Source organism: Cavia porcellus, unplaced genomic scaffold (genome assembly GCF_034190915.1).
Source record: "Cavia porcellus strain 051 isolate PalLab524CR breed Dunkin Hartley unplaced genomic scaffold, mCavPor4.1 scaffold_6, whole genome shotgun sequence".
NCBI lineage: Eukaryota > Metazoa > Chordata > Mammalia > Rodentia > Caviidae > Cavia > Cavia porcellus.
Genome location: NW_026947489.1, coordinates 14,451,968 through 14,524,056, shown reverse-complemented (window position 1 = coordinate 14,524,056; position 72,089 = coordinate 14,451,968). Strand labels below are relative to the sequence as shown.

General features: G+C 39.2%; 1 long non-coding RNA gene across 1 annotated transcript; it reads left to right on the top strand.

The window, feature by feature from the left end:
* The first annotated feature begins 36,638 nt into the window (after nucleotides 1-36,638).
* On the top strand, nucleotides 36,639-41,270 carry LOC134476239 (uncharacterized). Its single transcript, XR_010047812.1, has 2 exons — nucleotides 36,639-36,805; nucleotides 38,121-41,270. It is a non-coding gene; the product is annotated as an uncharacterized LOC134476239 (long non-coding RNA).
* The last annotated feature ends 30,819 nt before the right edge of the window (nucleotides 41,271-72,089 follow it).

Below are 72,089 nucleotides of genomic sequence, written 5' to 3'. Positions count from 1 at the left end.
TTAATTTTGTGATTGACATATAATATTTGTCCTTAGTTAGTGAGAACGTACATCTCCTGAAACTTTATCAGTACTCTATGATTAACTGTATTAAAGGTCCTTTCTATTTTGAGGTACAGAAGACATTCATTACTAACTACGCTGTATGTTCACCCTACCATGCAGAAGACTTATTCTCCCATCCAACTGCAGCAATCTTACCTGTGACCAGCCACTCCCCAGCCCTTTCCCTGTACGTCCCTCAGTCACTCTTAATCACTTTCCTCTTCTAAACTTCTATTAGATCAACATTTCTTTGAAACAGCAATAGGAGTATGATCAGATAGTGTGTCGCTCTCTGTGCCTGAGTTATTTCCCATAATCTCCTCCAGATCTATTCATAATTCTCACAGATGATAGGATTTAGTGCTTTGATTTGGCTGAATAGAATTCCACTGTGACATGTACCTAATTTTCTTTCTCCATTCATTCACCAACAAACATTTGAGTCTATATTTTGGATATTTTGAATAGTACCGTAATAAACAGAAGTTTAAACATCTTTTCCACACACTGTTTTCATTGCTTCTGAATATATATCTTGTGATGCATTTGCTGTATTCTATAATAATCTCATATATATTTTATTGCAAAAACATTTTTCCTAAATGTTTACTCACAATTTCTGTAATTTTTCTTTTATCATGGTCCAGTCCTATAGAATTTTTGGACCGGCACCATCTGGTACCATATTTTGAAAGCTGTGGGTCTGGTGTTTCCTGCAGGATATCAATGTTGGACACCATTAACCATTACATGTTATGCTTTTGACATTGGAGTCTTTGTGATGGTTGATTACATCCTGGGTCCAATGATATTTTGGTTTTTTGCAGTTACTCTCTGTCCTTCCAGAGAATGTCCATTCCTAAAGTTTGACATGGTTGGCTTTTTTTAATCATTCTACTCTTACAGACTGTCTGTTCACTGAGGCTTTCTCAGATAGCCCAATTTGAAATACCAACACACCTAATCACTCTCTACATAACCTAATTTACTTTCCCCAGAATTACTCTTTAACATAATCTTTCTCACTGACTGATTTTCACATTGAAATACGTTGCCACATGCCTCTAGCAAAAATATTCCATTAGAGTACAGACCTTGTGTTTGCTTATGTAAGGCATCAAATTCAACCATTAATGACGATATTGAACTTATGGGGAAATTTGATTCAGTTCTCATCCAATTCGGTTTGTGACCAGAATTGCAGAAAGAATTAAGTTCATGAACCAAGATATCACTGTACTTGAATGTATAGTAGTAGATGCAAAGTTATTTTAAAAACAAGGAAAGAACGGTTAAAAGAAAATGTAATCCAATAGCATTATGTTCAGTGCATTTTTAAAAAAAGTTATATCCAGTAAGGTGTGGTGGTGCATGCCTCGAATCCCAGCACTCAGGAGGCTGAGGCAGGAGGATCGCTATAAGTTTGAGGCCAGCTGAGGCTATGTCGTGAGTCCAGGCCATCCTGAACTACACCTCAAGACCCCATCTCAAAAATATGATGTATGATTTTTAACAGCCTTGTTGGCCACTTGTGCAGCAAGAATGGTCTGTGTCAACATTGCTGAAAATGAAGGAGGATTCAGGGTCTTCATGGCTCAGTCTTCATTTGCTCTTCATCAGGGTTTTCTTTACCCTCTCCAAGACAGAGGACATAATTCTTCTTTTATCTCCTATACTATTAGTTATTTTTAAATACAAAAGCCATATTCTGACCAACTTATTGCGTATTTCGATGTCCACGCAAAGCTAGTTATATTTCTTAGTCCCTAATTAACCATTATAGGTGCACAGAAGAATATAAGAGGCCAACACCACACAAGCATTTGGAGCATTAAATTTTCGACCTTAAAAGTTGGCTCCAAGAGCCAACTTTAATCTATTAACATGGCCTGCAGGCTCCCTGGGGGCATGCTCAGCTCAAAGAACTGACTTAGTCAGGAATCAGCTGTGTCATGACAGAAGCTTAGGGGATTGCTTAGTCACTGTCTTTCACTATACTCAGTGCCTCAAACTCAACACTCTATGAGCAGATGCTGAGAGGAGGATTAAGTGGTTTCCCAAGAGAACTGTAAGGGGAGTGGGGAGCCAAGATGAAGAACAGAACACAGGGAGCCAGGGAAATGCTTCTGTGAGCAAGTAATACCTGTGATACCTGGGGCTCCCCCACTTACTGAGAAACTGAGATGAGTGAAGGCACCAGGATGTTTATACCTTAATTTCCACTTCTCATAGTTTGGGGTGCCACAGTCCCAAAATTTCTGATCTCTCAGTGTTATGCTGCATGAGAACTGTTGGGCAGAATCCCGCATATAGAGTAGGACAGCACTGGGGGGTACTGAACTGAAAGTGAGGTGGGTCAGAGCTCCTGGGGGCTGTTCCAGTTCTGTCATCAGTGATGGGTCCAGACTGCAGCCTAGAGAACAGACATACTCCCTCCCCCGTGAGTGGTCCCAGCCAGTCCTCTGCAATACTGAGCATCTTTCTTTCATGTCAGGAGCTAGTCTTTCTCTCATGGTCAGTTTCTTGTTTTTTGAAACATCTGCCACATAAGAGCAAGCTCTCTCCTCTCTGTCCCTTCCTTCCTCCCTTTTTCCAAGTTAAACAAATTTATTTTTCTCTTTCTGGAAGTTTAAGGGGAAGAAGTTTCAATGATGATCACACATGTTCTGGATCTCAAATGCTGGCTAATATGCTACCAGGTTAAGTAGAATTTGGACTATGTATGCTTAGGATTTTAAAAACGATTGTTGGTTGCAGGAACAAATCTATTTTTCTCATCTAGCAAGTGAATCACCAGTGTGATTTTAGCATCCTTTTTTATTTTTTAAAAGAAATCCGATTTTTTCTGATGTACCCTGCCCCATTTTCATTTCCAAACTACTGATGAGGGATAAGAATAATTCCCATTTATAGTAAGTGCTTAAATGGACACCAGCACATGGTTTAAAGTGCAGAACTGAATTTTTATTGTGAAAAATAGAATAAGTACTGAAAAACCAAGATGGTCACTAATGATAATTATGAGTGCTATTTTTAAAATTCTGAAACAATTAGATAGGAGGAGATGTGAATGTTCTCTGATGCTTCACAGTATTAGTATCATAGTATTAGCAAAATATTAGCATAGGTTTGAAAATATTTTCTAGAGACACTGTTTTATTGAAAAATATAAACTAACTTGGCTAACCAGTTATTACTGCCCAAATTCTCTTAATCTTTCTAGCCAAAGGTGCAAAGGTAGTATTATACAAAATCTGAAGGAAAAATTTTAGAAGATTTGGATTAACATTAATAGCGCCCCCTTTGAAAAAAAGTCAATCAATTTGATATCATTAAAATCAAATGATAAGATTAACAGGATATTTCAGTTCAATTCTTGTGTGTGCCAGCAGTCACACACAAGAGCTTTTAAGTCTAGTTTGGTTTTGTTAAATCGTTTTATTATTTTGGAAGGTAACTTTAAAGTCTGAGGTAAGTAAGTAATTACCTTTGCTTAACCACTAAACTTTGACCAGGCAGATAATCAATGAATACTTAAGGTAGGGTGTTTTTCTACTCATATTTTAAAGCAATTCTTAGTATAACGCATATAGCAACAAAGTGTTCACACAGTGACTTGTATAATATACTTTTCCATGTTTATAACAGCCTAAAGCTTTTAGGGTCACAGGGCTCTGTCTGCTACTAATATCGGAGGTAGCCCAATCTATGTAGCCATAATATGGTTTATCCTAGGACCAAACAAAAGAAAAAAATGAAAACAAACCACACATACATACATCCACAGAAACAAAATACAAAGGGTGGGGGATTTAGCTCATTGGGTTAAGTGTTTGCTTGGTAAGTGGAAGGTCCTGAGTTCAATCCCCAGTACGAAAAAATAAAAGAAAAACCAAAAACAAGACTACTTCATTAATAACTTTATAGTTTTAGGCAAGTTTATCTGTGTTTGGGGGCTACTATGAATTGGATTCTATGTTTTTAACAAGATTCAGTAGTCTTTGCCCCTTGAGATTTAACTCTGCTTTATGAAGCTGAACAGCCATGTCCTCTCTTTCTGTAGACTTTGCCTGCTCACCAAATAGCACTGACAGTTCTCTTATAGCAGGACTGGGTACGGACTCTGAGCTGTTTCAACACTAGTGCTTCCCTTTATAGCCTTTATGATCAGCTTTATGTGGAAGTAAGTGAAAACCTACCAGATATGGCTTTTTCCTCCAACTTTTAAACATGAAGGAGAGATGGTGGAGGCAGCAAAAAACGCAAAACCATTGATCTTAGACACTCTCAGGTGCTTCTCTAATAAAGCCTTGACTACTCACATACTCTGCCTCAAGCCAGAGCAGAAGAGGACCCTCTGACATGGATCCAGCACATCCCTATTTATATCTTTGGCTACTTTTTCTTTCCAAACTGATATGAAGTCAGGTCCAACCATACAATTGTTTGAATACAACTTTTTTTTTTTTTTCCTGAAAACCATCACTACTGTTGTGAAATATACTTAACTTTACTATTGGTTTCCAAATTGTCACTTCATTCATTAATAGTCATTACCTGAAGGATACATCTAATTCATATGTTAAGGCCTTAGAAAAACTTCCTGGGGGAATGCAAGGGTAAGACTACCAAACATATTTGGAATATTGATACAGAACCTAGTGGTGATTGCAAGATATTTTATGGATAGTCCTAAAATGTGATGATAACCACATATCCTGGTTTATCTAAGAAATTTCCTTATAGAACATCCTCAAGCATTGGGTCAATATTCTTTCACCTGCTTAGCTATAAGACAAATCATTGTTTGCAAAACAATGAAACATTTATTTTTTTAATCCGTAGGACAGTTATCAATCAATGTAAGTACAGTCTTAATTGTTAAAGTATAAAGTGGCCCTAGTTCTCTGTTCTCTGAAGAGAATATTTCTCATCAATGGTGATACATGTTGTAGGTGCTGAAGATATATAAAAGAACCAGAGAGACATAGTCCTTCATTCATAGAACCTATAGTTTGATAAGGCAGGTAAACATAGTAAAAAAAAAAAAAAAACCTTCATTAATAATTAAATACAGAATTATAGGGAAAAGCAACAAAACTTGTAGAAAATTTTAAATGACAATCTGAGATAGGGGAAACCCAGCATGCTGCAGCTAGATGACAAATACTATTATCAGCTGCCCTAATTTATTGCCTCTGGAATCAGGAAACTGGTGCTGTCAGTGTTCTGAGACATGAATTTCTTTTTGAAAAAAAAAAAAAAGATCATGCTTTTCCCTTCAGATATTAAACAAGTGAAAGATATTAATAGATTCTGAAAGTATGAGAAAGACCCAGCAGAAATCTATGCTGCTTCAAATTTGTTCTCCCGGTAAAATCCTAATGTCTGCTCAGTGTTTACTGAGTCTGTGCTTTTGGTCCCCACAGAGAGGCCTGCAGTCCAGTGGATTCTGGCCCAGCATAATCCTCAATGCTAATTAAGCTGCTTTGCAAGCCCACTTATCTGACATGAGCACACAGCAAACGATGAAATGATGAGACACCACCACTCTGCAATGAAACCTTTGTTTCAAAATCCAGTCCTTCACGCCTCCGCGTTGAAACTCTCACACACAAAAGCAGCCTTGACAATCCTATCCCGGGCTTCAGCAGATGCCACAGTGGCAATTGCTCAAATAGCATCCTCTCCCCAGTCTATTCTGCTCAAGGAAGTGGGAGACCACTCCAAGGAGTAACCCATTGTACTGACACTGCCATGCTGGCTCAGATTGACAGTATTTTTATTTTTATTTTGCAGTCACCCAGCAGTAGACTGACAATTGTCCACTTGACAACAAATGGGCAGGCTGTCCCATTTTCAATTCTGCAATTATAAATATTCCAAGTTTCCCATAACTTTTTATTAGTCTAGACTAAAAAGTAGAGTGAGCTTGTAGAAAGAGTGTATCATTTGCTTTTTAAAGAAAGACATGGAAGCACAGTAACAAGGATTTCATGAGAATGACTTAAGAACAGGTTTCAGGGCTAGAAAGAAATTTGGAGATTATAGGTTTTTATAACTTTTCTTCTGAAGCAAGTGTTAAGGGACAAAATACAAAGTGATTTAATTAAAGGCTTGCAGATAACTATAGGTTTATTTGGGACAAGAACCTCTGATCTACCATTTTTGTCCTACAAAGCATTAACTATAGATCCATAGACAGTGGTCTGATTTTAAAGGCAAAATAAACAAAACTATGGTACTATATTGAGTTGTTAAATGAGCATTAGATGTGTGTTTCTCAATCCACTCTGTTTTGAAAAGTAATGAAAGTTAAAGGAAAACAAATATAAACAAGTCAAGGAACATTGGACAGGTGTAGAAATTTAGATCAATCTGATACATAGAATAGTCTATTTTGAACCCAAACGAAGAATATGATGCATAACCATTTGGGGAAGAAAGTGACTGGCACACAGGGTATTCATCGTGTTTTGTTTCAGAATGTGAGTAACACACACAAGAATCAAACTTCACCATTACTCACTGTACCTTTTTCCATGTTTCAAAGCAAAGACCAAGTAAATATTTTTTCCCCCCTTAGGAAAAAAGCTTTGCCTAAATTTCAAAAGTAAGGTGGCCATGTATTGATTTGTGTGTTTGAACCAAAAAAACAGGCTTAGAGAAACTTTGGGGAGTCAGCTTATGACCTGGATTCAGGGGAGCCTCCAGCTCCCGTAATAAGCTACTTGACTTTCCTGATGATCATTATCTCGGAAAGGGTGATTAGAAGATACTGACCTCCTTGAAGTGTAGAAGCTTGTGTAGAAGGCCTGATGAATCCTTCCCATCAGAATGAAGAGAAGTGTAACTGTGAATAAATTTCCTTGTCATGGCTCACAGAATGCCCCCTACTCACTCACCTTCAGCCTAACATGCCTAAACAGACATTGACACTAATTCACCCACTCTGTAATTCCACCTTATTTCTCCACACAACTTCAGAAATCGCTCTAATATGTGAGAAGCAAACAAAAATATCATCAACCATCAAATGCTTTTAAGTCTTTAATTATCCAAAGTTTATTCATTAACTTGTATTTTTGTTTAGCATTTTCATCAAAGCCACGTGATCAAAGTTGAGGTAGAAGATTTTGGTTAGAGGCTATGATAGTTTTAAAATATGAATCTTTGGACCTGAGGATTTAGTTCAGTGGCACAAGCAGCTGCCTAGCATGTGTAAGGTCTTGAGTTCTACCTCCAATACTACTACTACTACTACTACTACTAATAATAATAATAATAATATCCTTAAATTCCTTGGTTTCTTCCCATGGAGGAGCCACAGCTATTTTCCTATGGCTTGATGATAAATGGGTTTATTATCATGAGACCAATTTTGTGTATTGTGAGATCCAGTGATGAGGCAGCTTCTATTTTGTTGGAAGCTTTGGTGTGTAGTCCCAGGAAGAGGACTCCATGCTACCATGTTGTAAAGAAACCAAATCATGTGAAGATACTACATAAAAGTGCTTAAGCATCTGCGTCAGATGCAGAAATGAAATGGCCCTTAACTGACGTGCTAAGCCTCAGTCAGGGCGTCACGTCTATCTCTGCAGACACTGACGAATACAGACAAGTTATCACCATTGAATGTCTGGCCATTAGAATTCTCTCAATCTTATAATATGATCGTTTTTAAGTCAATAAGTTTGGAAATGAATTTTATGCAGCTAGTAAACAGAAAAGCAGCATGAAGAAATCTAAAAATTAAATTTTAATGTCATCTTGCTAAGAGATCGACTCTCTTGGTACATGAGACACTGGACCAGTTAGGTGTGGTGGAACACACCTGTGATCTTTACACTCTGGGAAGAGACGGAGGATGACTACAAGTTTGAGACCATCCCTGGCTACACAGCAAGGCTCTGTCTCAAAATGAGTAAAAATTTAAAAAATGGAAAAATAAAATAACCCAGGGCCACCTGGAATGTGACATGAAAATGTCACAGGGGTTTGATAGTACAGAGACACAAATTCCAATATCACAAGATGATGATAATTCTGATATTTACTGTTGGGAGCCGCGGCCGACACCGGTCGCTTTACTTGGCGGACGTGAGGCCTGTAGGAAGGAGCAAGGCCTGAGCTAAATTACCCCTCCCATCGAGTGAGCCAAGTTGGCGCCTGCTTCTTGCCCCCTGATTGCCCTGGTGACATAAACAGCCCGCGCAATAGACGTCTACCCAGCAACTAATGACGATGACCAATCAGCTCACATGCCTGCTGTTGCCCTATTGGACAATGAGTCCGTATATATGTGTGTGACCCACGCTGCTAAGAGAGAGATAGAAAAAGTCCACCGGCGAGAAAGGGCTGGTGGCAGAGCAGAGGCCTCGCGGGGCCCACGCGGAGACAAATAAAGGCAAGATTGCACACCTCAAAATCTGTCGCGTGTTCTTCCTGCCGGCCGGGAGCGACACCGACAATTTACTTTTGTGCTTTGCCAGAAGAATTCTGACACTTTCCCTGGTATCTCAAGTCTGAGTTGTGATAAGAATCATGAGAATGCTTATGAAACTACTTCTCAAATTACACATTGCAGAAGTAGTACATGTTAAGAGTTATGTTTTCTCCTTGATGGATATTATAGTATGCTTATATGATTGGCAATTGCTTGTCTTCCAGCCCAGTTAATGTCCGTAACCACAAGAATTTCTACAGAGATTGCACTATTGAAAGGAGCCATCCTTCAGCTATGCGAACATGAGACATTGCTCACAGTCCATTCTGAGTGTGCTTTTGTGACACTGAGTTGCAAAATCATTACAGGTTTTAATTGGAGGAAACGGCATACCAAGCATCCAAAGAATGAAGCAACCTACACTTGTAACCTAGAAATTTCTCACCTGCTTTACTTTTTCACTCCAAAGGGAATGATATTTGTAGAATACTGCGCTGAACAGAAAGTGTTTCATAATTGTTAGAACCTGTATCTTATGTCTTAGACACCCCAAAACCAAGAAGTTTGAGTTCTCCAAGCAGAAAGAGAGAATTCTCACTGGATAACTAATAGCATCCCTATGTTTTCCTGACCTTTCATCTTGAAATCCAACTCCTAAGGATGAAGGATACATCATAATCTGATCAGGACTTCCTTATTTGGTGCTATTGTAAAATGGGATTGCATTACTCACCAGGAAAACTTTTTAACTAATATAATATTTGGAGCATGTAATGCAAGGAAAGGGCTAGATGATTGTTCTAATGGTGAACTAGCTCTGGCAGGGGGTAGGGGCTCAGCTCACTTACATATGATGAAATTCATTCAGAGTATCAGATTATATTTGCTCTCATATTGTCCTTTATTTTTCTCCAAACACTATTGTATTTTCCTACATTATGTTGAAGTCTCCTTCCTGTGTGGATGCTGGCTTATATCCCCCATTCTGTGCCTCTTAGCAGGCTCCTTGGTGAGGCTGGAATTAATGCTTCCTGTCATTTTAAATAATGTGACATTGAAATACAATTTTTTAATGTGCTGGCATTTAACATGCCACAATATTTCAGTTATTTTACATTCATTTGGGTGCTCTAGTGTTATTACAGCTGTTATGAAATTCTGACAAAGAGGTGCATTTCTTTCTTCTGTTCCACCATAATTGCTTTTTGCTGCATCTCTGAACCGTAACCATGGCGATCTGCAACATTCATCAGAGGACCTCTTGTTATTTCCCTGGTGAGAATGAAAAACAAAGTGATATAAATACTAGAAGTTTTTAAAAAGCAGCCTTTTCTTTTCCTTACTCCTTTTCACTTTTCTTCTTTAGTTTTTCTTGTTTCTCTTTTTAAAATTTTTCTAATGTGGACCGTATATTGAGAAAAAATCAAGTTGCATGGCTTTGGATTTTTCCTTATTATTTAAAGGAGAAATTTTGCATACAGGGTCTTTCTGTTGGAAAGCAGAGAGAGACAGAGACAGGGACAGAGATGAGAGATTAAGTCAGTGCCTTCAGGAAGAAGGAACTGTTGTCACCGATGAAAAAAGGAAATAAAAGCTTTAGTCTTTTCTAAATTTGACTTATCACAAACAAGTCCTTGTCTGAGCCTCTTAACACAGAAAATCATTACCATGTTGAAACCATTTTGTTGACATTTTGACTTGTTCTTCCTTTTGGATGAGGAAGCTGAAACGGCCATGCCCTGGTTGAACTTTAAATTGCTGCCTTTCTGGTAATTTGGGAGGATGTTGGGAGGTCACACATGCTCATGTCTCTGTACCCTCTTAAACTCTTTTTGAACTTATGTTTATTCTTATTATGTAGGGCTTGAAGTTGCAGGTAAAGTTAGGAATTTCCAGCAGATAGTCAGATAGTATAGTTAGCTCGGGCCCTGCTGGGTTAGCATGCCAAGAGCAGCAATGAATGCATAGCTCCATTGGAAGCATCAGTGAACTCTCAAAGCTGCTTCTTTCCTAGTGACTTGAAGATAACAAAATATTGCAATATTATTCATAATTTTTCTACAGCTAACTTCCAAAAAGTTTACCGTACTTTTTCTCCCCTTGATTTATACATTATTTACCTTTGGACACCCGAAATATGAATTTTTATAACCTTTTTATATGAAGAAAAGCATTTATAAGAATGTATTTATATCCAACATGGTGGAATAGAGGCATCTAGCATTCATCTTCTTTCCTATAAAGAAGAAGAACCAAATCGCATGTGTCTAGGTGAATTTAGAGGTAAGTCACAGTGTGAAAACATTAGAAATCATTATGAGAAAGATTGGAAGTTTGTATGATGTGGCGACCTGGTACAATAGACAGGAGGAAAAACCAAATACTCCATCATCTGCAGGGCTAAGAGTGATAAAGTCACGGTCAAGTATTAGAGCAGATATGGCAATCTCAGCCACTCCAAGTTTGCTAATCTTCATAGCTTGTAGTTCGCATGGATAATAGTTTGGAATCTGCACAATAATCTGGTTTTGGAAAAGTATCTTATATCATCTTGCAATGAAACCTCAGGGTGCTGTGGCTGGGTGCCACCTTGAGAAGCGGCCTACTATATGACTTTAGGGTGCTCTACATTATAGAACCAGCATCTTCATATTTCTGGGATTCCACCAACACCTGTTACATTGGTTAGGTAGTGGCAGTTACTCTGAGAACCCCATTTGGCTCAGTAGAGTAACTCACATAAGTCTACTCAGTACGGAGACCAGAGGCACTGAAACATGCAGGAAAACAGATGGTGCCAGTCTGGAAAATCAGGAGATTGAGGTGTGGCCATCTGTGTGTGAACTTATTTTACTCTCAACACTGACAGTGGTGACTTACGCAGTTCCGCATGCTCCTCCCTTCGACAATGAGGGCTCCATCATTGATAGCATGGGGAAAGAATACCATGGTTCCTGCTCCTGTCCTGTCTCCCAGGACATGCTGAGAGAACCTGGAGCAATTCTGTGGCTCAGGCTGCTTTCCCTTCCCGAGGACACAAAGGCAAAGACTACCAAGAGAACTTTTCCCTGATGCCAGCCACAGTCCAGCTCCCAGGAGTGCATACCATAAGCAGAGAAGAATAAACCAGTTTCTGCTACCACTTTGCCTATGCTGTTTAACCTTTCAACCTCTGCACCTTGTCTGGCTATCAAAACGGGGCATGAACACCATAGAGCACATGTTGCAAATTCACTACCACCCTTCCTTGTGCAGCCTTCAGCCCAGCACGACTAACTGTTTTCAGAGAAAGTGCTGCAGGCTCCTCACCACTGCTGAGGCTGCCAGGGTGAAGGGCCCTTGGTAGGAACAAAAAGAGCATTAACAGTGCCTGAGGGTACCCCCATCACCTGATAGATATCTCTGCTCGCACTGAGGAGTAGCAGTGAGCACCCGGCATGACACACGCTGAGGTCAGCATTGCCCTGGCCCAAACAGCTAAAGTGTCCCCACTCATGCATGTCCCACAAAGGCAGTAGGTCCTTCTTCCCGAATGTGTACTATATCACAAGTCATTAATCATAAAGAAGGTATAGGAAGACTACATCATGGTGTCCAGTTAGAAATAAACCTAACACTGTATAATACACAGAAGCCCTAAAATACAGCCTTGGGAGAAGGTTCTTTACTAAGAAGATCAACACATAAAAGTAGTAGAAATATCGAATTCCCTAGGTGCACAAGTCTCAATGTAGGAGAGCAATAAATAAAAAAAAGTGATTGTGATGCTCCAAGAGGGACATAGTAACTTTACCATGAAATCTCAATAAATCAATAAAGCTGAGATACGAATAAAGGATTTCAAAGAACGATTAAAAAAATTAAGTGAAATCCAGGACAATACAGATAGTTAAACGAAAGAAGAAACATAATTCAGGATATGAATGGAGAATTCAGTGGAGAGAAGAGATTTTGAAAAATAACCAAGAGACTTCCAGAATAACATGGCGGATAGATAGAAGCAGCCTCAAAGGCTTTCAGAGAAACCACACTTGAAATCTAGGAATGGTGCCAGGCAGGAAGTCCCAGACAAGGGGGGATATTTTTTTTGCTGACCCAAGAACGAACTAAATTAAGAGAAACCATCTGAAAATGCAATCCTGGTGATACAACAGGCACAGATAAGGTCTCAGCATGGAAGCCGGACCCGCACCACTGGAAACTGCGATTTGAATTACCTGCAGCCGCTTTTGCATCCTGGTCAGCACAGCAGGGAGAGAGGTGTGAAAGCTCAGAGAGTGGGGTGCATTGAAAGGAGTTGGGAGCAGGACTGGCCGGGTGCCCTGCATCAACCCGTGGTGAGTGAGCAAATCAGGACCCTTCCATAAAGAAGGAGGCTTCAGCGGAGGACATACTCAGTCCAGGCAGACTTCCCAGAATGAGAAGCTGCAGTGACTTCAGTCACATATCCCCCTCTCAAGCAGGATTGGTGGGGAGTGCCTGGCCTGTGAGATGCCACTGGCTGAGACCCAATAGGCTAGCCCAACTCAGGTCCCAGCACTTGGAGGTGCACTCTAGCAGTGAAGCCTTCGGTAGGTTGACCTGGAGGGGCGGGCCCAGCATAGGCTGTCCAGGTCTGTGTCTCCCTGGTGCTGCTGCAGTGGGCGGGAATAATTAGCCAGCACAATTCAAACAGACTATGGCTGACAGGGAAGGAAGCTGGGCCTCCTATACACGCTTAAATATAAGGAACAAAGAATATGGGAAGAGGGAGCAACAAGAAAGGGTCCTCGACCCCCAATCCTGAGAAACACGCAATAGCAGACATGGCACCAATAGACATAAAGCGCTATCTCCAGAGCCTTGTAGACAAGTTTAGGAATGAAGTTATCAATGACCTGAAGCAAGACATAAGCAGAATAGTTAGAGAAATGCTAAGCACCGCCCAAGAAAAAACAGATGGTGGAATGGAAGAATACAAAAAAAGTGGAGAATTGTTTGATGGAGAAGATAGAGAAAACATAGAATACATAAAGCAGGTTCAAAGAGATTACCAGGAAACTAAAAACTCTATTGAAAGCTGGCATAACAGCTTGAAAGAAACTAAGGATAGATTATCTGAACTGGAGGTCAGATTTGTAATATGGGGGCATGAAATGAAAAGCTTCTTAAAAATAAAAAAAAAACAGCAACAATACAAAAACTAGAAGATGATAAGAGGATCTATAACTTAAGAATTAAGAACATAAGAGAAGAAGTGGGGACACAAACAAATGAACTACAAAAGCTATTCACAGAAATAATCCAAGAGAATTTCCCTAATTTAGCAAATGGTAAAGATACTCAGATATATGAGGCATACAGGACTCCAGCTACCTACCACCCAAACAGAGCTACACTCAGGCATATAATAATCAAAATTCCAGAAATCCAATATAAGAACAGAATATTAAAAGCCATCAGAGACAAGAAACAGATCACTTACAAGGGAATACCCATCAGAATTACAGCAGACTTCTCAGCACAAACCATCAAATCATGAAGACCGTGGGGGGAAATAATTCAAGCTTTGAAAGATAATAACCTCCAGCCAAGATTGATATATCCTGCACAACTGTCCCTAGAAATTGATGGAAAAACAAGGTGCTTCCAGGATAAAGAGGAACTAGGGGAATTTGCAATCACTAATTCAACTCTACAGAGAATACTGCAGGATAGTCTAAAAAAGGAAAATACCAAGATTCCAGAAATAGTGGCAGAGAGGCCAGAATGAATGGAGCAGAAAACGAAATGAAGAAGACAAACTGACAACAAATGACAGAAAAAGAGCTCAACAGAAATGAGTCAGAGAAGATCGGAAGGTAGGAACAGCAATTTTGGAGAAAACAAGACATCACAATAGCTAGTGCTGATTTAGTATCATCTTGTTTTGAAGTCCCATCAAACGTGAATTCTTCTGTCTCCATTGGTCTTAAAAGGTTGTATCTTATTGTATTTTATTATATATGATAATATAAGCAAACACTTTTATAGACAAGGAGTTTATATAGAAACCATTGTTCATTTTCTGTCAATTGGTTCTAAATACCCTGTAATAATGTCATTCTCTTGAATGGTTTTATAGTGTCTTGATATGTTTGGTGCTACAGTATAAGAAGTTAAACTCAAAGATTTCGAGGAAAGAGACACTTTGATAACTATTTTTATGTCAGGGTATCTTGTGGTGAAACACTATTTTGCTTAAATGGTTATGATTTGACCTGCACTCTTTTGTGTGGTAATGCCCTCTTTTATCTCAATCCCCCTTTTGTTTAATTATTTACTTTTTAATTTTTTAATTAAGGTAAAAATAAATAAAAAAATAGCAGGATACATTATAGTAACCTACTTTGATTTCCTATTAACTTGATTTGAAATCCTGTATTGCCCTCACCATCTTGTTTTAACTGATTTTCCTCTATTCTGCTTTGCTTGATACCAAGTTCCAAAGTATAGGCATAACTTGAAAGACAAGAAAAATCATTATGACGCCCATTCCAGTTGACTATTATCTTCTTTTAAAGTCCTGTAATGTCTCCAATGCTTTGGTTTTATTCTTTACTGTTTAGTTCAATTTTAGTATAACTGCCAATTCTTCTTAAAATAGCAAGAGGCAGTATGGTAACCATTGTTGATCACCTTATATTTTGTTTTTACATTATCTGTTATGTCCATCCTTTTGATTTGACTAACTCTGTTCTGATATGTCGCATTTGGTTTTACTCTCTTCAAAAAAAGTAATAAGAACTGTGGGAGTAATAAAACCCAAAATGAGTAATGGTCATTGTACAAAAGAAAAGAAAGTGCTCTAAAGGTTATAACTGCATATATGTTTAGGTGTATAAGGTAGGCAACCATATTACTGAGTGTTTTTTGGATCACTGAACAAAACTGTTTGTACTCTCACTGTTTGAAGGTCCACTTTATATGCTTCAATTTTGTAATTTGAACAACTATTTCTAAGAGAAGAATGTGTAATCTATTAACTAGTGATTTCTTACTGTTTATTTTTTAGATTTTGTATTACTTGTACACTTTCTCTGTTTTTTTTTTTTCCCTTTTTCTCCTTAAATAAAAAAAAAATGAAAAAAAAAAGTAACCAAGAACAATTCTTGGAAATGAAGATTTCAATAAGTGAAATTAAAAAAAAAAATACAACGGAAAGACTCAACAACAGAACAGATCAAGCATGAAAAAGAATATCGGAAGTTGAAGATAGGTCTCTCAAATATCATAGCTATTCAAAAACAGGGTACAGGGAGGAAGAGATAGGGAAGGGAAGTTAGGAAAGGACATTTAGGTGAACAAGAGAGAGTGCAAAGGAAATAAGAATGAAGTGAACATTCGAATCCTGGGGACGCCCTTAACAAAAACCCCCACATTTTCATAATACTCAAATTGAGGAGAAAAAACAATGTCACGGAGAACTTACTCTACAAAACAACAACTGAAAATACACCCCAAATTGGGGAAGCATCCCAGTAGATAAAGAAAGAAATTGTCTTCACTGTGGTGTATTAAATTTACACTGTCAAAAACACAAGACAGAGAAAAAATCTGTAAGAGAAAAGCAACCAGTTACTAATGTAAGTGTCACCATTAAATTAATAGCAGATTTCTCAGCAGAAACTCTACAGGCCAGCAGAGAAGTAGATGTTTTATTCTCATCCTGAAATAAAAAATTTCAAGCAAGAATACTCCATCTAACAAGGCTATTATTCAGAAGTGAAGGAGAAATAATGTCCTTCTAACACCAGCCAAAACAGAGGGAATTCAGATTCACTCTACCAGCCTTACAAAAATGCTTAAGAATGAAAGATAACTAACAGACATTTAAATGTATAAATGCCAATAAAAGAGTAAATATGCACAAAACAGGAAAGAATCTAACACTATTGATGTACAGTATAGTAAACTATTGATGTATAGTATAGTCAAACCACAAAGATGAATAATAGGATAGGAACACTCAAAATAAGTAGACTAAAATTAGTAAAATGACAGAATTTCTTGCCCCTCAATAAAACCTTGAATGTAAGCAGAATGCTCCAACTAAAAGATTCAGAAGGCCCAAATGTATTACAAGAATAACAAAAAATTCAAACAAATAATATTCTGCTTACGACACACTCACCAGTAGGAGGACACATAGAGTGAAAGAATAGAAAGTAATATTCCAAACAAATAGAAACACAAAGTAAGGAAAGTACTGTATCTAAATCCTGCAAAATAAATTTTAAGACAAAAACTGTAAGAGATCAAAAAGGTCCCTAATGGTCAAGGGGATCAATGTATCAAGTAGATATAACAATTGTAAATCCTTATGAGTCTAATGTCAGAGCACCTGGTTTATATATAAATAAAACACTTAACAGACCCAAAGGAAGAATTTTGAAAATTATAGAAACACATGAAAATAGAAAACATAGTTTTGTGTGAGCGATGGGTTGTTAAATTAGAGGAAAAATTTTAAAATTTCTTAAATGAAAATAGAAAATACCATACCAATATATATGTAACATGATGAAATCTATTTTAAAGGGGAAATTTATAGCAATTAGTACCTACATTAAAAAAGAAAGATTTATAAGTAAATAACCTAATTATGCATCTCAATATATTGAAAAAAACAAGAAAAAACTGGAATTCCACATTAATAAAACTAAAAAAAGGAAGAACCATGCAAAAATAAATAAAACAGACTAAATGAAACAGATTAAAACTAAACAAGGTTTGCATTTTTAAAGATAAATTGAGAAACAGTTACAGTAAACGAGAAGTTCATAGCAATTAGTTCTTCCTTTAAAAAGAAAGATTTTAAGTGATCGACGTAATGATGCATGTCAATGTCTTACAAAAATAATAAAAAAGTGAATTCAAAATTAGTAAACAAAGGAAGATAAGTGCAGAAATAAATGAAACAGACTAAAAATGAAACACAAAGATTAAAGCACGGTTTTCTTTTTTAAGGCTAGAGTTGAGAAATGGCTACAGTGATGAAGAAAAATAGAAAATCAAAATAAATAAAAGACAAAAGAGATGACATTATGGCTGATACTATGGAAATTCAAAGGATCAAAATAGAGTATTATAAAAAGATGTGTGCTAAAATGGAAAACATGGGTGAAAGGGATAAATTTCGGGATACATATGACCTACAGATTTGAACCACAAGGGTCTAAAACAGCCTTAACATACCAATAAATTTATGAGGTTAAATTAATTTGAAGTCTCCCTATAAAGAAAATTCTCAGAACAGATGGTTCAACTGCTGAATTCTATAAAACCTTTAGAGGAGAATTAATATCAGCTTTTACACAACAGTCCTAAAGAATGGAAAGAGAGGAAATCCTTCCAATCTAACATGAGACCAGAATTGTCCTGTTGCTAAAACCAGACAGGGACACACTTTGGAAACATAAACATTAATGACTCTTATGAATATAGATACAAAAAAATTTCAATAAAATACTAGCAAAATTAATTCAACAGCCTATTATAAAGATCATTCACCATGATTCACTTGATTTCATCCCTGGAATGTGAGGATAGTTCAAATAAATACAATACATCCCATCATCACAATGAAGGATTAAATAATCTCAATAAATTGAAAAAACATTTTACCAAATTCAGAATCTCTTTATAATAAATCCTGAGCAAATTAGGTATAGAGGAATCATACCTCCACAGAGCAAATGTTATCTATGACTAACTCACTGCAATTATCTTATACTTAATGGAGAAAAAACAAAAGCATTTTTCAAGTAAGAAGACAAGGGTACAGATTCTATTTTTGTGCAATAAAAGACAACTTCTTCAATAAATATGCTTTGTTGCAATGCTCATTGGCCTATTTATACCCAGGTCACACTTCTTGTGACTGAGCAAATGTAAAATTAATGCTCCACAAGCAATTCATCTTTATTCACCTCCTGTAATTTATGAAGAGAGTACATCTGATCATTTATTAACTCCTATATAATCCAATAGTATCAGCCAGGAAATCATTACCCTTATTTTCCAATAAAAGCACTTAAACTTTCAGACTTGACATAACACTATTTCAGATCTTGTAGCTCTATCTTCTATTTTATATGAGCAAGTTTAATTCATTTATCCATTTATGTAATAAATACTTAATAAGCATGCACTGGACTAAATACTGTCAAATGAGGGGAGGCAAGTCACCAAATAAAGATTTGCAGACTAAGAAACAAGTATCCAGGTGATTCACTAACCCACGGAGATTAGAGGATGTGATGTAGTCTGAGGGTAAAGGACACTGAAGATTACATGAAAAAGTAGTCTGAGATGGCAAATAGAATGGTCATGTTGTCCCATTCTTGCCTCCTTCAATGCTCACCTATAAGAATTCTAATTCAAACTTGAATCAGCGAACAAAAAGGGTTTTTCACAGACTACAAAAGTAGAAAGAAAGTCATATACAAAGCCATTCATATATAAAGCCAAAAGGCATTTAAACTGCATTTCAGAAAATCAATTTAGAAAACATATTAAAAAATCTGATGTTAAGAGAAAGTCAAAAGATTAAATTAAATTAAATATGGTATCTTAGCCAATACAATCACAAATATGGATATATATATATATATATATATATATATATATATATATATATATATATATACAGGGTAATATGTAGGTTAAATGCTTCTGCAAACAATAAATGTTTCTAAAAACAGGAGTCAACTTGAAATAGTATACAGAAACATGTTTCCAAAAGAAAAATAAAATATTAGGTCATGGATTCAAGGAAGGCTTGAGTAGCAGGTAGACTCAGAACACTAGAAGTAGAACACAGTGCTGGGAATTTTGCTTCTCCGTCATTTTTTCCCTACACATGTTAAAACTACACATGTTAAACCTACACATTCACCACAGACTTGTTCCTTCATGTGGCATTAGCAACAAATGATCCACATTATAAAATTCACACCATTCCATAGGGTCTGACTTGGTATTACAATCTTAGTTTAGAAAACATCCAGGTATGGAATTTTTTGTTTGTTTTGGTACTGGAGATCAAACTCGCCACTTCAAGGCTTGCAAGGCAGGTGCTTTTGCCACTGAGCTAAATCCCCAGCAGGGATGGATTCTGACTTTCCCACTTAACTGGTTAGTTGTAGCCAGGGGATGTCAAGGTGTTATAAGGACATGCAAACATTGAGGTGTTCGTGCTGTTTGGGAAGGACAAGGATAGTGTGGAAAGTTTCTGGGGAATGGTAAAAAGGGGCGCTAAGAAGAACACTCAAAAGATTAGTACAGAAAAGGGCCCGAAAAAAATGACAGGTCATAACAGAATTCACCCTCAAAATAAATTCCAGGTGGAATGAAACAGAAGTATAAGAAAATCGATGAGTTATACAAGAAAGACAATTTCTAAAAATCTTTATTTCTATATAGGATATATTCTAAGAACATGAATAAAAGCATCAATATCTTTGACCATGTAATTTATATTTTCTGAAGAAATCTAAACTAAAATTCAAAGTGTGACAATCAAATTTATTTATTTATCAAAATGCTTAGACTTTAGAAAGACAAGTAAATACTGTAGCAACTTTGGTGAGCTATGGCTACTGAAACAATCTTAAGGTGAAAAATAATGTAACTTTTTATGATAATACACTGGCAATATATAAGCAATCTTTGCAATATTTTATCACATGATTCTTTGATTCCATTTTAAGTAATGCATCTTAAGATTTTTGGAACAAGAAGTCCATTGCAATATGAGCAGATGAAAAAAATGAGAAACAGCTGAAATATCTACTAAGGAATTAGTTCCATGTTTTCAAGCCTTTCACCATTTCAATTCGATTTCATGGCTTATATTTTGATGGAATTTTAGCATTACTCCAATTCTCTAGCCACTGAATTTTCCTCAGCTCTAGATCTGACAATTTCCCAACTGTAGATGGTTGTTCTCAACATTTCAGTTGGTGTCATGACAAGGTAATCAAAGACCAGCCATTCTGAATGTGAGTCACTTTTGAATCCCTGAAACTGGCTTCTGATAGTTTATGCTGCTTTGACATGGGTCTAACTAGTCTCCTAGTCTGGCCTCCCATGCAGAGTAGTTTCCTGAATTGTAAACATCCTCAGCCTTCTTGAGACTTGTCCTTGCATGGTTTTCTCAAAAAGCATGATCTTAGCTCAGTAGCTTTTGATTCATCCCCTGACTTTCCTAATCAGTTCAATTCCTCCATTTTACACTTTCATATTCCAAATTACCTTTATTATTTGTTATCTATTAGCTATAAATAAATTTACATTTAAATTTTTGAATTACTAATGGTGCATCCCTCATTAGCGATTAGTGAGGAAAAGGTAAATTCCATATATACAGACAATATATGTTTGACATATTTCTACACTCCTAGTCTTTAACACATGCTCCATGATAGAGCAGATAATCCATATGTATTTATTGAGGAAGGATTACATGATGCTGTATCTTTGGAAATGTCACGCATCATTGAGAATGATTTTTTTTAAAAAATGGAAACATTTCAATCCAGATATTATACATGAAGTTGAATGGAAGATATCATGTGGTGTGTAAGAAGAAATTATCTGAATCTAATCATCTGATATGCTTCTGGGTTTTCTACATAGCATGGTAAAACATAAGCTTTATTTATTTCCATCCTATATTTTGAAAACTTTCTCAAATGAGATTAAAAGGCATTTTATTGTAAAAATATTTTGAAAAGAATACTGTAGCCTAGAGGTAGGTCAACTAAAGAGAAGTCATATGCCAATAACTGGCCACCACAGTCCTATCTGCGTGTGTTGAGAAGTCTAGCAAATGGATTTTCCTTCCTGATGCAGCTCATTCTCCTGTTGGGGCACCAGACTAGGCTTTCTGGTCAGCATCCTGGAAATTCCACATGGCGATTATAGAAATTTGGTATTGAATACCTACATTGAGCTTGGCCTTCTGTACTCACCAGGAGTGCTGTTATTCACTCAGTCTCTGGATCTTTTAATCATGAAAATAAGGCAGGACACCCAAGTTTCTAAACGTGGAGTAAGTGTTTTAGAATAGCTGGTCTTTGAAAACTATGGGAAACATCAAGCAATAAATTAAAAGAACGTAGGTAAAAGATGATACATATAAAGTATATGTAAAACATGATATATATTTCAAAACAAGATGATATTAAATCAGCACTAGCTATTATGTCTTGTTTTCTTCAAAATAGCTGTTCATTTCATCACAGGCAATAATATCAAACAATCCAGAATAAAGCCATTGTTTTGAAGTCCGACCAAAATGTTGCTCTTCTGTCTCCATCGGTTTTATCATGTTGTATCTTACTGGATTTTATTATATGTGATAGTATAAATAAAAAATTTTTATAGGCAAAGATATAATATAGAAACCATTGTTTGTTTTCTGTTAGCTTGTTCTAAATACCCTGTAATACTTTCATCCTCTTGAATGGTTTCACACTGTCTTGATATGTTTGATGCTATAGTATACGAAGTTATATTCAAATATTTCAAGGAAAGAGACACTATGGTAACTACTATTAAGTCAGGTTATCTTGTGGTGAAGCACTAGGTTGCTGAAATTGTCATGCTTTGACCTGTATTGTTATGTTGTTATGTCCTCTTTTATCTAAATCTCCCCCTTTTTCATAAAAAAATATTTATTTATTTATTATTCTTTTTAATTAAGGGAAAAAATAAAAACTTTAGCATGCTATATTATAGTAACTTTTTTTTCTATTAACTTGATTTGAAGCCCTGTATTACTCCCACAATCTTGTTTTGACTGATTAGACTCTGTTCCGTTCTTCTTGATAGTATCAAGTTTGAGGGTACAGGCAACTACTTTGAAGGCAATAAGATTCAGTATGGTGTCCATTCTGGTTTGACTATTATCTTCTTTTGAAGTCCTGTAATGTTTCCAATGTTTAGGTTTTATTGGTCTTGTTCTGTACTGTTTTGTTCAATTTTATTATACCTAATAATATAGGCAATTCTTTTTTAAGGAAGCAAGAGGCATTATGGTAACCATTGTTGATAACCTTGTATTCTGTTTTTTTTTTGTTGTTGTTGTTTTTGTTTTTTTTTCTTTTTCCTTTTTCCTTTTTATCAGTACCAGGGTCAAACTCAAGACTGCCTGCTTGCAAGGCAGGCGCTTATGCCGCTGAGCTAAATTCGCAGCCCCTTGTATTCTGTTTTTACATCATGTGCTGTGTCTATTCTTTGTTTTGACTGACTGCTTTGTTTTGCCATATTTGGTTTTATTCTCTTCCAAAAAAAAGTAATAAAAACTATGGGAGCAATAAAACCCAAAATGTGTGAATTTTGTTATAAAAAAGAGAGGGAAAAAAAGTGCTCTAAAGGATACAACTACAAGTGTGTTTAGGTGTGTTAAGATAGATGACCATATTACTAAGTTTTTGTTGGAACACTGAACACAACTGTTTGCAGTCTCACTGTTTGAATGTCTACATTGTATGCTTTAATCCTGTAACTTGAACAACTATTTCTAAGATGACAATATGTAATCTATTACCCAGTGATTTCTTACCATTTTTTTTGTAATTTTGTATTACTTATACCCTTATACTGTCTTTTTTCCTTTAAATAAAAAAAAAAACCATGAAATATACCTTAAGAGAATTGGGGAAGGAATTCTTTTTCTCTGGAATCTCAAATCTTGTATTTATTAAAATTTGGATAAAAGCAGATGTCAGCAGTTTTCCTTGGAATCCTCAAGGGCAGAATGTTAGAAAAAGCAACATTAAAGAAAAAGAATTAAAGAGATACCTGAGCTTATGACAGGAGAGTTTTGAAAAGTTAAAACAAAACAAAACAAAACAAAACAATAATTTGCCTCCCGAAATTTAGTTTATTCTTACTTGTGTTCACTGAGAAAAAGTACAAAACTCTATTGCAAGTCAAAAGAGATCACACTTTACCTTCATCAATAATCAGTAAATGTAATATATAAAGGTTTTCTTTTCTGCTGAGAAGATATTGTTACTTTTAACTGTTATCAAAGTAGTTATCATGCATGATATCCTTTTCTGAGTTTTTTTTTAATGGCTCAAAATCTGACACTTTTTCTGCTTATCTAAGTGAGGCAAAGTAGGGAATATGCCTTATTTTCACGCTATTTTATGCAGTAAGTAAAATCTGAGACTATCTTAACTGATTTCCCACTTAAAATTATTTTCAGATTAGCTTTATTCACAAACTTTTATGGTGGTAGGACATTGACCTCGCTTACCTGATATTTTGCTTTATACATGCAATGTTAAATTTATAGTCCATATTTATGCATAGCAATATTTCTGTTTGGTGTGCTCTATCTGTAGTACTTAGGCTTTTCCATTAATTTACAGAACGTATTTTATTCTAAAGTCAACTAACTCTATAGTTTTACCAAAAAAAAAAAAAAATCTGTCACTTGTGGTATCTATTCCATGTTTCTTGTGTAAATACCCAGCTTCCCATGAGATGCAATGAAGCCTGCTTTCATAAAGGAAATCTGTCTGTTTCTCTGCTCCCCAGAGGGATAGAGAAATCAAGTTTGTATTCTTTTTTTATAAATTGAGAGAATGTTGGAAGACTTTGAAGAAGTAGTAAGCATTTTAAGAAAACTTCTTAGAGCATCAGTGACCCACTTACAAAAGTTGTAGCTATATTTCAGGATTACCAGAGGCAAATAAAGTCCTTAAAACAACTTTCAAAACTGTCTGATACTGCAAATCAAAATTTTGAGGGAAAATTTTACTAAAAGTAGTAAAAGAGAGTAGGAAGATTTTATTCCCCAGTGAAACCTGCACGTAGGAGAAATAAGAACCATTCACAGAGCCTGTGGTCATACATTAGAGAGGAGGAGGTCCCCATGTTCTCCATCCATAGGATGCTGTCTAGGTAGCCGGATCTATACATACTCTTGTACAGCTTTGAAGAAAATGTAGAGAGCTTCTCAGAGATCTTGCCATGAAACCTTGAGAAATTAAGGGAGTTCTGTGAATACACACTTTCTGGTTTCACCCAGAGAATTAGAAGGAGAGAAAACATGAGCCGAGTTCCACCTGCAGAATTGAGTGTAGCAAAATGCAGTTTGGCTGTGGACCAATGGACATTGTTGAAGGCAAGCTTCTGTTATATGGCAAATCCCCTACCCAAGGGAATTGCAGCCAGGATATCAACACTTCATGGGATGCTGCAAAACCAAGCAAAGGAGATCTGCCAGAGATGAGACAGAGAGTACAGCACTCTCTTCAGTACCTAAAGGAGCTCATTGAGGGAATCCCCACCCAGCCTACAAATACGCTGTCCCTCTGAGAAAGTACAAACAGCTGAGCTGCTGTCCCCAGAGGTCACAAGTTATAGATTATAAAAAGGACTTATTCAGGTAACATTTTACTTTGGTTCACTCCAATTCTTGTACTTCATCCTGCAGTTTTGTAAGAGACAAAAAGGGGGTAGCGTAAGTGAGCAAAAGAGTACAAGAATAGAGTTCTTTCAAATAGACCTTCCCTGCTCATCCTGGTCTATGAAACAAGGATAAAGAAGAAAGACAAACTTGAGTTTGATAAGATCTCCACTTGTTTTCTGAAAGGGAATCAGACTTTTTAACACCCCAAATGAGGTGATATTGACACACAGAAACAGGGTGAGATGCCATCCCTAGATAGGGAAAAGGATCTGCTGCCAGTTGCTTTAAGAAAGTGGTCAGAGAAAGATAAAATTACATCTTCTTCACAATGCATTGAGAGCAGTCTATTTAATGAAGCAGTTTCCTTGGTTATGGGTCTGTCCAGGTACACTGTGTGTCCTCACTTATGATGTGCACTTCAGTTTGATTCCATCTCCCCAGAGTACCACTAAGAGGTGAAAGGGTGACCACTCCACTAGCTCACTGCCTCTGTGGTGAAGCACAGCTCCTACCACTTCATTTGAGTGCTTCACACTGAGGAAGCTGAGGTGCAGCAGAAGATGCACCCCTCAGCCAGTATAGTTCAGTTTGTTATTTGCCCAGGTACAGCTCCTCATATTTTGGTTTCTTCAAAACGGTCATCAGTCACTATGATGCATAGCTGATCACTGTGATATATATTGTAAAAACCAATCCCCAAATGACAAGTCATTTTGCCTCCATGCTTCCCTGTTTGCTTAACCCTTATAAAATCTAGATCACCAGAGACCAGGGACTAACATTTTTGTAAGGATTGATTCCTTATCAGTGGCCATCTGACATTAAATAAATCTGCCTCCAATCATGGATGTTGTTTTGGTGATTCTGTTGGCCATTGCATCTGGTGCATTGGCCAGGAAGAACAACCATGCTGACCTCTTTGGTCATGTGTCATGGCCTTCGCAGACAGAGCAAGGACCTTACCATTCCCAATGGCAAGGTGTGCCATTGAGATTTCTTCGGTCCTCTCAGTGGTGTGGAAGAGGACTTTTGGCTCCCTACTTGAGTAGCTCACATCAGACCAACAGGAGATCTGTCTATCTGTCTGCATCATTGTGATAGCAGGGGGTATCCCAGCTAATCTTTCTGTCAGTCATGCTTAGTCTGAGCAACAGGGAAGTCTAATCAGCTCCCATTAGTCAGGACCACTCTCAAGGGAAGGGGATTAGGATGTTTAACCTCTGAGTGCCTGCTGGAATGAATGTGTGAGTGAGTGGCATGGGTAGTATAAGCAATAGGCTGCTCCATCTGTGCACCAGGACTGAGACACACTGGTCACGGTGGCTGACTGGGCCCAATTTCGTGGTTCTATGGTGATCTAAATATGGCATAACAGAGACTTTACACCCTTTTTACTTAAGGTGAACCTAAATTCCCATGAGTGATGCAGCCATTTAGATGGTCTATTAGTCTGAAGAGCACTCATCCTATGTTGTGCTATCATTTCAAGGGCACACAATACACATATAGGAAGTCAGAGATGAGAATTAATTAGTCAAAAGCTGGTTTCTGACTGCAGGAAAAAGACCTTTTATAGAGTTAAAAATGAAGCCAAAGAATTCCCTGCATCTCAAAGAAAAGAAAAAGAAGGAGACCCATTCTTCCTCAAAGTTCAACCTTGGCACTCTTGTTCGCTACTGCAGTTGCTACCAAAAGTTTTACCCTAGCTCTTGATTCATCTACTTCCAGTCGGATGAACTAGTTCCAGTTTGATTGGTTATTATCTACAGTCAGCTACAACCCCTTGCTCCCTCCAAGACACGCATCATCTAATGCCCACCCCAGATGACTGCCAGCAATTCCTTTTGGGTTCCACATTTTGACTGAGAAGAAAGCAGACTATCATCCCTGAAGAATAAGTTGTCATGGCTTTTCCCAAAAGTTGCCCCACCTAGGTGCTTAAAGTCAATTAAATGTTTCTCAAAGATATCAAAGAGGAGGGACCAAAATCCCATCAAGTGCTGTTACCCAGAAACCTAAAAAAAGAAATGCACCTCATGTCCTTAAGAAAATCCAGGCTGACAGAGGACCATAACCACTGGCTATGAGTTATAAAGACTACAGACGCAAAAAAGTAAATGTCCCTTTCATCTACAAGACACAAAAATCCTGACTATCCAGTACCAACTTAACCTGAAACTCTTCTCATCCTGTCAGGCCTGGATGGATAGGACAGACCAAGCTCTATAAATCAGGGCTTTTGAGAGCCCATGGTTATTGCAAAAGTCAAGGGCAAACTTGTGACTTTACTGGTAGACAGTGGAACAGAACTCTCTGCCTTCAAAATTCTGTCAAATGTTACCATCACTGGGGCAACTGGGACTCCTGCCTCTCTCCCTTTCTGCCAAGCACAAACCTGGGAGGACATCTCACCAAATGTGAATTTCTATATAAACCGGTCCCCATACAGTGTCTGGGAAGAGACCTCCTCTTCAACTTAGAATCAATCATTTCCTTTGCACAAGCCATCCATAGTCTTCTACTGCTCATAGTCTGCTGGTATACCCCACCCCCCAGACCTAAAGAATGCCTTCTTCCACTTATGATTGGCTCCTATCAGCCAGCCCCTCTTTGCCTTTAAATGAAAAGACTCTAGTTCTGGACACAAAAGTCAAGTGAACCTCCCAGAGGTTCACAACTTGTTTGTCCTCTTTTGGGGAAGCCTTCATAGCTGACCTCACTAGTTCCACAGCACAAAATATCACTGCACTTCTGATTAATGACACTCAAACTGCCTGCCAGAAGGACGCAAAAGCTCTATTGCAATACCTGGCAGAAACTGGCTACAAAGTACAAAGATGCTTACTCTGATTATCTGCCCATGGGAGCATCCAGTGGCCTACCTATGTAACAGTGCCTAAGGGCTGCCTCCTAACTTTGCATTCATGCTCTAATAGCCACTGTCCTTCTGATCAAGAAAGCTAAAAAGCTCATCTTAGGCTAAGCCCTAACTATTCAGTTACTATATGTTGTACTGGACCCAAAAATGGATCCTGTGAAAGGTGCCAAGTACATCCTGTTTACAAATGAAAGTACATTAGGAATGGATTTTGACAGGCTAGCTATGCTATGGTTACCTTGGACAAAGTTATTTTGGCCAAACCTCTCCTACTATGCTTCCTGCTGCTGTCTGGAAGCCTGCCACCATTGATGCTAAACTTGCACTCCTAAGCCCCTCTGGGAATTTGATTGATTGAAACATCAGTCCCAGCCAGGAAAACTTTACTTGATCAGAGCAAGACCCATGGCTACCATATGTTCTGCAAGTCAAGCCACATCTGAATGCCTGGCATTTGAATCCCAGCAACCAGCTCAGGCTTTCATGTCTATATCACTGACCGTGACATCCCTCCATTTAAAAATATACAGATAGATTTAGTGCCCATCTACTTAGGCTGACCTAATGCATTTTCTATCTGAGCTGAGAGGATAATGAAGGTTTGTAGGATTCAGCTACAAAATATTATCCCTAAATTTGGCCTTCTCTTGATCACTGACAGTGAAAACAGGCCTGCATTTGTAGCAGAGATAACTAAAACCTACAAATAGCATACAGGTTACAAGCCCTAAAGATTAAAAAAAAATAATAATAATCCTAAAGAAATAACTTATAGCTAGCACCACAAAAGTTTAGCTAAAGGAGCAGCTAGTACTCGTAGGCACTTCTGTGTATACATAAGACTCAGGTGTAGGTTTCAATAATCCAGTCTTACATCCATCATTCCAGAGTTCTGGAAAATTTACCCAGGTTAGACAGCTCCGCTAGGGCTTACTCTAAAGAGATAACAAACTCAAAGCCCTGCTCTGGTCACTCTGGATGCTGACCAGTCCACATATGACTGAAGTCTAAGGACTCTGTTCACACAATTGTTCCATACCTCAGTGCACTGATTTTTGTGCCTTTTCTGGCTGCTTACACCTCAGTCCCTTCTTTGCCTTAGCTTTATGGATGATTGTCCTGAAATAATAACAAACAATCAACAAGGCCTTTACAGATGATAAAAATTTGCGGGGCATCCAATGCACTTTGGACACTCTCCTAGATCAAATTAACACCTTCACACTGTCAACTTAGAGAGAAACTCAATAAGGGAAAGCAACCACAAACTCCTTCTGGGAAAACTAAAAGAGGGGGAAATGCAGCGGAAAATGCCCCCTCCCTCCAGCCAGTACACTTCAGTTTGTTAGTTGCCTAAGTAGTAGTTCCTGTTACAGTGCTTGTTATTTTGTTTCTTAGAAGTGGCTGGTCACGGTGATGCATATTGTAAGAACCAATCCTCAAGTTACAAGCCATCTCACCTCTGCACTTTCTGCTTAGAGAAATAAGCCCTAGACCACCAGAGATTAGGGTTTGAAATTTTTATAAGTCAATTGCTTTCAGTGGCCATCTGATGTTAAATAAATCTGCTTCCAAATTCTGGGTATTGTTTTGGTGTTTCTGTTTGCCATTGCACTGAGACACCTCTGCGAGAAGTAAGTTTGGTTGTGTTCATAAGTCCCCAGTGGTACATTGGAGCCCCTAAGATACCAGCTATTTACGGTGCAGAAGGAGGAAGAATGATGCTCGAACAACATTTTAATTTTTGAGTAACAGCTTTGTCCTATTCCTTCTGCTCTACTATGATTTGTGGAGTTTAGTGGGTTCTGGTTGGGGACAAGGGATAAAACTTTCTGACCCATATCATGCTGAATATAGACTCACACTCTTCTTAGAGGATAAGGTTGTACAGCTTATCATTTTGAACACTTTATGTTGCTACTTAACATATTACATTAGGGGCTTCTGTCCTGTAGTTTGGTAGGTTAGGAGTTCAGACAGTTAAGCTAAGCTGGGTCTCCTACTCAAGGGTATTAAAATGTCAATCAAACTGAAACCAATCAATCCACAAATGAATCTCTGTCTCTCTCTCTTTCATTATTAATATATTTATTTATTTATAAGGTCTTGTTATATAATTCAGGATGTCCTTGAACTCACTGTGTAATCCAGGCTAGCCTAGAATTTGAGATGATTTTCCTGTCTCTGCCACCTGAGTACTGGAATTTCAGGTGTGTGCCACCACATCTGACTTTGACATCTCTTATTAAAGTATACAACAGAAGAATGCACTGCCAACCCTTTTGGATTCTGGACAGAATTTCCTCGTGAATGTATATCTGACAGCCCTATCTTCTTTCTATCTGTTGTCTGAAGCTCAAAATTCATTGGCAAGTGACCTTAAGGACTGGTTCTGACATGGATATTCTTCAAAGACAGAAGAAGGATTTCTCCCTCTAACATGCTTCGGTGGGACTTTATATAAGGTACTATAATCACGGAAATGACATGCCATAGCCTTTCCGCTTTCTATTGGTTAGAAGTAAGGCATATGCCAGCTTTCACTCAAGGGAAAGGTGCTGCACAAAGGTGTCATTCAGTGGGGGAGAGGGTGTCTTAGAGAATGCCTTTCACATGTCAGGCTGCTCTTCTACCAGATGACTACTTTCTTATCAGACTTGTCTTCTTCTGTCATCTTCATAGACTTGTTTACATCCAGATGGTTGTTAGAAACATCAAGATACAGCTGTTTCTTTACCCTCATATCCAACACTTTGGAAAGAACTTTAAACTTCATCTTTATAATGAATCCCACTCCTACAACTTTTTAACATCTCTACTTCCAACTACTCTGTTACTCTAGGAACTATCAGTTTGTGTCTATCATATCACGCTTCCTAATTTCTGTATTTCCACTTCATTATGGTCAAATGTCGCCATTACAACCAGAGTAAACTTTTACAAGAATTCTAATCAGGTTTTATTTTGAATTATAAGTTATACCAAATAACCTAACAGATACACACAAAACATTGTACTCATCAGCAGCAAGGTCTTATACAATGTACATTCTTCTCAGAAGAAACACCCGAACTACCAACACCAAATCATTCAGAAACTGAAAATCTGAGCAGATCAATAATGAGTATTGATTCAACAATAAAAATCTCTTTTCCAAATCAGATTATTTAACATCTAAATTCTACATTTAAGGAATAAATGTAATCAATTCTTTTCAAATTACTCTAAAACAATGAAGAAGATTGAATATTTTTAAACTCATTTTATGATATTAGCATTACACTGGCACCAAATCCAGATAAGAACATCTCACACAAAAAAAGGGAATTGTACATCAATATTCCTGATAAGTATAGAGGCAAAACTCTTAAACTAAATATCAACAAATTCAAGAATACTTTAAAAAAGTGTCATTGACTATGACCAATGAGATCTCTCACTGGTTGTAAGGATATTTCAACTTGCACAAATCTATAAATGTGATATACCACACTAAAAAAAGGGAAAATCATGTAATGATTATTAGACACAGAAATAATATTTGATAAAACTCAGCATCCTTTTTTAACTAAAAAATTAGATACAGAAGTTATGCACCTGAACAAAAAGGCCATATATAGCCAATACAATTTTCACTAATAAAAGTTGGAAGTTTTCTAAAACCAGGAAAAAAAAATCAAGGATACCCATTCTTATCACTCACCTGTTTTCAAGAGAGGACTGGAAGTCTTAGCCAATGCAACTAGGCAAGACAAAGAAATAAAAGTCACCTATGAGTAAATATAAAGAAGGAGGTAAAATAGTCTCTTATGACATTGCATACGGAACATCCTACATCTCTACCAAAATCTATTAGAACTGTCAAAATGCAAAAGGGATAAAGGAAAATAAGAGAAGGGAGGGTAAAAAGTGAAGGAATTTAAAGAAGAAGCATATTACATTATGAAAAAGCATCCCCAAGATGACTATATGTTTATTGAAAACATGTACTAATAAAATGAAATTTAAAAAGAAAAAAATTAGTAAAGTTGGAAGAAAAAATTTACAAACAACAATCAGCACCATTTCTGGAGAATAATAATAATGAGCCTTCTGGAAAAAAAAAGACAGCAATCCCTTTATAGTAGCAACAACAAAATCTCATATTGAGGTATAAAGTTAACCAGAAAGGTAAGATATCTACACACTGAAAATTATAAAACATTGATGAAAGTAATTGAACAATTAGATATTCCATATTCAAATTGGAAGAATATTGTAAAAATGTCCATATTGCAAAAATGATATACAGATTCAGTATAATTTCTATTCAAATTCTGATGATGTTATTCACATAAATTAAAACTACTACTAAATTTTTCATAAAACTACAAAAGAATCAAAATAACTTAGCAATATTGACAAAAACAGAACAAAGCTAAATGTATTATAAATCTTAATTTTAAAAGATACTCCATTTTCAATATTTCTGGGCAAATACCTAGAAGGTGAATAGCTAAATTGAATGAGACTTCCATTCTTTTTTGAGAAACCTCCACTCTGATTTCCACAGTAGTTGTACCAGTCTACACTCCCACCAACAGTAAAGAAGGGTTGCTTTTTCCCCACAGCCCCATCAACATTTGTTATTGGTTAATTTCTTGATGGTGGCCATTTTTTCTTGAGTGAGATGGAATCTCAATGTTGTAATTTACATTTCTTTAGTGACCAGTGCTGTTGAATATTTTTCATATATTTATTTGCCATTTGTATTGCTTTATCTGAGAAGTGTGTGTGTTGATCTCAGATGACCATTTTTGGATTGGATCTTTAAATTTGGGGGGAGGCTGATGTTTTTCAGTTCTTTATATGTTCTAGATATTAAATCCTTTGAGGAACAGCTGAGTAAAATTCTTTGTGCTTTTCCTTTATTCTGTGGGTTTTCCTTCATTCCACTGTTGATTTGTTTTGAAGCGCAAAAGATTTTTACTAAGAAGAGATACTAGTTGCTGATTCTTGGAAGTATTTTCAGTGCAGTTGGTGTTTTGTTCATAAACTCTTTGCCTACCCCTGCATCTTCAAGATTTCTTCCTACTTTATCCTCCAATAGATTTAGTATGTTTTAATATTTAGATCTTTGATCCATTGTGACCTTCATGCCACAGCAATATATATGCACCTATGTTTATAGCAGCACAATTTGTAATGGATAAATCTTGGAAACAACAAAAATGCCCATGAACTAGAGAATGGATAAAAAGACGTAATACTTTTATAAAATGGAGTAATTTATAAAATCACTCAGCTATAAAAAGAATAATCTTTAGGATTTAATAGGTAAATGGAGTCAACAAGACTATACTCATAAGTGAAATAAATCAAACTCACATTTATAAATATCATATTGTCTTCCTAGTGTAAAAAATAATACATAAAAAACTGAAAGAGTAATAAGATCCAAAATGTATAATAGATACTGTAAGAATGAAAGGGAAAGAAAGTGCTCGAAAGGAAAGAACAACTGGGATGGGGAAAGACAAAAAGGAAGAAAGGAAAAAAAAATATATATATATGTGTGTGTGTGTGTATATATATATATATACACACACACATACATATATATAACTGTGTGTATATGTATATAAGGTAGATGACTATACTATTAATCTTGGTTAATTCATTAAAAAGAACATTTTGTGTTGTCACTGTCTGATCATTTTTTGTAACCTGAACAAGTAGTACTGAGGAAACAATATGCAATATATTAACTAAAAAACAAGATATTATAAATCAATTATAGTCAAAATATTTCACAAGCATAAAAACAAGTACTAACAAATATAAAAGGACAGGAAACTTAGAATTAAAATTACAGATTTACAGTACATTTATTATTAACAAGTGTGCCAGGACTACATATGGGGAAAGTACCATCTCTACAATAAACTGTGTAGAAAAAAATTGGACATACACCTACAGAATGAAATTAGATCCTTATCTTGTGGAATATAGAAAATTGACTCAAAATGCACTACGTACAAACATAAAGGCCTATAACTGTAAAACTAGTACAAGAAAATTAAGGAGAAAGTCTCTGTGATCCTGGACTGAGCAATGACTGTCTGGATGTAGTTCTGAAAGCACAAGGTAATAAGTGTAAAATTTACAACTGGGATGGCATAGCACTGAGAAGTACCTATACAGTAAATGAAATAATGAAGAACACTCATGAAATGGGAGAAAATATTTGCACATATGCATCTGATAATGGATCAAACATGCAAAATATAAGGAAATCAAAGAATCCAATAGCAAAGGGGAAAAGCCAATTAAAACGGATCAAGGACCTGAACAGACATTTCTCAAAAGAAGACATGCAAATGGCTAACAGCTACACAAAAGTGGAGGCAAGGGCTAGATCTACACATGTCAGAATGCCTATGATAAAAAGATGGAACATAACAGGTATAGAAAAGTGAACTCTTGTACTATTATTAGGAATCTAAAATAGTACAAGCATAATGGAAACAGTAAGTTTCTCAAAAACTAAAACAGAACCACCACAGGAAAAAGAAATCCCTCTTCTGGGTTTATACCCAAATGAACTGAAATCAAGGTACAAAGGCCATCTGTACTCCCATGCTCACTGTGGCTCTAACCACATTAGCCAAGATAGGGAAAGAACCTATATGTCCGTCAACAGCTGAGTGCATAGAGAAACTTATAGTTATACAGACACAACTGAAGGTTATTCAGCCCTAATACGGGGAAATCTTATCACATGTGACATTGTGGATAAAACTGAAGATTGTGCTAAAAAATGTATGCCAGGCATAAAAAAGACAAATATCACAAGATTTCACTTATATGTATAAATAACTAAGTTGAATTCAGAAGTAAAAGCAGAAAAATGATAATTATTTGCAGGAATGGGGAAAGCGGGTAAATGGGAAGTTGTTGATTGAAGGGTAAAAATTTTCATATTGACATAAGGAAGAGCTATTGAAGTGTATTGCACACCTGGAAGACTTGTGCACTTATTAATGTATTACAAATTTCAAAATAAGAGTGGATTTCAAATGTCACACCATAGAAATAATACATACATGGAGTGATGTAATGGCACCAGGCAATCATGGCACTATGTATATATACATCAAAATATCACTTTATGCCCTATAAAGGTTTATGAAAGTTAATTTTTATGAGCAACCGTATTCCTTAGTTATTTCCTCTATAAAAACAGAACTAAATTTGAGAGAAGGGACAACTAACAAAGAGCATTAGCAGGATCCCAAGGCCATCAACTGACGTGATGCATGTAGTACCTGGACTCTTCTGCTCAACACATGGCGCACTGTAGGAATATGCCTTTCCTGCCAGCCCTAACCCCCAAGTCCATGAAGATGAAGGTTGTTAACTCAGAGTAATGGTGGAAGAACCTAATTTCCTAGGATTTATCCCCTTTACAAGTACCTGCATAGAGTTTTTTTGTAGATGGGGTTTCCAGCCTTTGATACTAGCCAAAAGACCGAGGGTTTCTAATTTTGGTTCTTGTCCCATTTTCTCAATCAAAACCAAATTTGAGTCCCATCCTTCTTGCATAGCACCAAATCTTAGATTAATTCTCATCTTCTCCACGCCCACCATGGTGGGAGGGGGACTAGGGGCCATAGAACTGGGATAATTTATCAGAAAAAGAAAAGTGGCTTCCAGCAAAAAGGTTCACCATTAGATGCTGCTAATAAGATATATTTTTATTCCCAGAAAATTCTCAAGGCATCTCAAGTATGTTACAAATAAATGTGGTTAGCCATTTAGGATGAAAATAGTTTGGCACCACTCTTATTTGGCAAGAAAACTGAACCCTATTCCTCATAGCATAAAGCAAGGAGGTGGGACCTTTCAAAACTTTAAATGCTCTTGTGTCTATCTCTGAAGAGATTTAACCAACTCTAGCTGGAAAGTCTAACTAGCTTGTGCTCTATGTAAAACTAACCCTTTAGACAAAGCATAGAAAATGCATTAGATCTAAATTACTAACTCTAATCAGTTACCAATACCTACAGGAGCATTGCTAGGAGGTTGCTAAGGATGTGTCCTGGCTCAGTTAAAACCATGTTTGTTGAGGGTGAGAGCAGATATGAATCTCCCGCATGTCTCCATCTTGTTCTTGTTTCAAACAACTTTCTTTTGGATGAGGCTGACAGTCCTGTCCCTGACAACTCCATGGGCTCCTGGCTCTCAGGTCCTTATATTTCCTCACTCGTTTCACAGACTGGGCAGGGACAACTTGTAAAAAACTAACTCCTTCCTTATAAAGGAACACAGTCTCATTTTATGTCCCAAACAATGTGGAAACGTGTATTGGACACCTAGTGTTCTATTTTAATTTGAATTTCCCCTTCTTTGTTTTCTGGCAACACAAAGCAGACCATCTAGGGGCACAGAGCGAGGCATAAGCCACGGAAGGCTGCCCTGGTTTCTCCCTCCACAGTATCCTGGGAGACACCATGTGGGTTGAGTGGTTCATTTTCTACCTAGAAAGTCTATAAAATTGTATACTGAAATTAAAAAATTTTAATTAGAAGGCAGCATCTGTGAACCTTTTTGCTGGAAGCCACTGTTCTTTTCCTGATAAATTATCCCAGCTCTGTGGCCCTTAATCCCCCTCCCACCATGTCGGAGATTGTAAAACCGGCCTTTTCTCCCCTTGCCATGTGCCTGAAACAGTGAGATGGAAAATTTTCTACTTAATATTTAACAAGCTGCTGATGCCTCCTGGAAAACATTGAGCAATGTTTAATTTAGAGCTACCTCTTTCTTCACAGATTCTCTGGGACGCTGTGTCCTCCCTTCAATCCCTTATTTCCAGAAACCACGTGAATCCAAGCTGGGTACCAGCTTCTGAGCAGAGCGCCGGCTCCTTAATCCCTACCTGATGCCACCCTCTGTTGTCTGAAACAGCATAATCCACCCTAGCAGCCAATTTGGGGAGCCACAGGTAATGAATTTTTTAATTTTAAGTGAGAGCTGTTTTATTATGAGGAAAAAAATCCTGCCTTAGCAAGGAGAGTCTTAAGCTTCCGCTGAGCTGAGCTGGGCAGCAGTTGAATGGAGCAAGCTGTGAAACAACTTTATACATCAGCTAGTGTAGCCATTGGGCCACAGGTGCTCTGCAGATGAAGATGGAAGGTTGGTAAGTACAGGCAGTCAGTAGTCAGGGGCCCTGGGCATGTGCCGAAGCAGAAATCAGCAAGTGAGGTGAAGTGCAGGGGGGCTGTGTCAGTGCAATACACAGAGAGGGAACAGGAGACTCAGGCACTGAGTTTCGAGTGTTGAGATCTGAGGTTTGGTCATGCAAAGCCAGCAAAGATGGGAGGTATAAACTGGACTAAAGCCTGACTTTTCAAGAACACAGAGGTACATGTTACAGGAGGGAGGCTGGGCTGCAAAGCCCCACAAGGGTTACAGTTTGCATTATGGCTTCAATTATGTGCCCTCCAAAGACAATGGAAGTCCTAATACTCGCTACCTATGATTGTGACCTTCTTTGGGAATAGGTTCTTGCAGATGACCGAATTAAGATCACATCATTAGGGTGGTCCCTAGTCCAGTATGAGAGTAGGTGGCTTTAAAAGGGGTAAGGGACTAGGGCACAGTGACAATAAGACAGGGAAAAGATATGTGGACATGAAAATAGACATCGGTGATGTGTCTACATGCCAAAGAATACCAAAAATGGCAAGCAAACCAGAGCAAAGAGAGGGTCAAGGGACAAATGCTTTTTTGAGAGTCTTCAGAAACAACCAGGCATGTTGACACCATTATCTCCAACTTCTAGTCTTCAGAACCATGAAATGGCACAGATACTGAGTCCCTCTGGTTATAGAGGTTTATTTGGGGAGTTTAAACAAAATAATCCAGTACATATATTGCAAGGTATATATGGCTTGTTTTACAATATCCAATCTCTACTGTTAGTTTGTAAAAGATTTAGCCTTGGAATTGACTATATAGCCACTTGAAATAATATCTCTAGCTCCCACTTTGTTAGCCCTATGCTGATAACATGTATAGAAGAGACTTGTAGGAACTGTTGAAAGGCTTTTCAAAAGAAAGCTATTGGAGAAAATTCATTTTATTTATTTTTAACCTACTTTTTTTTTTATTCTTCTGGAATTCGATGAAGACAGGAGTGCAAAGGCCATGAAAGCAGCTTTAGAATAGTGGGGCAGGAAGAATGATGGAGCTAAGGTCCCTGCGGACCAGGGAGCTAGCATATTACAATGACACTGTCTTCTGCTTTTGTGTTGCAGGGGAGAGAAATAAACCACCAGGAGTAGTTGTTCGGTGCTCACAATGACAAGAAGCACAAGCTATTTCCACCAGTATATAGTAGATGCACACGTGAGAAGACTTGGATTCAGAGGTTCATATAAGTCACCCATAACAACAGGGTATTGGTGGTTGGAATCAAAGTTCGTGTTTTCTTCCACACTTTAGCATTTGTCACAAGGCTGTCTGTGTGCCCCTTTGGAGTCCCTGGGGGTGCTAGATAACAATACCAGTTCTCCTCTGCATTTGACCCTTCTGAATTTTAGTTTCTGGATGTGGGATCTGACAATTACCATTTTAATCAGCAACCACATTGATTTTTAAGCACCCTGAGAGTTAAGAGCTTAGTCTGTGCATCTAGCATCTCATGCTCAGGCAGTACACCTGGGTAGCAGATTTGTGGGACCAGAAGCAAGTGTGCCATTGCCTCCCAATTGAACACTGTCCCAGGGACACAACTGGAGTCATGAGAGAACAGGAAAGCAGCATCATCTGTCACATTTGTTGCAATGAACTTCCTCTTGCATTTCCTGAGGAATGCAGGAGAGAGCAGAGAAGTTGTGGCCGAAATAGCTACTACTGTGCACCCTTCCATACTGCACAGACATGGGGGCTGAGGTGGGTGTGGGTCAGTCATGCTGACCCCATTGTCACTGCCACACCATTGCCATCCATCCTCTCTTCCCCTCTTTCAGGCTCAGATCGTCTGTCTCCATGTCCTTCCCTCCGTTCCATCTGAACACTTGCTATCCTTTTGTCCTTATTCACGGGCTACTTCAGCACCTGGACAACACTGTCCAGATCAGCACCTTCTGATTAACTGGCAATATTCTTGCCTTGTGTCCCTTGACTGCATCTTTCACAGTGGTGGTTTCATTGTCTCCACTGCAGCTATCCACTGCTGTCCTCATCCCCTGACCCTAATTAACAGAAACTGTGTCATATCTGAAATCTCTAACAGAAAGAGGTAATTTCCCCAAGGTAACTCTTGGTTCACCCAGATCTTCTGTTTAGCTTCCTCTATGGAGATACTTCATCAGCTGACATGACCTATCAACATCTCTCCTTCTCTACCATTTAGCCTCTCCTTTATTGGATCTGTGTACACCAGCTTGTAACACCTGCTCCATGGATGCAAGCAAGTACTCTCTTGCAAATGTGTTCATCTCTTGCCAATCCAGGAAGAACTCAGTCACCTGCAATGCTTCATCTCACATCTGTCCTAAAACTAGGTGCTGCTGATAAACCCCATTCCCTCAATTCATATTCTTGGACTGGCTAGAACTATGAATGCATAATTTTTAAACAAGTGTCCCAGAGGATTGTCATTGAGCAAAAAATAAAAAGTTCTGTTTCTCTCCTCAGGTTTTCCCCCACTGTCCTATTCAGGGATGACTCATTTGCTTGTGTCCTGGTGACTAGGGATTGTGTTACACTGCCATCTCCATTCTATCTGACATCTTAATCTTCATTATATCTGTGACAACATACAAGCTTGCTCAATTTTTCCCACCATTGGGGAAAAAATGAGTTAGAAAGACAAAAACCAGGCATAAACTATGGAATATCAGCCTTCATTTTGCTCATTTCTATTATCAAACTTCTCAAAAACATTTTATACCAGGCATTCCATGCCCACGCCTGCCAATTGCATTGTAATCTGCTAAAGCTGGATTCTGCTCTGGCGCCAAAATGTTTTTACTCAAGTGATTGGTGCTCCCCATCCTTAGATCAAAATATTCTGCTTATTTTATATTGGCCATGCCTCAGTTTTCTGTATCTATAGTATAGAATCTATCCCGGAGATGCAGCATACTCCATGGATGCAATCATAGAAAAAAGAAATAAGTCCCTATTGTGTGTGAGCTGTGAGATCTTATGACTGTGTTCCACACGTCACATTCTAGGATGTAGACTGATGGACAGCACCTGTCTATATTATGCTCTAGAATATACCATGCTTACAGTTGAGCAAAAGTTCTTGTGCTTTCTATTGGGCAGAGGATAAATGTGCTCACTTCATATTTAAAGTAAAGTTCTGTAGCCAACAGAGTGGGGCTGCACCCCTGTCACCGAATGAGAGGAACAGTACACTGCCAGTCATGTAATAGTGAAGAATAACTTTGTTACAGAAAAAGAGTAGACAGATGATTATGGCAACACTTCATGCTCCACACTGATTCCCACTCTTTGACCCTTCCCTGTCAAACTCAGCCTGCATTCTGGCCTCTCTGATCACTAGATCTGTGTGACTTTGACATCAACTTCCTCAGACAGACCTTTGCTCAGCCTCATACACTTGATTATCAGCCATTTCCATCTTCCTGGTATTCTTCCTGCATACCTATTGCTTATCTTACCTCATCTTACGTTCATGATGAAAAAATAAGAGAAAATCCATCAAGTCCACTGTGACATGAGAACTCTGGGAGTCCTCAATACTGTATTCTTCTTCCTCCCACCCCTTGAATTCACAGGGTGTGTGTTAGAGTGGCTATTAAAATTTGTGCTCTTCTCTTTGTACATCTCCCAATGTGAATGTATTCATTTCTGTGGGTAAACAGATCCTTGGTTATACAAAAAGTTTCAAGCCATCTCATTTGAGTTCCATCAATTTTCTTACTAGACATTTTCAAATATTAACTCACAGTCTGCTCTCTTACTCTCCTTCATTCACAGCAAACAAAGAAGAGGTCTCCCAACCCCCACGAGATACATCTCATGCTTCTCCCCTTGTGCCCACTTGTGGCAATGTTATAACCTTATCGTATTCCACTTAATACCACTTACTAAGGATGCTCTAATGACTGGTGTATGAAAAAGACAAAATAAATTATGTGACTTTATTTTCCCAAAGACAACTGGGGTTACATATGTGTCAAATAGAACATAATAGATAGGGATTTATTCCTCCATTAGCTTTTTAGGTTTGCTTATCTTTCAGAGTAATTTAAATTGAATTGGAAGACAAATCCTTATTTGATTGTTAGGCAATTCAGTGCTATTTATTTTGTGTAAGTTGGTGTGGGATCTAAGTGCACTGTTGTTAAAAGGCTATTTAATGTCACATAGAGGGCCTATTAATTTTTCCAATAAATTGCCGGCATGCCCAGCCACTTGCATACATTTAATAGGGGGAGTCTGTTCTTCTAAAAGTCTGCCTCCATACTTTGTGGTAATGGTTCCATAGCTTATATTCTGTTAGACATACTAAAGCACTGCCTTTGTTATAGGGAGCCCGGAGATAAATCTCAAAGCAAATGTGTGGCTCTGTTAGAAGAGAGTCAAAGAAAAATACCCACTTAGCTAAATGCACAGAGAGTAGGCAGGGCATAGTGCAGCATTTCTAAACCTGTGCTAGACAATTGTCTTTGAATTAATAATGAAAACATGCTAACTGAAGCTGAGTTTTAGCACATCATCAGTAAGGAAGCATACTGTACAGGTAAACAGGCCTTTATCAAGGGCACTGTATACTTTCTTGGTCTGAAAGACCAGAGGTCATAAATTGTTTCCACTTTCTTGTCTATGACAGTCAAATAACACTAATCACTGGTTGTTCTGGGTTGTGGGAATTCCTTGTGGAGAACAGAGACAACAGGAAGAGCAGGGACAAGACCACCAGAATTTTGAATCAAATTTGCTAGAGTTTTGCTGAGTGCTACCCAAAAGCCCATGTATGAAAGCATTGGTCACAACCTCGAGGTGCTACTTGGAGGTGCTGGAACCTTTAGGTGGTGAAGTCTGGTGGAAAGAAGCTAGGTGGTGGAGGAAGGGGGCCTGGCCTTGGAGGGGAACCTCAGATTCTGGCTCATTCCTGACCCCCTTTGCTTGCCTGGTGCTAGGATGAGCACAGTCCTGCTATACCCCAAACCCCCAATCAGGATGTGTTGTCCTACTCCAGGGGCAAAAGGCAGTGAAGCTGTGAGCCAAAATAAACACTTTTTTTCTTTAGATTGATTACATCAGTTATTTTTTTGCAGTAATGGAAATCTAACAAATCATATTTACAAGTGAAAAGTTTTATATAAATCACAAAGAGTGATAGAATACATGGTACATATAATCGGAATTTCTAGCTGACTTTGTTGATAGTCATTCTCCCTGCAGCCAATACAATACCTACCATGGAGTCCACAGTCAAATACTTTTCAAATAAATGAATATTTGAAGGCGTGACAAAGAAATACCAGGGCAGTGGGGCTTTAAAGTGACAGATTAAGGATATAGTTTCTTTTTATCTTTCTAAATATGGTACACCTAGCACAAGACTATTGCCACAGAACAGACAAGAATTTGACAAGATACCTTGTGATGAGAACACAGCCATAGTAGCAATGAACTTTAATGAAAATGAGCGTTTAAGTTAAAAAATCTGCAAAAATACACAATTCCATATTTTGATAATGGAAATAAAACTCGGCCTTTTTAATAAAAATTTTGAAATCTATTAAATTTGAAATCTAGACCTATCTCTTGCTTTGGATACTTCCTGGAATTGATACTTCTCACAAAACCACATGAAATTTCATATGTGCAAACACATTTATGGAACATTTTTATAATAAAAGTTTATAAAATCCAAAGTGTCTATGAACAGAAAACTACATTATGATACATTTACCCATTTGAACTCTATGCAAAAAAATAAAAACTAAAGGAAAAGCTCATTGTATATAAGCTTATTAAAGGAAATCCAAAAGATATCACTAAATGAAAAAAGTTGATAAGTATGGAAAGTGTGCTGCCATGTATTTTCTTTTTAAGCAATATACATACACAGATCTTTGTGCAGGCAGATATGGCTACAACATTGAAGCAGAACCAGCCACAGTAGATTCTCCCAAAGAAGGAGAGTCGGGGAAACAGCCCAGGATAGTGGGGCAAGTCAGATGTCTAACTCAAACTTTTCTTGTAAGATAATCACAGGCATGCATTGCACAACATTCCATCCACAACAAACCATGTATATGATGGCTGTTCTACAAGATCACAGGAGAACTGAAAGATTCCTCTATTTTGTAGGGGCATGGTAGCCATTGCAAAGTGACAAGAGTCTGGCTGGTGACACTGTTGTGAATAAACCTGTACTGACAGTCACATAAAAGGCAGAACCCATGTAATTAAGTACAATTCAAAATATTGGTCATGACAATAAATCTTTCTGGGTTAGGTCTTAGCATACTGTAAGTTGTAGGATATACTCCTTATACTTGGTGAGGAAAGTTTACTGTAAAACAGTGCTCTGTGCCATCACTGCAGCCTTATCCATAGTGTTTCTGGCTTTTCCTCAGCCAAGTGAAGTGATTAATAAGAAACTAAGGTTGTGTTTAAGTGAACTCTGTGGTCTTCACACAATGAAACTAGCACAGTTCTTGGAACAGGTCACTGCTAAGCCCTAAGTCTAAGACATATTGAGTTGCAAGTAGAGGTTTTAAACTCATCTAACAAAAATTTTAAGAGTCAACTTTAAAAAAAAAAAAAAAAAAAAAAAAAAAAAAAAAAAAAAAAAAAAAAACTCTTCCTGTTCAGGCTGGCTGGGAAGATGGCAGATCAATAAGCAGCAAAGTAAAAAGTCCAGTGATGGACTGGACACCATTTTGGAGTTGGGCAGGATAAGCCCAGAACCAAATCTGCAGCCAGCTTCATTCAGCCACTCCTAGTGCATAGTAGATTGGTGAAAATTGCTTGGACTGAGTTTTGCTCCATATGCAATCCAATAGCCAAAACCGAGATTTTCCTGAAACTATCCCTAACTGGCCCATCCATTTGGCACACACTAACATGGTGAAGATTCCCAGTGCTTGACCAGCTCAGAAGGAAGCGGCCAGCCTGCCCCACACATGATTGTACTTCAGCAGTCACCAGCAGACTGGGAAGGCTAGCTAGCCAGCAAGCTTTAGGGAAAATATAACCAATACAGTATGTTCTGGGGATCCCTACTATCCACTCATCTAGAAGAAACTATAAACATGAAAAGAAGAAACAAAAGGAGGCCTCCAGCCTCCAACCCAAGCAGTGCTGTCCCAGGAGAGGTAAACACAGAAGAGATTGGGGGTTGCACACCAGCAGTTTCTGAAGAAACATCATTTGACATAAAGAAATATCTTCATGAAATTATAAAAGAACCTAAAACAGGAATACTAATACAAGTAAAAGAAGATATAAGAAAAATAATAAAAGGAAATGCTAAGCACCTCTCAAGAAGACACAGATGGAAGAATGGAGGAGGATAGAAAAGGGAGGGAAATCTTTGATGAAGAATATTTAAAAAATCTAAAATCCATGAAACAGATTTAAAAAGATTACCAGGAAATTACAAACTCCATTGAAAGCTGGCAAAACTGCTTGAAAGAAACTAAAGATAGACTATCACCTTGAAGACAGGTTTGCAATTTGTGATCATGAAAGGAAAGATCTCCTAAAAATAACAAGGAACCAGGAAGTAACAATACAAAGGCTAGAAGATGACAAGAGGATCTATAATTTATGAATAAAAAATGTGAGTGAAGAAGCAGGGGTAAACACAAAGGAAATACAAAGGCTATTTGTAGAAATAAAGAAAACTTCCCAAGCATAGGAAAAGGAAACAATATTCAGATATATGAGGCATACAGACCTCCAGCCAGCTATACCCAAAATAGATTTATATGCAGACATATAATAATCAAAATCCCAGAAATTCAACACAAGTACAGAATATTAAAAGCTGTTGGATAAAAGAAACAGATCACCTATAAAGGAAAACCCATCGGAATCACAGCAGACTTAGCAACACAAACCATCAAATCAAGAAGAACTTGAAGTATTCCAAGGCCTGAGAGAATATAATCTCCAAAACAGATTGATGTATCCTGCAAAACCTGAAAAAACGTTTATAGACTGAAAGTCAAAATAAGAAAATATTGCTCTATGTGACAGGGAACAGAAAAAGTTGGAGTAGCTCACCCTTCAGCTGCAGATTGGTTGGAAAGACATAACACTTTTATACAATGGAGAACTACTCAGCTATAAGGAAGGAAAACCTTGAGGCTCTTGTAGGTAAATGGATACAATTTGAGATCAACCTCAGGGGTAAAAGATTCAGAATCACTTAGGTAAATAGCCAGTTGCCTCCCTGATCTAAAAACTAAGGGAATGAGTGGGATACAAAATGTACAATTCACCCTGTGAAAGTGAAAGGGGAGGAATTGTCTAAAAAGGGAAGTCAGAGGATATTGTTAATCTTGTATCATGATTTGAAACCCACATTGTCTTCATCACTGTTTAGTTTGATTATATTCTGTTCCAGTTTGTCTATTTGTACTAGATTTGATGGTACAGACAGCTATTCCAAAGATAGCAGGATATACTATAGTATCAATTTTTAATTTCCTATTAACTTAATCTGAAGCCCTGTATTGCTTTCACTGTCTTGTTTTGACTGATTTTATTGGAATCTCTTATATATGATATTATTAAGTCTGAGAGCATAGGCAACTACTCTGAAGACAATAAGATTCACTGTGATACCTATTCTGGTTTGACTATTACCCTCTTTTGAAGTCGTATAATGTCTCCAGTGTTTTGTTTTTATTGATTTTGTTCTGTACTCCTATGTTCAATTTTATTGTGCCTGATGATGTGGACAATTCTACTGAAAATAACAAGTGACATCATGGTAACCATTGAAGATCACCTTGTATTTTGGGCTTAAGTCATGTACTATGTCCATCTTATTGCTTGACTCACCCTATTTTGTTTTTTTCTCATGCAGTTTTATTCTCTTAAAAAATCTTCCTGTTCATTAAAGATTTGGGGTGGAATATTTTGTGTGTGTGTGTGGGGGGGGAGTGCTTGAGTCTGAATATCCAATCCTTTATTATTAAAATTTTGAAACAATTCTCACTATCACTAATTTGCTCAACCTGAACGTGAACTTGTGGTCCTATCCTGGCCTCCCAGATTGCTGGAATTATAGGTATGTGCCACCACAAAAGGCTTGGAGGGTTAACATTTAACTACTACTATGGTACAAATTTCCACTGGACTTGTTCATTGGTTGTGTTCATTCCTGTGGTCTTTCCCTCTGTAGTGATAGAAGGAACTGCTGTTGCTTGGGGGGCCCTTAGGAATGGGTTTTAGTGTCCTAGTCCTAGGCATCTCATAGCCTGCTGCCTGCCTGATTTCTTAGAGGGAGCCATAATCTTTTCTTCGGCTCTTTCTCTTCCCAGTTCTCTGTGAAAATTTTCAGACTTGGGACTGAAAATTTATGAACAGAGTTTGTATTTGTTCTACATTTGCCATTGTGGTAGCTCTGATTACCTTTCCCTCCTGCAAAGTATATATTTCAGCCTCTTGATTCACTCCAAAAATAATCGAACTTCAAGACTTAGGGCTTCATCATTAAGCCCTATGTAGTAGGGTCCTGTCTCCCTGACTATGGGCGCTGATTCTGGAACCTGGCTACTGGAGTAATTGAAATTAACAAGGGAATTTCCAGGAAGTCTCTGGAAGCTTATTATTTCATCATCTGTAAATTAACAAGTCTTCTCATACACATGTGCCAAGCCTGTTCTGAAACTGAATTTTGGGCCTCAGGGGGGAAGGAGGGGTGGGGACAGAGGGGCTACTATTTCTATACCTTGGCTTCTCTCCCTGCTCTCAGGTCCCGAGACATCTTCATGGCCACCTTCTCCCACACTGATGGATGTTCAGTCTAGAAGCATTTTCTACAAAGCATTTTCAGAGACAATTTTGCCCTGAAGGCTTGACCTTGCTAGACTGAAATTTCTAGTTCCATTACCCAGTTTAAACATATTGTAGAAGCAGTTGTGTATAAAGTTTTATTTGAATACACACAATACTGGATGCTTTCATGCTAACAATAGCAGAACCAAGTTGTCTCCACAGACATCACGTAGCCCTCAAAAACTAAAATATTTACTCACTGGCATTTTATACATACAAGTTGCTGACCATGGCCCTAGCTAGTACAGCCTGTAATAGTATATGCAGTGTAGCTGCAAGCATTTGTCTTTCTGAAAAACAGCCACATCTTCAGTCTCTACTGATAGCAGCCCCCTTCCAGCCTTGTTGCTGTCACCTGTCTAATCTGGCTTAACCCTTAAGACTGGGGATCCCCTGGAGGATGGGAGCAGCAGAAGAAGAATTCACGGACTTGGCTCAGGAAGCCACCTGGGTAGGTGGCACCTTACTCCATCACCTCTTTGCTGAATGATCCTGCTCAACCTTGCTGAATCTCAGTTGCCTTATCTGAAAATTGAACAAGAAAAAATATCTTTTCCATAAAGTATTCTAAAGTTAAAATGAGATCTTACTCTTAAAATATTTACCCTTTAGTGTTCTTTAGATATATTGACTATGCTATTTGCTATATGGCCTTAATACCTGGGTCAGTCTCTTTAGACAAAAGGTGGGCCTCTTCAACATTAAGCAGATCTAAAATGCGGATTGTAAGAAGCTGAAGTTGGTAACAGCACACTATTTTATCTATTCAGTATGGTGCATATTTATGGAGTACATCCAAGTTTACCAGGATAGTCATGATATGCATGTGTCATCCTGGCACAAATGTTAATAGCTTTCCCTTTTGGTCTTGGATTGTTTTGGACAATACACCATATGGTCACACTTTCCCTACTGAATGATGATGATCCAAAATAGAGAGCTTCAGGAAGTTGACAATGCAAGCAGAAGTGAGTAATGCACAAAATACCATTAAGCAAAGGTTTCTAAGCAGCAAGAGATGCTGTAGGTGAGCTGGCACCATAAAAAGCCTCAAATTGAAGACTAAAGATAGTAGCATGAGGTTATACCACTCTATTAAGATATAGCTTCTGGGATAAATCTGGCATTAATATGTGTCTGTGACTTGATACAGAGTAATGGAATGAGTTCTGTCAAATCTAAGTAGAAAAACAGAGCAATCTCCAGGCCATGTGTTAGCCTGAAGCAAGGATTCTTGAAGTTAATGAAGACATGTGGGATCTAGAGCAGGATTAGGCTTATCAGGATAATTCTCCAGGGTGGTGGCTATTTGTGTGTTGGTTACTGGGAATCCTAGGAACTCTTACCAATCCCCTCTCTTATGGAAGTGGCAATTCCAGCATATTTTTGAATACAGAATATAAATATAAATGAATCAATTTGATAACAGCTCTTTGGAAGGAAGGAAAAGTTGGTAACAACATGTTGAGACTCAGTTTGTACACCATAGATTCTTGGATTGCATGGCTTGCTGTCCAATTTTCTTGTGACCCTTGGTAAAGGCAGGATAGAATTGATACTCAGTTCTTCGATGAATTACAATATGATATCACATTAAGTTACAAGAAGCCATGGAAAGATCTTGAATACAGGATGAGTGGGAAAGACCTTAGGAAAAAGAACAATGAAGATTCTAGGCTGCTGCACATAAGTTAGAGTTTCTATCTAGAAAATAGAAAAGCGCATGTCCATGCCCTGCTGCTGCATACAGGAGTTACTTTGAGAAGGTCACAGGAAGAGGTGGGATGGGAAAGTGGTGAAGAGTGGAAAGAAAGAGTAGGAAAAAGAGAAGATGGGGGAGTGTTTTAGTTACTATTCTTGTTGTTTGGACAAAACATCCGACATCCAAAGTTAGAAAAGGGTTCGTTACCTCAGATTTTCTAGAGATTTCAGTTATAATCAACTGGCTTCAAGGTAGGGTGGCCTCACACAAGAGAGTAATTCGTTGTGCATAAAAGACAAAAAAAGTAACAAGAGAAAGAGACAAGTCTCTTTATCTCCCTTACATCTTATGGAGGCTACTGGGACTAGGATAGTACCAAACCAATCAGTGCACTGATCCAGCAATCACTTATCTTTAGTCCCTGCATTCTTAATCCCCACATTGCATCATCAGCCTATCATATCCTCCAAATTCAGAAACCTCTTTTCAAAAAGCACATTTGAAACTCCATGAAGCTTTGGGGAGACATCCATATAAAAAAAAAATAACATTCTGCTCTTGGCCTCCCAAAGACTTACATGCATCCCTTTATGCAAAAGGCCATCTCCAAGAGTTGCTAAAGTCTTAAATTTCAACATTACTGAAAAGTCCAAATCCCTACCCTCCTCAGAGATTCAAGGCAAGCTCTTAGCTCTGAGCACCTGTACAAATGAAAAGAAAGTTGAATGCTTCCAACATTCAAAGGGATGAGACAGATGTTTCTATTCCAAAAGGAGCCAGGAATGAAATACTATAAGAGGGGAAAAAATCAGGCCCCAGAAAGAAGACAGTGGAGCTACAACTACTGGAGGTACCACAGGGCTGGAGCTGTCCAAGCCCTTTGGAGTTGATATCTTGTCACAGATTGCCTTTGATGCTGCACATGAAACTACAGGATTTAATGTTTGCCTTACTGGATGGATTTTAGACTTGCTTTGGTCACAATTCTTTGTATTCCCTTTGTTTATAACTTTTGGAATTTCTTCTGCAAGATTTATTAGTCCACTACCCTTAATGTTAGTCTTAGGCAAAGTCTCTGGATATGAGCAAAATGCTGACAAGCTTTTTGCAAAGGCATAAAACATATCATCTGGCACCTAACAACCATTTCAGTCCTTATTTTCAGCAGAAACCTCAACTTGGTCTTTACCAAAAGGATTTCCATCTGCCTTCTGGTCTCCTGAACTCTGACAGCAATCTCCAATACATAACACTCTAGGACATCTCAGGTCTACTTTTTCAGATTTCATCTCAGAATCTTTCCAAACTCTTCCCACAACCCATTCTCAAAGCCTCCTGAACCACATGGTCAGGTATAGTCACTGTAACAACCCCACTTCTCAGGTACCAAATTCTGTTTTACCTAATTTTCTCTCATTCCTGAGACAAAATTCCCCCAACACCCAAAGCTAAATGGGGAAAGGTTTAATTAGCTCACAGTATGTAGGGGATTTAGTCCATATCAACTTGCTCCAAGGCAGGTGGGCACATGGCAGAGAGGTAACAGTTTATGGTGGTAGAAGACAGAAAAAGCAACAAGGGCAAAAAAGGAGGAAACAAACCATTTCTGTCCCCTTTTATCTTATCCAGACTGCTGAGATTAGAATGGTACCAATTTGATCAGTAGATTGATCCAGCAATAACCCACCTTTAACCCCAACATTGTACTACAAATCACTCACACACTCCAGATTCAAACACCTCTGGAAAGCCTGGTCCTCATGCCTTCATGAGGCTCTGGAGGAACATTTAGACATAAACCACAATACTGAGCTCATTCAGTGTCCACCAGCACACTTTATTCTTCCTTCTCAAAGCTCTGCTCTGAAGGTCCTTAAAACTAACTGAATGAGCTCCACCAAGAGTTTCCAGGATAAACACATCTATAAATTCAATATATTGTGGATATTAATCACATCTACAAAATGAACTTTCATAGTAGTCACTAGTATTAATGAAACATTCAACTATGCAATATATTATGTGATAATACATTTTAGTAAAAGAACAAAGTCATGTATTTTTCTAGCCCAGAGATCACCTATGCCTCCCCCATTGTCTCCAAAACATCCCACCCCCTAAGCCTCCTTTCTTCACTTGAAGTCTTCATCTCTTCACTGCAGTTACTCAGAATTCTGGTCATTATTTCCCAAAGAAGCCAAACTCCTCCACATCATATATGATACATGCTGTATGTCTGCCTGCGATAAAGGGAAAATGCCCAAGTGCAGGAGCAGGAGAATGAGAGCAGGAGTGGATGAACAGAAACAACAGTTCACAAGGTGTCAAGGTCAGGGGTTCATCAGGGTGCACTGAGGAGGGCATAGGAATGTCCTAGGCACAGATCCTGAGTGACACCCCCAGCTTCTGTGCTCTGTACCACACAATTCCCACCCAAACCCATAGAATTTTTGCTTGGAACCTGACTTCTCTTCACTGTCACTGGGAAGGGTGAAAGTCTGGGCCTCCAGATGCAGAAGAGACACAAGTCCCTGCACTCTGGTTGCTAAGCAGAAAATGGGATGCAATGGCAGGCTCTGAAAAGCTCTACTTATAGAGAACTGAGAGACTCTAGCCAGTTGGATCCTTTAGCTGCATTACTTGGTCCTTTGCTGCAGCAGGTGTGCCCCAACTTTACCTTTGGAGGATCACAGGCATTAAGGTGGGTAAACCAATGCTCCCTCTCTTCTGTAAGATGTAAAATGGGGACTGAATACTTTTAGATTAGTTAATATGTTTGAAATAGCATTGACTGGACATCAGGATAAAGTAAACTATTAGAAGTCCATTGTGAAAACAATTAAGCAATTAAACATCAGTTTTGTTAGATCTCTCAGTACAGGAAAAGTGGGGCATAATAAATGTTTGATACTGCAGATAAAGTGTGTCTATTAGAAATAAGGATGAGAGCTATCTGTGGTCATTAGAAACTGCTCTGAGGGAATGGAACATTCTGATAGGAGGATGCTACTCTCTACTTGAGAAAACCCCACAGCAAGGATATGGGGGAGAATACTTTAACCTATGGTCACTAGGTAGGCACTTCTGCAGGATGCAGATCCCAACCCCAGTGTGAACCAAACATTCGTTCTTATCCACTAAGGAGATTATATCACACAGTCAATGGACCATGCTCAAGTGACAGAAACATATGCTTGCACTAGACACTGGATGAAAAGGCCATAGCTTCTTAAGTCATTGTTTCATGCCTGAATGACCAGCATAGTCTCTGGCCATTTTACTGAAGAATCTTTGAAGCACAGTGCTGATGATCTAGGTGTCGGAAGCCCAGCTGGCCCAAGGTTCAGCTTCGTTATTGACTCCATGCCTTATCTTTCTCATCCCTCCAAAAAGGGTCTGAGGGGTCTCATCTTCCTCCCGGAGTATTGCATGGAATAAATACAGGAGAATTATCACATTTTCTATTTCTAAAGCCTGTCCAGTCTGAATCTCTGTCACTATGTATCTACATTTGAGAAATCCACAAATTCACATTTTAAACCAGCAAAGATGAAATGTGAAGAGTTGGTTAAACTGTTCCTGTGTGACAGTAAAGGGGCCTCTTTATTAGTGGCTAACCTGGTTGCTCGTTGTCCAGGTTTATCCAGGTACATTGTTCCAATCCCCAAGAAAATTTTGGAATTTCAGATCATCTTAGGAAAGTCTTAACGTAGGTCTGACTTGAGAATTAGACTTTAATTCTCTCAGGGGAGAAGAGGGAGGGAGGAACTGAAGGCATGGTTTAAATATTTGAAAATATTTCATGGGGGCCACATTGTGAGATTCATAGAGTTTTTTTAGGGTGGCCTGTGAGACAAAATCCAATTCACACTGAGACAAAATAGTTGGCATCCAGCCAGACAGAAGCTGTGCCTCTGTTTCTGCTCAGAACAGCGGTGCTGGCAAGCGTGCACTGAAGTTTTGGAAGCATCTGGCTTTCTATGTCCAGATCCCACAGTGAGCTGTAATAATCAGGCTGCTGCCCTGAGGACAGCAGATGTGGACAGGTGGGAGAGGGGCGGGAGCAAATCTGGCGTGGCACAGAGGCTGCAGAACACAACCACTTTAAGGGTCTCCCCAAAATACCTGGAGGGCACTTGGAGGGGATATTAATTTTTAGCAGTTAGGCCTGCGGAGGCTCAAATGGCATAATTAGGTCATTAAAAGTAAGTGGGATAGACTTTATATTGGACCAAATGCTTGCTCAACAGGGAGCTTGCAATAAAAATATTTTCAGGTATTAACAGGATTTGAAACTTCATTTTACACACACACACAGGTGAGGTCTGGGAAATACCTCCATCTTCAGGCATATTAAAATGGAATATCCTCTTTTCACTGATGCCCTGAGATCCTAGGTGCCAATCACAGTACTCTCTATTCAAAGGTAACCTAACCAAGATTTCTAAAGGAGGTAGTAACCATAACTGACCACCTACATCGAGTTTATGAGAAACTGGGGAAGCCCTGATGAAGGCCACTTGGTGTTGGTGGGGAATCTCTTGTCTTGTAAAGTGTCAAGGTGGTGAAGAGACGCCCTGGGGAGTTGATCTGGGAGCCTGGGGTCCTCGATGCCTGGACAAACCCTCTTGAGGGTGGGGACAGCCTTAGCTGGGCAGCAAAATAGAGAGTGGAGGTTGGGAGGTAAGAACCCTCCAACAGCTGAGGGAGGCCAAGTGCAAAAGTTACCTGCATAGGGCAGGGAAGGTCCCATCAATAGGGGGCTGGAGGTAAACCTCCAGTAGATGAGGCAGAGAGGAAAAACAGAAGAGCATGTGTGGGGCCCCAACAAAAGCGGGGGAGGGGAGTGCTGAAAGTGCCCAGGGTGTGTGTGTGTGTGTGTGTGTGTGTGTGTGTGTGTGTGTGTGTTTGTGGTAGGGAGGGGGAGATCCATCCTCAGCCTCTGCTTTGATTCAGTAATCAAATAGAACCTTGCTGGTCTCTGGTCTCCCGCCCTTCCTACTCACTACTGTATTTGAGTTTTTATTTGTTTGGTGTTTTAAGACAGAGTCTCACTGTGTGTTCAGGTTGGGTTGAACTCACTATGAAGCCCAGTTGGCTTTAGACTCATGGCAATCCCCCTGCCGAGCCTCTCAGGGCTGGGATTACAGATATCCGCTGCAGCTCCTGGTTTCTGTTTCTAATTTTGCCAACACAACAAAAGAAGTCAAATAACTGTTGGAAATCAGAAGAGTCATTAAGCAAAGAGTGGAAGAGCGTGGACCACATCCCACCTTCTTGTCTGCAAGCTTTATCCTGGGACAGGGAGGAGCTAATTCAGATCACTTTCAAATATTATTATTGGGAACAGGCGAATTAAAGAAGCAAGGCTGTTTTGAAAGAATAACATCACTAGATCATGTTTTGTAATGTAACTAATAAATCATGAGACCTACTTTTGTTTCCATCTAAGCATTGACAAAATCTAACCCCACAGACTATGTCTGAAGAGAATGATTAGTAGAGAACAGTGGAAAAAATGATTTTTGGTTCCACAAGGAAAGTTTTCCATTGAATGAAACTCGTTAGTCACATGGAGCCCCAGACACAGCACTTACACTCCCTCGCCTAGCTCCTGTCCCAATTTTTTTTTTTTTTTAATCTCCATGTTGCTAGCTTCTTAAAATCCCATGATATTCTCCCAGGCTGCTCTGCTTCTCTCCCTGCCACAGATACCTTTACACTTGTGGTACCCCATGGTTCTGATCATGCCTCTAAAACTTACTTGCTTGGTTGAAGCCCAGAGAAGCCACTTGGCTTCCAGTAGGCTCCTCTCTAAGATGATGCCTGGCTCAGCCCATATCTCATCTGAGGTCCAGCTAAGGGGAACATGGACCTGTTGGGCTCCTGGCTTCTCTGTCTCACTCCTGCCCAAAAGAGAGACTTTCCAACGCCATGTCTGAGCCTTCCCAGTTCAATAGTTGAAGCTACAAGTGGATTTGGGAATTTTTAAAAGGCTCATGCTATGGAATATTATTTTTCTTTTCTTTTAAAATGAAAGATTTTATTGCAAATTTTCAGTAAGTCAGCTTAAACTCAACACAAGTTTACTTTTGAGAAATTTATCTGTTCCTCTATACTGGGTGAGGAGAAAATCTTGCCCAGTACATAGGAAAGAACTATTCAAAACACACCATGGGTGCTTCTGATATCTTAATGAAACTTTCTGATATTTCTTTCATAGGAGTCCAGAGGTAAATAACTCAGCCTGAAGCTGTAGTTGAAAGAATATGGACTGCATTAAGTTGGAAATGAAGTTATGATGGAGAAATAGGCAACAAACTCCACATTCCAAATCCAAAAGTTAAAATATACTTATTTTTTTAAAAACTAAGAGGGTAAACTATAATTACTGCAAGCTCCACTTGATCTGCAAAGGTGTGGGCGGTCACAGTCTTTGAATATTTTTGTCTCTTTGGTCACCTTGACAGCTAAATTGTTAGGAACTATGATGAGAACATACTTTGTATTCAAGAAGGTAAATTTCTCAAAAATAAATAAACTAATGTTGAGGTTAAACTAACTTACTGGAAATTTGCAATAAAAACTTTCTTAATTTGCTCACGACCAGCTCTGACCTTTTGAGGGAAAATTCTTTTTACATTTCTATTTCTGTCCTCTCTAAATCATTGCTTGGTAGTAAAGTAGCTTTTGTTCTTCATAATTGTTTTCTTTAAAGAACCTTGAATTTTTTTTGTTAACTTTCTTTATCTCCTTATAAATATTCAAATTATAGGGCATGGATTTAAAGGATTTTCTATTAGGTTAATATATGAGGTTGCCAGTATGTGACTCTTTCCTTACAAAAGTGGTAATTTGATGCAGTCTAACTTAAAACATAAGTTTTGGTGACCATTATGGGATAAAAACACCTCATTCTGTGGACAACTGCTAGATATTCCTACATATGTCTCCTACTCTTGTTGGGTTGGTAACTTCTAGTTGTAAGTACTACAAACAGCATATAAATGGTGATTTGAGAACTTGGCTGATATGGTAGAAAGCACAACGTTCTAAACAAACAATTGAGCATCTTGTGTCCATATTGAATCTGGCTGATTTCACACCTGAACAGACCAACCAAATCACAACTAGTCATCGAGAGAATTAAAATCTACCCCATTTAAACAAATTGTTTTCAGAAATTAGCACTAAGTCTCATTACTATTGTGAAATTGGCTGAGATGAACATTAAAACACTCTTTGTGGGGACCCTGACAGTAAAGGAATACACCTGTTGCTGTCACTAGAGAGTCTTATTTTTCTCATACAGGTATCACCAGGAAATTTAGAAAACTACTACCAGAGTTTTCTGCTATCTTACTTGTTACAATCAAGTGCAATAAAATTCAGATGCTGTTGGTTGGTACTAACCCAGCAGAAATGGTGGAATTCCAAGAACCAGCTAATTTGGAAAGGTGTGCAAATATGTCTAGCACTGACCACCAGGCACACATGGAGGAATCCAGCTTGCCAACCCCTCTGAAAAAGGGAAATCGACTCTAAGTGATAAGTGAGGGTTGCTGGGGAATTGAATCCACTATGAAACTGCAGAAGCCAACATTTCTAGCCAGATCTAAAGTACATGTTATAAAATAGAGAAAATAAATTCAGGGTTTTAGTCAGATAAGTAGAAACACCACATAGAGAGCCAAGGGTAACTACACACATATACAAATGTCACACACACATATGTGTAACTATATAGATATATTACAGTGATTTGATTGTATGTCACATTGGGAGCTGATCAAATGGCCTCTATAAGGCTTTGTCTCATGCCCCATCTTGAGCTGAACAACATGATGATATGCTTAGATGTGTGTTAATTAAATGTTTCTAACTTACAGGCATTCTTCCAAATCCAGTTCCTTTATCATGGAACTAAATACACACCTGGACAAGGAGTTCAAAAAGATCTAGGAAGCTCAAGGGAGAAGTTATTACAGCTAGTTACTGCCTCACCTGGTACACGAGTTACCAGGTAGGCAGCAATGTACATGATCTGCAGGATTCTCACCTCTTCTCTTCTGCTTTCAAGATTCCTCATGAAAAATTTGCTTGGGACCACCCTAATTGGGACATGCACGCAATAAAACTCTGGAGATTATAGTTCTATGTGGTCAAGTAGGTGTGCATAGATAAGGTATCATAGGACACTATATATATATATATATATATATATATATATATATCTGTATGCAAGCCCAATTTCCAGTGTTTACAGATTTTATTGATTGCTGTACGCTCTCTTCCTCTAAAAATCTGACCACTAGGTATAATCAGGGAGAGGAGAGAGATACGAGGTTTAGGGTACAACTAGCCTTGTCTCACTCCTACAAATAGCTTCTCGTCACTCCCAGATACAAACAAGCCAGAAGTCAGCAAGCCCGAGGCTATCAGAACAGAAAGAGCACCACATTCTGTTGCTAAGAGACAAATGTGCAAAGACAGGCTCCATTACGTAAAAAGAATTCAAGATTTTTGGTGTTGGCTATTAGAATATAAGATTTGTTGTGATTTTTTATTTTATTTTTAATTTAGTCATGAGGTCTTTCCCTTGAAAGGAGTCCTAAGCCCAGAGAGCCACTTTCTGGGGAAGCCCTAAACGAGGTCAATACTATAGAGTCATAGAATTCCAAGGAGGCACCATGGAGTTGAAACCTTGGAACTGAAATGCATGCAATAGAAAAGAATTGATCTCTTACAGTTTCTGGAGTTCAGGGGATCCAGGCGAGGCCAGGAGACTGGAGAGACTGGAGGCAGCAGGGAGCTCTGCTAATGGCGAGGAATGAAAGAAGAAAGGCTTTAGGATGGAAATCTTTTAAAGGTTTACGCGTGGGTATTGGTCTGCAGGCTTTCCACTGGGGCTATGAGTTGCCTAGTTTAAAGAAATCACCAACAGAGGCAGGAGTACCTTTATCTGACTCCCGGAGTACCATTAGGCTTGAGGATCTAGAACTGTGTGGTGTGTTGTTTGGTTCAGTGGGAAAGAAAGTAAGACACACGTGAAAGTACCACGTGGGCAGAAGAAGGTTTAACTGAGGCCCAAGCTGAGAGGGTATGAATTGATTTTAAACTACTTGTATTGCACCCAAGAGTGGATACAGAGGCAGTGACTCTATTAAGCAAATTGATGAGAAGATTCCAGAATGGAAGGGGAGCCACTGCCCACCAGGGCAGCATTGTTTGCAGAGGGCCAACATGGCAAACAGGTGTTCATGATCAATCCATTTATAAAACAATCACCTGCTGCCAGAGACTTAACCAAATGAAAGGGCCTGCTAAAGTGATTCCTCTTTCAAGGCTGATGGAAGAGTCCACTGTTCAGGTGTGAGCAGAGAAGGAAATCGACAAGTGTGTTCCTTCCTTGGACCTGCTTGTGAGAACTGCACCTGCAGGCTGCGCATGCAGGACGCCTTTGAATGATCTCTCCAACAGTGTTTTCTTGTGCTCTGATAGGAAGGAGATGTTTTTGCCCCTTTTCATCTAGAGATTTTATGTGCAGGTACCCCAGATGGCCAGGGATGAATGCATCTTTATTTCAGTGGTTATGAAGCAAATGGCAGGAACCTGGGTGCTGAGTTAACTCAGGTAAATTTAGGCACATATACTGCTTTGTTCGCCTGATAGCTCTTCTTTTGGGAGAACTGACTCTTCCCTTAATTGTGTGTCTTGAAGGGAATGTGAATCACTACATACACTTCTAGGTCACAGCAATGGGCACAGCATAGGAGATACGGTATACTGACTAATCTGTCTAATCCGTCTCCCCTCCTACACATATTCTTCCTCCCTCAACTCTAATGTTACAGAAGTTACAATTCCTTGAGTAAACATAAATTTGGCTTCTGATATTTGCATCTAAATGGTTTTCAGTCAATATCAAATATTTTATGTCCCGATTTTGCTTATTTCACATGTAAAGCAGACAATATCATCCTCTCATTCTCCTCCTTTCGAGATAGCAGAAACACTGGAAAGTTTACATATGCAAGGTCATCTAGCTTTTTTTTTTTTTTTTTTTCCTTTTTATCATTACCAGGGATCGAACTCATGACCGCACACTTGCAAGGCAGGCGCTTATGCCACTGAGCTAAATCCCCAGCCCCGGTCATCTAGCTTTTAAGTGGTCAACTTCAGATTGGGTCTCAGTTCTCTAGGACTCTGAACACCTGGTACTTTTTTTTTTTTATTCTAATTATTTCTAGTTCCTTTGTAAACAAGACATTGCTTAGACTCATATAACAAACTGTTAATTTTACAAATAAAATGAAGCTTTGTAGGCATTCTGCAGAAAAAAGGAGGAAAGAAAAGGAAAAGTAGTGAATCTAGCTAGAATTGCATTAATAAATAGGTTTAGTGGGCTGGGGATTTAGCTCAGTGGCATAAGCGCCTACCTTGCAAGCAGGCAGTCATGAGTTCGATCCCTGGTACTGGTAAAAAACGAAAAAGACAAAAAAAAAATAGGTTTAGCAATTAATATTTGTATAATTTTTATACTGAGCATTGAAGCATATACTGCCCCTCTCAATAAATGGCTTAAACAATTTTGAAAATCTTGCTTGGGGATCATTATGATCCTTGTAAAAAGCTCAGAATGCATGGCTCTTTGCTCCCTGAGTTGGAGTGAGACAGTAAGAGAAATACACTTGAATCCAAACCTTCTCACCACATCTTTGTATTTCTAATTAACAGGAAAAGTGCACAGATCAGTGTGAAATTATTCTGTGTGTGATATTTTAAACTCTTCTAAGTGATTTAAGTGAAACACTCCTTCCTTTCTTTTATAGAAAGATGCTTCTGACCACATGTCACCTCTTCTCTGTTCTTTGATTTACCCCACATAGCCATTGACCCAGATATGAAGTCCAGTCACTATAACGCATGAATATGTTGATTTCTATGTGTCTGACTTCAGCATCTGTTAAACAAAACCGCTATCACAATGCTGAGCTCATTCTGCTTAATTCTTCTCCTTTTTAGATTTTCTAAAGTCCTCGTGCAGCTCTTGTCATGGGGAATCTAATGTTTTAAGATTCAAACTCTGCTTCCTGGCGCCACTCACACCTCAGCCAATCTAGATCAGCCAAGATGGGATGGTAGACATAGACATCTCTGGGGAACGGCAGAAGTACCCTGGATTCTGTGGTTTCCGAGTGACAAGATCAGGACAGCTGCAGAGGCAGAAGTAAAGCCTGCAGGACCTTGGTGACAGGTGAAGACAACAGGCTAATGTGTAAACATCGCCCACAGAAGGGCTGAAAGAGAAAGAAAAAGGATAGAAGATTAGAAGCCAGGAGAATATGTGGTGCCACCAGCAATACAGGGACAGGGAGCCTGTAGCCTTTGGAGCCTCCTTTCTGTTTTCAGCAACCAGCTTGGTTTGTGGCATCAGGGATGAAAGAAAGATGGGGAGGTGCTCTTACTGATTTGAACAATAGGTATTAATGCATGTGATTTTGATTTTAAAATGTCTATGGGAAAGGAAACATTTAAAATTGAGCTCTCTCAGTAACCCCCAAAATGAATATTAGGGAGAATGGTAATGAGCATATAGCCTGAGTTTCAGCATTAATAAAATTAAATGGGAATTTGATTATGCCGTGTTTCAGCAACACATAATGTTCTCAAGCATAACTTTTACAAATCTGTTAATTCCACTGGTGATTAGATATGTGCATTTCAACACATCTTGCTGCCCTTTGAAATCTAGCACAATCAAGATGTTAGATTGTAAGTTATTTTCTGGTTATTAAGATGCATTTCAATCTTCATCTTTAATCAACTGAAGATTCACAACATGGCTTTGATATGCATGCTGGTGAGTGTGTATGTATGTGTGCCTGTGAATATGGTGCACACCCAAATGGATAGGCTGTCACTCCCATCTCCTGTGTCTCAGGAGGTACCCTCTAGCCTGTACTATTAATAAGGAATCAGTCTAGAGTTTCATTCTTTTAAAAATGGGGGTGCTGTTGGAATACTCCTCTCATTTCTACATGCCAGGGTGGACCCCTGCGGCTTGGTTCCCCCTGTCAAAGTGGGGAAGGGAAGGTGAAGCCAGCCAGGTGGAGGGAAGGCAGCCATTTGGTGGATAACACCTGGCTACCCTCTGACCCTCAGGTTAAACTGTTGTCCCAGCTGCTCAATCTGGTGGATCGAGTTCCAGGGAGGGAGATCCACCAGTTAGCTGTCAGCCTGCCCAGGATGAACTTTATCATAGAAGGCAAACAGAGGACATCTTCATAATGGCCCTCTCTGCCTCACCCCCTCTCCAGCTCTGCACCAAGGCACTGGGAGTAGTGCAGGGAGTTTCAAAGCTCCTGAGGAACTAGTAACTTCTCTGGAGCTTTCAGGGAAAGGAAAGGAGGGAGCATTTTTTATGGAATGTTGAGATTTCAGAGCTTCATGTAGGTTTCGCTGCTGAGATGGTGGAGTCCTATGTCTCCACAAAGTGTCACTGTCAATCAGAAAGAGCTTCCAAATCTCCTGATTTGAAGAAGCAATGTGCAGAGCATTTACAAAGAATCAGAATGACACTAGCAGAGTGATGGGAAAGGCAGACATGGGTGTTTTATCAGATGTTCCTACTATATAAACAAAGACAGAGCAAATGGCTTTGACAGATACGTGTGTGGCTATGTGGTACACACACAGAGGGTAGGAAAAGAAAAGGGAGTCAGGGATTCAGTATGGAGATACAAGGAGAGACAGAGCTGGACAGAGAGGGACAGAGATAAAGACAGAGACATGTGCAAAGAGAGAAAGAAAGACCTGGAGAAAAACACAGACACAAAGAGAAAGACACAAGGAGAGACAAAATAACCAGATACACAGGAGAAAGCGGAGAAAGAGCAAGAGAGGGACACACTGCACAGGGGCCATGAGAAACAGAAACACACAGGCAGGCATACTTGAGGACAAGGTGAAGGAGCTGTGACAGCCCGAAAATAGGCAGCTGGCCTCCTTTCCTTTCCCTGAAAGCTCCAGAGAAGTTACTCAAGATGGCTGGTGGAAAGGAACACAGCAGCCAGCCACCCGTGCTCTGTTGGAGTCTCCCTAAGGATGGGGCTTCCTGCAGAGCCCTGGGGGAGGAGGAGGTGAGAGGTGGCTGGACACGTGGGGACATGGAATGTTCCAGAGGATGAGTCCCTGCTGGGCTGAGCAGGAAGAACCATGTGTGAGCTTTTGCTCTCCAGGAGTCCTTCCACTGTCCTCCTACTTCAAGATGTCCTCCTCTTGCCCCCTCCTCGTCCCTGTGACTCCATCTCTCCCCTCCTTTGCTCTGCATTCCCCCCTCGGTGAGTGCCACCATTTTCACCACCTTTGTCTGCAGAGACAGTCGCTCCTCCACTTACGGGGTAAACCTATCCCATCACAGGTCGGATATATCATCAGTTGAAAACACACAGGATACATCTAACCTCAAGAACATCATACTTAGCCACAGAGCACAGCTTTTCTCTTCCTATGCCTGCCTGGGAGCCACGGCTGGAGGCCACTCCCCAGTTATACAAACTACTGCCAACCCAGGGTGACATCAAAATTCAAAGCACGCCTTTACTGAATGGGCATCACATTTACACCATCGTAAAGTTTTTTTTTTTTTTTTTAAAGCATTATAAGCTGAACCTTTTTAAGTTGAGAACTATGTATTTATTGATAACTTAGGACATGCTAGACTTGCTTTTGCTAAATATTGGGAACAAATCATTGAAAGTTATCAAATTAACAGTTTTGCTCTCTGGGTCCTCAAACATCACATAAGATCATCATTAGGGTCACAATTCAAGAGCAGTGGGGTCAGAAAGGTGAGGTCAGAGCCTGGTTTATTCAAATGACATCACAGTGGTCTGTGACAGTGGTTTGTGTGATGATTGCAGTAATGGCTGTTGGGCAAAGGAGAGATCCATCTCCTATCTCCTTGTCAGAAGGGCAATGTGCTTCATTTCTTTATGTGTCAAACACTTACTATCCCTCTATGGAGTATGGGGACTGTACCAGGTGCTTGACTGAGTCAAGAGAGTCCACCATGACTGGAGCTTATAAACTGGGATCTTCTACTTTTCGCTCAACTCATGTGTACATGCTGCGGAGGGAAACAGGTAGGCTGACTCAGGATCCAATATTGTCTCCTTGCAATATCATTGAGATAAGAAGTCTAGGCCTGGGTCATTAGTCCCTATTCTGAGGCTGACCCGATGCCAATGTTTTGGTTAAATACCCATAAAATTCAGAAAAAACTCGGTGACCTTTTAGAGTGTTTAGAAAAGTTACATTTCTTAGTGAAATGTGGTCAAAGTGGGACGAAAATGAACTCCAGAAAGCTCCAGCCTGGCTCCCAACAGGCTAAGCTGTCCGGTGCCTCCCTCCCTGAGGCTCAGGGACACTCAGGAGCCAGGGGCTGCTTGAGGAAGGAGAACAACGTGGGTCCAAGTGAATGCTCCACTTTGCGGAAGCACTGTTCCTGGCAGTCATGTTGCTGTCTCGTAAGCCCTGATTCAAGTTGAATTTAAATGCTATGGAGGGACTTGGGCAAGGCTCATGATTTGGCCTCTTTCGGTACTGTGAATAGTCACAGTTCAGTAGGTGGTGCTGTCTGCCTTCTGGTCCACCTTAGCTGCTCCTTGGCCTTGAACTCAGGCAGCCCTAGGTTAGAGAGATCACTTGTTATAGCAAAGGAGACTCTAAATGTCACTGCGGTGTAAAGGAACCTGTGCTGCGTTACTGATACGGTTTCCAGGTACAAACTCAACCAACCAGGACCACTTTCCATGCTTTCCTGTGACAGTTTGTATCACGCTAGTCACTTATACACAGATATACACTGAGGTTCTCTTCTGTGCAAAAAAGTATCTTGAATTCATTCTGAATTTGGTTAAGGACAAAAAAAAATGCATAAAATCTGATCTTTGTTACTGAAGACCTCAGACTGTATTAACAAAAAATAGTGAGTACCTGCCATCCTTGGGATGTAAGGTATTTGGAATCTATTAATCATATAATCTTTCAAAAGTTTTCTACTTTCCAGTTGTGTAAATGGACATTCTGAAATATTAAATGACTTTCTTGAGGTTTCACAGCTATTAAGTGTCCAAATGGAATTTGAGGCCAAAGTTTTTAAATCCCATTTCCTTTCTTTTGAAATAAGATTATCAGACCGGGACTTACGTGAGACAAGCAGAGTTCTTTGTACAAAATTTTAAGGACCCACTCTCTCAGCCTGATGAGATATTGGCTATGATGAGTAGTGTATATCGGTTAGGAGCAGAGTCTTCAGAGCTTGTCTTTCTGGCTTCAAACCCCAATTAAATAGCTGTGAACCCTGGTATAAATACTCTTCCTATATCTCAATTTCTTGGTTTATAAAATGGAGAGGACAGCAGCACAAACTCCATAGTATTAGTGCAGGGAATGAATGAAATCATGTAAATGAAGTGCTTGGGGTACTAATTAGCACACACGTAACAATCAGATATTTTTTTTCTTCTACTAAAATAACTGTACAAAATATATATGGAAGCTATCCCTTCTAGAGATACAATTTAATAATTTAAGGATTCAGAAAAGAGAGACAGACAGACAGACTGAGATCCCTCCCAAACTTGGGTAATCTTGGAAGTTACATGTGAATTAGGTCTTGATGTGATTGAAGGACTTGGACAACTGGAGGTGATAACTCTTACAGCACCATCTCCCATTTATTCTGCCCTTTCTGTCAGTTTTACTAAGTCATTTATGTTCATTTTTCTTACTAATCTTTTGAAGAATCCTATGAAATGGATTTCTTCTTTCATTTTTAACTGAGTCAATGTTCTTTCAGCCAAAGATGATCTTACTAATAGGACAGAGACTTAAATTCAGGTCTGCCTTAGCCCAAAGCTCTTGTTAACTCCTGGGGTGCACGCTGGGTGGAAAGGGACAAGGAAGACCTGGAGATAAGGTCCAGATGCCCTTGTCCTACTTGGAACATAATGACAAATTCACTTTATTACATGTTATGCACCTACTGGGGACTGGGGAAGAAAAAAAAATCCCTAGAGCCAAAATGAGGCAACATGAGCCTGTAGGGTCTTTAATGACAGCCTAGAAAGTTTTTATATCAGTTGATACTGAATGGGAAACCATCATAATTGGGGGATTTAGAATAGCAAGTGTGTTTGCTAGCTACATTTATATAAGAACTGAGACAGAGCTTGAATGGCCTATAGTTTAGTTACACTTATGCTTTAGAAATGGAGAGTTTAGGATTAAATCTTCCTATCCTGTTGTATGATTGAAATTATAGGGTTATTTGTATCTATCCTAGAAGAAGCTCTTTGAAATTTTAGATGAGTTAAGAAAAAAGATGCTAAGAAAGAAATGAGGAATTTTAAAGAGCCAATTGGTTATACTGAATTACCTGTCTGTGGTGCTTCATTTTCACTTCTTTCATTAATTCAAATGTGTGTACCACCTGGGGAAGCATTTTGAAAATGTGGTCAGCCATTCTTTAGCGTTAGAATGAGTTCGGATATTTCTATAGGGCCAGAGGAAAATCATACATGGAATCTAAGTCTAAATCAAGGCTTCATTGTTATTGAGAAAGATCTACCTACAATGCTTTTTCTTGAATACTTAAATCTTCTGCTTTCTGTTCACAGGAAGAGAATAGAGGGATTTCTGAACTTCTTTGCCTTTCTAAAGCAATACTGCCAGCTATCAGAAGCTTGGCAATAAAGGGCAGCAGACAGAGCCATTCTTGTCATTCTAGCAAACTATGCTAGATAAGAGGGCTCTAAGTACAGCTCCCGTGGTTTATTTGTTGTTTTAATGAGCCTTTACTGTGTACCCACAGCACCATTATGACTGCCTCACCAGGAGAAAAGGAAGTTCCCATCTCTCATCTCTTCACGCTGTGGAAGTCTCTCCTCTGGCTGACCTGGTTCTAGGGCTTTTGGAGATTGCTGGTTCTTTGTTCTTATCAGCCATGCTTTTGTGTCTCCCATCTCTCCTCCTCTCCCTTCCTTCTTCCTCCAGACTCCAAGGCCTCCAGTATGAAGCCCAGAAGGCCAAAGGGAACATAATATTCTCAAAGCCAGAATTGTTGTGGATAGAAATGCTGACCAAGGAAAGAGGGCAGGCCACTGGGAAGGCGGGGCCCTCCTCCTCCTCTTCTTCCTCTTCCTTCTTCTCCTTCTTCTCTTTCTCCTCCTCCGCTATCAGTCTTAGAAACTGATGTATTGCCCATGATTTTGCCTGGAGACCACAGTTATTAACAAAGTGCAGATAGTATATTTAAGAGGAATAGCACAGAGTGAAGTGTGTGTGTGTGTGTGTGTGTGTGTGTATGTGTGTGTGTGTGTGTCTCTGTGAATTGGTATGAAATTGTGCTGTGGGTTTTCATGCGCTTATAGGAAGTCTTGTCCTTTGAGTTGTCAGAATGAGGTAGTATATCCCAAAACAGAGAACTAAGACTCTAGAGCCCCAGGTTTTCCACATGCTTGCTGTAGCCCCAGGTGACTTTTGCTAACTGTTTTCATGTTCCCTGGCTCAAGTCATGCCACGTGATCACTCAGCTCTGGGGTGTAAGTTCGCCCTTCTAGGTTGGCCGCTCAAGGCAGTGGAAGAAAGCACAGGCTTTGAAGTTACATGAATTTGAATTTGAATCCTACTCTCGCCATTCTCTATTGGTGTAATATGGGCACAAGGCTCCTAAATCCTCTGAGCTTCATTTTCCTCAGAGAAAATAATGAGAATAATAGAAATTTCGCAGTGATTAAATGAAACAACGCTTACGAAGCCCTCGGTTCTAGTAGGAGCTTCTGTCTCTCACTTCTTCTTCTTCGCTTCCCCTTTTTTTCCTCCTCCTTCCCAACCTCTTCTTCCAGTTTAGCCTCTTTTTCCTCCTTGTCTTCCTCTTTACGTGATTCTGCCAACTGTGACTCACTAGGCTTTATTTCCCCGTCCTGCCCCAAGATGGGCTCAGATCAATGTAACCTCACTTGGTATAGGCAGGTGTACAGAGCATTGGATTTCCAATGAGAGCTTCTCCAATGGACACAGAGTCCCACGTACACCATTAAAAGAAGGAATAACTGAGCTGTCATAAGATCTGGGTTGACTGTTTGACCATTTATGAATTCTTCCATTCAGTCTAAGCAGGCTTTATCTCTTTCTGGTTACACACAGAGTTGGTGAGTTCCCTCACAGTGGAGGACCAGACACTTTCGTAAATTACCATTTTTTAGAAAGCATAAAAGAAACTTATGTCACTAGTTACAATGATACTCCTTTTTTCTGTAGAACAAAAGCTAAGTTTTTTTTTTAGAAGAAGTATACTAGGAAAGGTACCTTTAAACCAATTTCATTCAGAAAAAACAAAATATTAAAAATATTTTCTTTTCTTTTCTCTCAATAAATATAAACACAGTGGAAAACAAGGCAGCCATAGCCTCTGTCTCCACATCTGCAATGTCTTAATGATAGACAAAAGAATATTGACACTTCTCTTGATTCCCTTTCAGTGCTAGCTGGTTCTGTGACTGATTTGCCCAATAGTGATGCAGGGACTATAGATTAGTTTGCTTGGGCAGCTGCCACCGAATACCACATATCATTGTCTTTCGAGCTTGACAAGCTATTGTCTTAGAAATTCGACCAAAATAAGGTGTTGGATGGGTTGGTTCCTCAAAAGCTTCTGAGGGACAGTCAGTTCTTTGCTTTTCCCCTGGTGATTGCTGATAATCCATGGCTTGTAAATAGAGCACTCCTGTTTCTAGACTTGGCATTTTGTCTGGATAGTTTTATGTTGCTTTCTCTTCGCATGTTTCTATTTAGTGTCTAAGGTCCTCTTTTTATAACAATGCCAATCAGAGCAGATTAGACTCCGCCCTAATGAATTCATCTTAATGTGGTTTTACTTATAGTTACTATTTCCAAGTAAGATCACCTGGTGAGGTACCAATGGTGACAATTCCAATGAAAGTGTTTTAGGGACATAATTTAACTCCAGACAGTGAATGTTTGGAACCAGACCTTGAAAATTTCTACTCTCAGAGTGGTTATTTTTGGAAATCCTTCAAACCTAATGGTCCCAAGGGGGCCCATTTGGAGACAAATTGAGGCTTCCTTAGTCAACACTCTCAGTTCCCAGCACAAGCTTGCCTTCTTGGAAGCTGACCCCCAATCCCAGGCCCTCGAGAGGGGTAAACACAACTGACCCATGTAGAACAGGCACGTGCTGCTACAGATGAGCCTGACCCAAATTGCATCTCTGTAAGCAAAATAACTGTCTGTTTTTGTTTTAAGCTACCAGGTTACACGGGGGGTGGATAGTCATAACGATATCTGAAAGCAGAGGAAAAACAAGTAGTTCTGAGTAATAACTGTTGGGTAAAAGACACACTAAGCCTCAGGGGAGGATGTGCAAGCCAGTTAAGCTGGTCTGGTGCTGGACTGTTTCCTTACTAAGTAAATGCTCATCTGTACCAATCAATCACAGGTGCTTTCCTAGTGTGGCATTCCTTGCAAGAGGCTTTTGCTCCTGCCCAACTGACTCCCTTAAATGCATTTAATTTGAAAACACCTCCACTCTCCTTGCATCTGTGTTTCCCTTTTGGGAAGCAGAGGAAGGTAAGCCCTTAAGTGGAAGATGACAGTGCCCATCCAAAGTGAACTCCATTTACGTTCATCTCCTTCGTGATGGCACAGAAAATGGAGCATGAAAATATCCCATGGAAGGTTAAGCACTCTGCAGTAACTACAGAGGATGTGGAGGAAGCAGTGAAGCGAAGAGTGGAATCAACAGGAGGGGTGAGGACAGGTGTGGGGTGTTTCATGCCCCGCAACCCCTCTATTTTATTACTGTTCAAATGATGCTCTGTGATACAATTGATAATAAGGAGAAACTGTGAAGCAGAAAGCCAAGGATGACCTTTTTTGACAGGATGAAATCAGAGAATGCAGAGAGGTAATCTGCAGTCTGCAGACCAAATGAAGCCATTGAGTCTACTAAGAAAACCTGGGGCCACACCATTCTTATTCTACATGGCAGCAGGTGAGGAATGGGCAGGGATGAGCAGAATAAGTTCCAGGCACATCTTGTCTAACATTATTCAGGGAGAGCAGTGCTGGGAAGAAGACTGAGTGCTTAGGGTAAGGAACCTTTGTGAGCTAGATGAGATGACACTGAAGTTTTAAACCTGATTTTCTTGGTGTATTAGTCATTTTCCCATGGCTGAGACTTAATACCCAACACCCACAGCTTAAAGGAAGGAAGTTTTTTCGGCTCACCATGTCTAGTGGGTTCAGTCCAAAGTTGACTCACTTCAAGGTAAAAATGCATGGTGAAAGGTCATGGGGGAGGAAATCTCATCCCATGGAAGCCAGAAAGCTCAGATAGGAGAGAGGATCTGAGGACAATAATACAACACTTCCAGGTCACGCTCCTAGTGACCCACCTCCAACCAAGTCCCACCTCTAAGCAGCACATTTGTCAGTGAATATCATTCATGGTGGAATCTACTGGTGAGTGTGACATCCCATGACAACAGTTTACAAACACAGAATGATTTGGGGGGATACATGAGATCAAAACTGTAACCCTTAGTTCATTTACTCAATAAACACGAAGTGTCTTCTATGTGGCCGACAGTGTTGGGAGCACTGTGGGTATAGCTGAGCTCAATTCACCCAGGACGCTATTCCTGTGACACAGTCACCTCAGCAACAGAAGGGGCGCCATATGCAAGAAACAAGTAAGTGTACAATTTTAACATACAATCACCTGTCAGTTGCTCCCTCGCACATCCCTTGTTCAAACCTGCTATTTCCTTTTGACTTGCAGGACAAAATCCAAATGAATTTTCATTGCATTTACAACCTCATACAGTCTAGCTGCCATTATTATACTCACCAATTTGTTTTCCTTTTGTCCTTCCTCATTCCTCAGACCCATATGCTGTTGTGTTTCTGAGTTTGGAGCACTTGATGAAAATAGTTCGATACTCAGACTACTGGGATTGAATCTCAGCCATGGCACTCACTAGCTATGGGATTTGAGATAAGTCTCACAGCTTCTCTGGGCCTGAATTTTGACTTCTTGAACATGACCAGAACACAAATAACACCTCGTAGCATGACCATAAGCATCAGATACATCGTGGATATAAGAAAGAAGAACGTATAATAATGCAAGATCCCAATGACTTGCTAGTATCCTTGACTATATTTTATTTGCATGCTACCAGCACCTTTTTTCCAGGTTGAAATATGCCTATCTAATCCCAAGTAAGACTTGGGATGTGCCTGTTTTGCAAATCATGCTCAGTGCATAGGTGATAGATAAAATAGACTCAGCTTACTAGTGTGTCTTGTAGTTGATGGCAAAAATCCCTAACCAGTAGGAATGCTGTCCCCGACAGGTCAGCACAGGCACCCAGGAGAAGATGAGAAACTGCATCCCTTAGCTTAGAGGACAGCAGTTGGGAACTGTATCATGAGAACCCACATATATCTATTGGCAACGTTAGGAGACAGAGAGATCTTCAATGCTCATCTCCCCTTGTGGCCTGCTAGAGAGGTGATCCAGGCTGCTCTCAAAACAGCAGTGAGTCCTTTCTCATTTAAATATCAATCCAGTGGGGCAGAGAAAAGGGACAAAATAAAAGTTAATTAAAAAATAAAATCAAGAGGAATGGGTCTCAGAGGCCACCTCTGTTACAGAGACCACCTGTCATTAAGCCGTTTCCTGTCCATAAACCCGAGATGGGAAGCCAATCTATTCTATTGTTGAATTTTTAATTCCTCCTGGTGAGTCTCTGACCTGGCTATTACAGATGGAGGCTGCCATATAGATGTGTCTGTCCTGAGTCAGAGAAACGTGAGCTTTCTTAGTACCAGGACCCACTTCCCTTGAGGACCAGCAGCGGGAATTGTTTGTCCCTTGGTGGCTTTGATCTGCCCTGTGCCAGTCCCTCCCTTCACTGCTGGGAATTAATCTGAGACGCAGGGAAATGTGCTGGGTGAAGACAGCTACATGGTGCCTTCTTAGTAACAGGACATCTTGTAAATTTGCTTCTTTTCATGTTTAGAGTTTCTCTGGTCACTGATAAAATATACATTTACCGACATCTCCTGTATATCGTGTCCTAAAGGTGAAGACACAGTGTCACAGAAGTGTTTCTGTGCTTAGGACCCAAGCCTTCCACAGAGGGAAAGGAGAAAACGAAGACTTTAGTTAATAAGGGCGATGGACCACTTCAAATAATGTCATGCGTCATCCAGGTTCATACGCTCACCACTGATCAAATCAGGAGATCATTTATTTGGTAAAAGAGAAAAGCAATGTATTCAAGTCTAAGTCCAAGAAGATAGAAGGGCCCGCTTGCCTCAAAGCACCATCTTGGAGTATAGGTGGGCGAGTGTCTTTCACAGTAAGGTCAGAGGGATGCAGTACAGGGAGAAGATGCAGATCTACACACTAGCGTTATGGCTTCCAGTGTTCTGCTCACTCCTCCCTTTGTAGTGCAAAGAGGAAGGGACCTCTGCCCTGCTGGCAGCTTCTGCATGTTCTGTCCACTGAGGAGATATAGGGAAAATGCTTGTACCCTACCTAGACCTAAGGAAGTTACGAGAAGCCACTTGTTTCTGAAGGAAAAAAACAAAACAAGATAAAAGAAAACAAAAACCAAGTCCCCCTCCCCAACTTTTAAAGTTCCATTTTGTGGTGCTGGTTATAATATGCAGAGAAAATAAAGAGTTGCTGACACGGTGCCCTGGGAAGCAGGTAGGAAAGGGCTCCCGAGGGCTAAGTGTTAAGCAGAGTTACCTGGCGGAAAGAGCCAATGAAGCCTGGATCACAGCGGGTGATGTTCCTGGAAAAGTGAACAGCCAGGATGAAAGTCCTGAGTGGGAGATAAACCCAATGTCATTGAAAAACAGAAAATGTCACTATGCTGAGGGGAGGAGACCACAGACACAGGACTGATGACTAGGTCATCCCCTGGAATTGATCAAGAGGTAAGGGCACTTGGAAAAAAAGGAGGGTTTGATTCTTGCCATAGGTTTCAAATGTGACAGACATCAAAGCATCTGGTTCAGTACATGTCTAGTGCTGGCAAATGCGAGATCACACTGTGGGGACCTGGCTTCATATTTGTTGATGGATCTGCTCAGTTGTCTCCTCAGAATGATTCCTGTCGACCCGTTCCTTCATCAGAACCTCCTCCCAAGGCAGGGATGGGGCTTTCTCTCTGCCTCCCTGCCTGTGAGAACAGCTTTGCTGTCCCTCAAGTGTTACTCCAAGCTGCCATCGGCTCCCCTTGGGATCCATTTTTATCTCCTGGTTGAATACAGAGGTAAGGAACTCAGGTCAGGCAAAGTGTGAGATGGGGGAGCAATGAGAGGCCAGGAAAACTGAAGAAAAGAGGGCTCATTGTCTTCGGGAACATCGCTGTACAGGAGTCTGCGCTTTTCACTGAACTTGGCAGGCTGA